This window comes from Sciurus vulgaris, assembly GCF_902686455.1.
Source record: "Sciurus vulgaris genome assembly, chromosome: 4".
In the NCBI taxonomy this organism is placed as follows: Eukaryota; Metazoa; Chordata; class Mammalia; order Rodentia; family Sciuridae; genus Sciurus; species Sciurus vulgaris.
The window spans coordinates 174,398,426-174,470,514 of NC_136464.1; the positions used below are offsets into that span (position 1 = coordinate 174,398,426).

At 38.9% G+C, this 72,089-nt stretch overlaps 1 protein-coding gene across 1 annotated transcript; it reads left to right on the top strand.

The window, feature by feature from the left end:
* Nucleotides 1-3,417: 3,417 nt before the first annotated feature.
* On the top strand, nt 3,418-44,439 carry IPO5 (importin 5). The gene is made up of 26 exons (XM_079136883.1): nt 3,418-3,629; nt 9,017-9,097; nt 11,789-11,981; nt 14,507-14,609; nt 15,698-15,794; nt 15,989-16,093; nt 18,515-18,637; nt 18,723-18,843; nt 22,145-22,232; nt 23,908-24,014; nt 27,996-28,120; nt 28,212-28,301; nt 28,392-28,565; nt 31,324-31,542; nt 32,821-32,904; nt 34,502-34,634; nt 34,724-34,845; nt 35,752-35,848; nt 36,982-37,154; nt 38,576-38,687; nt 38,771-38,826; nt 39,673-39,795; nt 41,251-41,470; nt 42,032-42,260; nt 43,538-43,679; nt 44,293-44,439. The coding sequence occupies exons 1-26, from the start codon at nt 3,540-3,542 to the stop codon at nt 44,377-44,379; spliced, it is 3,294 nt and encodes a 1,097-aa protein (XP_078993009.1). The 5' UTR covers nt 3,418-3,539; the 3' UTR covers nt 44,380-44,439.
* The last annotated feature ends 27,650 nt before the right edge of the window (nt 44,440-72,089 follow it).

Here is a 72,089-nt window from a genome sequence, read left to right on the forward strand (position 1 = left end):
TAGAAATAAACTGTGAGTCACAAATGCAAATCACATATGTAATTTTAAAAATTTAAAACTTCTAGTAGCTATATTTTAATAAGTAAAAAGAAACAAGTGAAAAATATCAAGATATTTAATAATAAGGTTTATGAATAAACATAACTAATTTATTTAATTCAAAGTATTATTTTTCCACAAGTAGCCAATATAAAGTTGCTAATTTCTTAAGTTTTTAGAATTTGGTACACATTTTACCATTTTACACTTAAAGCACATCTCACGGCCGTTAATTGTTGGTAGCTACCATACTGAACAGTACAGCTGTAGGATTTAAAGCTGGAAATGGACTTTACATGCTGTGCTGAACAAATCGAACTTTAAAATTCCTTTTTTTTTTTTTACCACAATTATCATCTATCCCTATAATATCATTGCTTATGTAATGTGAGTATAACTTTCCAGGCACATGCTTGTAATCCTAGCAACTTGGGAGGCTGAGAAAAGAGAATCCCAAGTTCAAAGCCAGGCTCAGGAACTTAGCAAGGCCCTAAACAACTTAGTGTGACCCCTCCCCCCCCCCCCCCAAAAAAAAGGGCTGGGGATGTGGCTCAGTGGTTACCAAAAAATAAAAAATAAAAAACTGATAATCAGGTAGATGTGTGATCAGAATTGTTTACATATTCTAGAGATTTCAATCTATATTAGTATTGACAGCTATCGTTTATTTAACATTTGCTCTGTGCCAGACACTTGCCACTTCTTTTCATGGAAGAAGAAATTGGGGCTGTGAAAGGTTAATTAACTTGGGTAAGATCACACAGCAGATACATTGTTTCAATTATATCTTAATGTTAGAACTTTTGTGTTAGATCATAGTGCTTATTCCCATTTTATAGACTAGAAATTGAGGCAAGGTCACACAACTAGTAACAGACTGAAGATCCAAACCCACTAGACTCAAGTTCAAGCCTCTTGACCTTCTACCATCTGATCTCCTTGGGAAATAAATTAACCTATATTCCTGTGGGATGCCTTTATACAATATCTGAGAGATTTTCTTATAAGAAACTAATCCTCTTGTAGAACAAACAGGACTCCTGCTGTGAGAAATAGGCTTGTTAAGTGCAATAAATTGCCCAAAGTCTCAGCATTACAAAATTTTCCAAAATGGCAATCCTGGTGCTCAAAATAGAGTACTCACTTAGTAAGTTTTCTGGATACCAGAACTACTCTCCATTGCCACCACCCCTGTCCTTTTTTTTTGTTGTTGTTGTTGTTCTGGGGACTGAACCCAGGGCCTTATAAGTAACAAGGCAAGTACTCTACCAACTGAGCTATATCCCCAGTCCACCTTCCCTTTTGATTGAAAATTTACAATGTGAAAGTAGGACTGGATTATGATTCCACATCCTAGCAGTTAATGTAATTACTAATACAAATTGTTTTGTTTCTAGCCTAAAATAATTCCAAGTTTGTTCTGCCTCATAAAAAAAAAAAAAAAAAAAAAAAAAAATCCCAACACCAGGTGACACGTGACACACACCTGTAATCCCAGTGGCTGGGAAGGGAGAGACAGGAGGACCAAAGTTCAAGACCAGCCTGGGTAACTTGGCAAGACACTGTCTCAAAGTAAAAAGTAAAATGGGCTAGGGATGTAGCTCAGTGGTAGAGTGCCCCTGGGCTCGAACCCCACTACAAAAAAACAGAAACAAAAAAAACAGAAACAAAAAAAGCACACCTATTTTGACAAATCTACAAACTTATGTTGGCATATCTATTATTTAGATTTGTTGGAATATTTGAGAATTTCAGTTTACCCTAGTTATTAAAAATGGTTTAGTATATAACTCCTGAAATTTTAAGACCCTTGGGTGAGGAAAAACCTCCTCCGAATCCTGACATACACATAATGATTTGATTTTGAATAAATAATGTGACCAATGAATGAAAAAGTGTCACATCTAAGAGACTTCAGTTCTGTAAAGACAGGTCCACAAAACTCCTGTAGGTAAGTTTTCTAGGCTAAAACACAGTTAAAGCTAAAACTTCCTGAGGGAATTCTAATCAATTTGATTCCTTCATAAAAATCTTGGCTGGCTATCACAACTCCATGTGGATCCCAGAGCCTCAGCCCAGATTCTGCACAAAGTGGCCAGCGATGACGTAAGGCCAAGGTTTAAAATTATCTAAGAGCAAATGTTTAAGAAGACTTTCAAAGAGCAGAAAGAGCCAACAGGAAATTAAATTCCCTAAATACTATGAGCTGCCGGAGGTGAGGAACTACTCTCCATCCCACCCGACCTGGCACCTCCTCACTAGGAATAGTGTCCTTTTGAGGCAAAAGTGCATTGTTTTCTTCCACTGACCCCTCCACCAACCAATAAACACCCTGGACACAGCAGGGTCTCCGCGGAAGGAAGGTGGTTTAACTCCCCTCTCGGGGCCTCTGGCAGGCCGGGCAGCGAGGGCAGACTGGCCTTGTATCACTTACGCACCAGAGAGCTGCAAGTCAGGTGTCTGGGCCCCTGGGCACTGGTGGACATCGCTAATAGACAGGTCAGCCCTACAAACCAGTGCCGCTTTGGGGAGGGCAGTGTCTTCTCAGGCATTGAAAGCACTGGACCCCAAGCTGGGGCGCAATCACGGCGCGCGGGGTGGGGGGGTGCGAGCTGCGTGGTCAGCCCCCCACGGCCGCGGGCGGGAGCCGGGCTGAGTAACCCCTCTTCCGGGCAAACCCAGGGCGTGAGTCACTGGCGAGCGCGCGGGAGGAAGGGGCGGCCTGAGTCATGGCCCCGGGGGAGGCCGGAGGGTCTGACAGAGGAGGGGTCCGAGGAGGGTGGCGGTGGAATTCAGAGGGAGTGATCTTCAAGGGGCTCCCTTCTCGAGGGGTCGGGGGTCGCGGCTGGACTCCTGGGGCCCAGGGACCCAGGGGGTTGGGCCCGCTCCTCGAGCCGCGGGGTGGGGCTGGGGACAGCCGGGGAGGGGGCCCGCCAGCCCGCGGCGCCGAAATCTCCCGCGCTCCGGAGCCCGCCCCTCCTCCACAGACAGGCCTCACGCCCCTCGCCGCGGCCGGGCTCGCCCGCCGGCTCCTCCCGCTCCCCACCCCCTCGACTCGACTCGGGTCGGAGCCCAGGACTCGGCCCCGGCCCCGGCTCCGACCCCGGCCCCGGCTCCAGCCGGGAGGCGAAGCCTTCGGCCACCCCCCCAACACACACACAGCACAGCCGGCGGCCCGCCGCGCGCGCGGCCAGTGACGGCACTGCAGGGAGCGTGGCCAATCGGCGCGGCCCCGGAGGAGGCGGGCTCGGCCCCGCCCCCGCCCCCCGGGCCAATGAGGGCCCGGCTCCGGCAGCCGCGGCCGGGTGAGAGGGCGCGAAGCCCCGCCCCGTCCTCCCCTTTCCCCTTTGCCCCGCCCTTTCCCGCCAGGCCCCCCAGCCCCGAGCCGCCTCTGGTGCCGGTCCCCGCGCTGGGCCCGCCCCCGCCCCTCCCGCCGGCCCGCCAGCGCGCCTCACGGCTCCTGTCTCCCCTCCCTCCTTCTCTCTCTCACGCCTAGCGCAATGGCGGCGGCCGCGGCGGAGCAGCAACAGTTCTACCTGCTCCTGGGAAACCTGCTCAGCCCCGACAATGTGGTCCGGAAACAGGCGGAGGTAAGCGAGCTCACCGCCCGGGTCCCCGCGCCCCGCCGGCGCGCCGCCCCTTCCCGGACGCCCGGCCTCGGCCACTCCGCGACGCCGCGCAGGCCGGGCCGGCGGGCGGGCGGCGGCCGCAGCCCACGTGTGAGGCGGCCCGTGGCTCCCGCCGCGCCCCGGGCCCTTCCGGCCCTTGCAGCCGCGGCGCCGGCGCCGGTTGCCTCCCGCCGCCCCGCGCACACGTGCGGCCGCGCCTGACACGCCGCCCCCGCCCGGCGTGGAGCGGCCGCGGGACGGGGTGGGCCGCCGGCGCGCCGGACCGGGCCGCAACTTGGCGGGCCCCCGCTCCCGGCCTCCGGCCCGCTGGGTGCCCAGCCCAGCCCGCGGGCCGCCCGGACCGCCCCGCGCCCCTCTGCGGCCCCGCTGCTCCTCCCTCGCAGCCCTGCCCCGCTGCCTGGCTTCTTCCCATTCAGCCCTGAGGTCCAGTTCACGTCGGAAGCCGGTGCCCCGAACGCGCAGCCCTTCCTGCGAAGTTGCCTTCGGGGCTGCTGCTGAGCCGCTGCCTGGCTCGCCGCCCCCCTCCGGACCGGCTTCCTTGATCTCTAGGGATTCGTGGTCTCGTAACCGGACGGATGGGACTTCCGTTGTCTCCCTGGCCAGCACCATATGTCGAAGTCCTCCTTGCGCTCGGTCTAACCCAATCTCTCCCCTCTCGGAGGTAGTTCAGGAGACATTCTTTGAGATACGTCTGCGGACCCGCAAGCAGTGAGACACTCGTTCCGTAGAGACGGAGTTACATTGTCAGTGTCGAGACCTGGGCTCGTGCGGTCTTTGAGGAAAGGGAGAAACTTTGCAGCGACCCTCACACTTGATTATTCGTGGAGTTCTTTGCAACCATGCGATTGAAGATTTTTATAAGATTCACGGAAGGATATTGAGATGCTTTTACAGAGCAAAACTTATTTTGCATATAGATAAGGAAATTGAGGGGCAGGTCTTTTTTTTTTTTTTTTTTTTTTTTTAACTGGCCCAAAGAGTTGAGAGTTGTCTTTTAAACCACGATGTTGCTAATATGTGTTTTGGATGGAGTAGGATTTGCCGCTCATGCTTAGTGGTTTAGTAATAAATGAAGTTAGATACTGGAAATGCACTTCTGTATGAAAAAAACACTTAAATTATTAACTGTGTCCTTATAACTTTTTGTTCATTATGCATGTAAGATATGTTCAGGATGAAACTACAGAGAGTTTTTTAACCCATTCTTCAGGTGTCTCCTGGATCTTCCTTGAAAATATGTGTTTACAAACATAACATGTTTACATTTTTTTCTAGAATGGGCTTGCAATGCACACATTATTTGGAAGCATGGATTTTCACCCACTGTATTTCACGTTACCACATAAGAGTTTTTTTTAAGCAGCTAGAAACCATTCATCATATAGACAAGATGTATTACTTATATAAACAGCCCCCTGTAAATGGATAATTGCAGTTTTTAGTGACCTCTTAAAAACAGTGGTGTATGTATGTTAACTGGTAAGCCTGTCTTTGTGTACTTTGGGTGGTGTTACTTTTAGAATACTTAAAAGTAGCATTTGTATTCAGAAGTAATGTGCGTATAATAGTTACATCAATTCTGCACTGAAGATATGATGGTGCTAAAAAGTATTGATGCCTTCTGCTAACTCCAGATATAATTTCAAACCAAAGTAAATTCTTAATCCCATACCATAATAGAAATTTCCATTTGTTACAAAGCAGAACAGCAGTGTAATTAGTAAGCTAGTTTAATTCTCCCTCTTCCCTCCACTTGCTTAAGTCTCTATTGTCAAGCCTAGTGGGGAATCTCTCTTCTATTGAACTAAATACCAGTGTCTGGTTCAGCTTGAATTCCAATTGGTGCCTGTTGTAAATCTTTTATCACTTACATCACTTTGGGGATAGTTAGCAGCATTCAGCACATTTTCTCATGAAGAACAATTGGAAATAAGTACTGTTATTCTCAGTCTCTTTATTCCTAGTAAAAACATTCAGATGCTATGTTTTTATTTTCTTTGTATATCCTGAGAATATATTTGTATGTAGAGTAAGAACTATGGTATAGAATTTTCTTAATTTGTCAAAAAAGTAAATGCTAGAAGCAAGTGCCTTAGTGTCATAATTTAGTACTAAGTTGGTCTGTGGATAGAGCTACTTAGGAAAGTATTTGACTGCATATAAAGATATCTCAATAATCCCCCTTTTTTGCCTTTCGAAATAAGCCTTTTGTGAGTAATCTAAATAAAATTCAGCTTTAAATCTGATAAAGCAAATATAGAAATATTATCCTTGAACTTAATTGACATGTGCTCAGTAAATATCTTTGTAATTTACTCAGTTAAAATAAAAATACTTAGTCGGCATATAAATACCAATTTGTTGACTAAGGTGATTTGTATTCAAATATAAAACCAAATACAATAAAATACTTTATTGTTGTATTTTGTTGAAATTGTTGAAGGGCTGCAAAACTTAGTTTTTAAAACTTTACCTATTGTATAAGCTATTTGATAGGCTTTGTATTTTATTTCTATCTTTGAAAATCTTCCAAGGAGCCAGGCACAGTGTTGTATACCTTTGAATTCCAGTGACTCAGGAAGCTGAGGCAGGAGGATCTCAATTAAAAGCCAGTGTCGGCAATTTAGTGAGACCCTAAAAGGCTGGGATGTGGCTCAGTAGTTAAACACCCCTGCGTTTAATCCCCAGTACCAAAATAAATAAATGAACCTGCAAGGGTTTATCTTTTCAGCTTTACAGAAAATGTTTCCCATATTTGAAGAAATTATTTGAATGCCTTTGAGTATCAAAATACGATAATTTGCATGAATATATAATTGACAAGTAGTTCCTAGTTGACTCCATGGTATTCATGACTGGACATTTTTATATATTAACCTAAGTATTTTATTAATCAGCTTGGATTTTGTATGGCTCCTCATTGATTCTGATACAGAAATAGTTTAAATTGAAGGAACATAATATTGAAAGATAGGCCTGATTGTTGAGGGACCAAGATGTTTTATGATGTAAAAGTAGTTTGTTCTTTCATTTTCTCATACAAGGTAGGCTCGTTATAAATATTTCCGGAGTGAGAAGAGTACTTACTAACGTTTCTCCTTTGCAAGGAGGAAAGTAGGGAGGCAAAATCTGGACTTTGTGTGAATGTATGTGGTAGAATCAAATGAAATTAAAATTTTTTATTTGTCACCACACTGGTAACATTTACTGAACCTATTTAGTGTTAGGAATAGTCTTAGAAATATTCTTTATAGCATTTGCTGTATTCTAATGTCCTTGAGTTGTGCCGTCTTTGCCCTTATAGAATTTGTCTATTTAGACTAAAACTTTAAGGCTCTTTGTTTTCTATCTATCGAGTATCCTTGGCCAGTCTTTTGGTATATATGTAATAATATTTTTGGATTACCACAACAGAACATATCAAATGGTGAGACCCTCAATTAGAGTCAGATGGCACTCATACGTGGTAAGCTCTCCCACCATAATCTAGTATGGAATTGTGTTGAATATTTGACATCATGCTTATAAGTCTTTACTGGAATTGGCATATTCACATCAATAATTCTACCAGAGCAAGGATAGAGATTCTGAAAATTCTTAGCAGGTTTTCTGAAAGTGATTGATAGCCTAGCAAAGAATTTTTTTTTTTTTTTCAAAACTATTTAGAAAAGAAAATTTAAGCATTAGCCATTTATTGTATCTACAGTGTATCTGAGGCTATGCCACAAGCAAGGAATTAAGAGATTTTTATTGTACTGTGAAAGTTTTTTGTGTGTGGTGCTAGGGAATGAACCCAAGGCCTCATGCATGCTAGATGAGAGCTCTACCACAGAGCCATATCCCCAGGCACCTGTGAGAGACTTTAAATTAAAAAGTTTTTGAGTTGCTTTGGAAAAATTAATTGAAATTTTTTGAGTTACATGTTCATTTTTGCAATCAACTTGTGAATATCTTTACATAAATTATCTCATTTTTGGATAAATAAATTCAGACCATCTCCTCAGCCATGAATACTTTTGGCACAGTTTTCAGTATTGTTTTTATCCTGTGTACTTCTAATTAGAGTAGGACTTGGGGTTATCAGAAGCTCTTTCTTAGACAGAGATATGTTTGGGAAGTTTAAAAACTGTAGCACTGCATAGAGCTTTGCTATTGAGAGGGTAAATCTCCAGGGATGAAACTCAGTGCCAGAGAGATTTAGAGTATAGTTAGTCTTAGAAGACCAGAGTTCTGTCATTTGTTATCTCTGATCTTGGCAAGTCATGTAAAGTGTAATAAGCCTTTATTTCCTTATTTCTCAATATCTCAGGAATGCCATCCAGCACTTAAAAGGATGAGGTAGATGTGGATTCTAAGTAGCCTTGTTCATTTCCTTGCTTTTGTCCAGAGAATCCAGGTGATTATAAAAGTGTGGTGTCAGAGAGCAGGCAAGATCTTAGAACTTGGACTGCTAAATTGTTAACTACATTAGACCCTTAATGGAGATAGATGAGGATGGATTATGTAATTATTTATTTACTGTGAAAATTTTAGGGGGAAAAATTCCAAATATCCTTCATTGATTTCTAAATTTTTGTACACACACGAGTCTGTATTCCCTTCAACTTACTTTATGATCAGCATATTATTGGGACTTGTTTTTTGATCTGTACTGACAATCTTTTGATATCAGCTTTTTATTGAGTTTCTTTTGATTTTACATTATTAATGAAGAAGGGGAAATTATTCTGAGCCACAAAACCTTTTGCTAATAGATTGAGAAATGTTATAAAAGTCTCTTGGCCAAATTTTTCTTGAACATAACCATTTATTTATGTATATGATATAGTTTTAATATAATCCTTGCTTGAAAGAAAACATAGCATAAAGAATTTGAATCCTTTCTTCGATTTGCTTAATCTGAGGTTTGCATCTGGTGCTGGTTAAGTTATAGTGATTTGAACTAATTCTGTATCATCTAGTCTTAGCAAATGTTAATAAGTCATTTCCCAGAATATAAGGTAACGATAAACGAGCGCTTATTTTTCAGCCGAATAGCTCATATCATTTTTTACAATATTTTGACTCTCTTAAGTATTAACCAGGGAGCCCAAGTTAAGAAAATATACAGACACCTTAGAAACATGTATATAAGAGAGCTAGGTAGAAAAGAGTAAGTAACCCCTTGGACATCCTCTTTCCTAACCTACCCAAAGTATATTTTCACATCACAATAGAAATTGTTGACCCTAGACCCAGATGGTTTCATGCATGGATGCTTCCTATTCCTCATTTCCTTTCTTTTAACTGATTTACTCATGAACTTTTCAAACTTTATGTCCTAACCTTTAATTTTCTTTTCCATGTAGGAAACCTATGAAAATATCCCAGGTCAGTCAAAGATCACATTCCTCTTACAAGCCATCAGAAATACAACAGCTGCTGAGGAGGTACTACCTTAATATTTGAGAATATTAAATTGTTAGTATACAAGTTGGGGTATTTATTGGGATGATGGTCAGGAGTGGATAATGAGGATTATTTACTATGTACTTTTTACTCAAACTTTGAACTTATTTACTAAGAGCTACCTAGGGATTATGATGTGAGTTTTTAAACTACTATGTAAAGTGTGAGCATTTTCTTTTTTCCAATATAAGATATGTCTACAGTAGGTAAAACTTAATGGCTTTATAAGTAATTATGTAAAAATTTTTATATTTAAATTTAAGTGATATCTGCATTTACAAAAATTATCTTTTATCAAAATGCTTCTTTTTAAAGGAGGATATTCAGTATTTTAATATTACAAATATTTTGAAAAAATATATTTTAGCCATAAAAATGTATGTTCATAACCATTAACCATCTCTGGATAAAGCATATCTTTAGCAAGATGGTTTGGAACAGAGACACTTACAGAATCTTCTTGAAATTATGGATTTTGTAGCAAATTACCTAGTATACTAAATTCATGTTTAAATTTTAAGTATCCTTTTTCCTTGTGATAAAACAGGGTTATCTAAATATTAGGGTTTTATAGGTTTCTTATTATTCTTCCTTTGCATTTAGTATAGTTGATTTTTCTTTCCTTACACAAAGTAATATCCCTATAAGTTTTGAATGTGAATATCACTTTACTTTGAAAAAAGGTGAAGTACTCAAGTCTAGCAAACTTGTCCTTCCTACAAAGCATTGCATAAAGAGTTCATAGAGTAAGACTTGCTAAAAGTCACACTATGTAGATGCTTTTAGTAATATTTGATGGAAATGAAGCTGTACGTAAACTTTTTATATTGTTTCACCTGATTTCTTCCAGTTAGGTCACACTGGCGATTTCATATTCTATTATAGCACTTAGAAAGCAGTATAACAATGCCCAAGTTTTTCTTTAAATAGATGACAAATGGTGCTTCTTTACCTCTGTAACATATTCCTTCTCTGTAACTCAAATGAATACCAAATATGAAAAAGAGGCATATATAAGGTAAACGTCTGTCTGTTAAAACTAATGGCTGTTTTGATGGTTGAGAGATTAATGCAAGTTAGACTACTAAACAAATTTTACAGCCAAGAATTGTATGAAAATTACCGCCTTTTTAAAAACTCATATTAAACTTTTCTTAACTCTTAATTTGATTTAGAACCAGTGATGGGTATTAATTAATGTCATTTGATGATGACTTCATAATTTTGGGGAGATGTGAAAATTGCTCACAATTTTTAACCCCATCTATGAGTATTTTAACTGCTTTGAATTTTTTTCTAGAGCATACATTAAGTTTTTTGTTTGCTACCTATCATGCAATAAAAAGATTTCTTAGTGAAAAGTAATAGAGAAAAAAAATGATAAATTTTATTTATAGTAGCTTACCTTTTTTTTGTTGATCACAGTCACAAAGTAAGAATAGTGATAATGAGCAGTAATGGTCTAAAAAAAATGAAAGCAGGAAAGATTAGGTTTTATATTCTTAATGTTTTATTGGTTTGATAGGATAATATTTATTTATTTAGGTCTCAGGGGTTGAATCCAGGGATACTTTACCACTGAGCCATATCCCCAGACTGGTTTTTAATTTTTATTTTGGGACAGGACCTTGCTGAGTTGCTGAGGCTGCCTTTGAACTTGAGGATCCTGCTGCCTCAGCCTCCCCAGGAGTGTCTTACCCTTTGAACTACATTCCTGCCTTTCTTTTTTGTTCTTGTTGAGACAAGTCCTTGCTAAATTGCCCAGACAGTTCTCAGATTTGCAGTCCTCCTTTTGATAATCTCAGGGAATATTGTACAGAAAACTCCAAACATAAATACATTCCATAGATTTAAAAATGGGAGCCAGGCACAGTGGTGCACATCTGTGATCCCAGTGGCTTGGGAAGCTGAGGCAGGAGGATCTCAAGTTCAAAGCCAGTGTCAGCAATATAATGAGGCCCTATGAAACTAGTGACAAACCCTATCTCTAAATAAAATTCAAAAAAGGGCTGGGTATGTGGCTCAGTGGTTGAGTGCTCCTGAGTTCAGTCCCCAGTACACCAAAAAGTAGGAGGAGGAGAAATCCAAAAATATGCACATTGGAATTGATTAGCATTTTTTATGTATTGGGAACTTCTAATATTTGCTTGAAAGAAGTATAAAAATAAATGGATTTCATAGACTTTTTCTAAAAGTCTAATGAAAAATAGTGGTTATATGACAAGATAGGCCAGTCTGAAAGCCTAAGGCTGGGTAGGAAAAGTACTAATGTTTTAGAATGAGAAACCAGATAGATAGGTAGCACTATATCGGGTTTATAGTTAAAGGTTTTTCCCTTAAAGCATGTATTAAAAACAGGAATTAAAAAGTTTATCATAGCAGAGGTGTTCCTATTGAATTCAAATGTGTTTAGGAGTTTCACTTGTAAGTAAAAATGTCTTATGGTATGGCACTTTTTATACATACCAATGTGATTTGAAAGAATTTTATTGTGTTTTACATTTAAAATTTATTTTTTATTTTTGGTACTTTTTTTTTAAAAAGTAAAGGTGCTTTGGAAATAAATTATAAAAATAGAACAGTGAAATATATCAATGGTAGAGTGAATCTATTTGTTGAAAATATTTTCTCTAGTAAGACATGAAGTTATTAACAGTGTTATCTATTTATAGGCTAGACAAATGGCTGCCGTTCTCCTAAGACGTCTTTTGTCCTCTGCATTTGATGAAGTCTATCCAACTCTTCCATCAGATGTTCAGACTGCTATCAAGAGTGAACTACTAATGATTATTCAGATGGAAACACAGTCTAGCATGAGGAAAAAAATTTGTGATATTGCTGCAGAATTGGCCAGGAATTTAATAGGTGTGTATGCAAGTGTATGGATTATTGTTATATTACAGAAAAAAAGGATATTCTCTTCCCCCCACCCACCAATGGAATCTTTGGGAAAAAGATTCTCAGTACAAGTATGGTTTATTCTGTTCAAAATGAATGTGATTATGGATTCTGCATTTAGAGCCAAAATTTTAAAAGTACTTATGAAATCTAGTCATAATACTTACTTGTTGGTATTTAAAACATTCATTTGGAAAAATAATTTTGTAATTTGCTTGAAAGTTGTCAGTTACATTTCCCTCTTTAATCTGTGAAGTTTTGGAAGCATAGGCTAACTACTGGTGGAACATACTTCATAATTTAAGATTGCCAATTAGCAAAAGTTTAAGGCCAGCCTGGGCAACTTAGTGAGGCCCTGTCTCAAGTTAAGAAATTTTCAAAAGGACCAATAAAATGAAAACAACAAAATAACATAAAGAAATTTTAAAAAGGGTTGGGGGTAGAGCTCAATGATAAAGTACTTTCCTAGCATATATAAAGCCCTGAGTTCAATCCCCAGAATCATGATAATAACAGTTAATTAATTAAAAATAAACTTGCCACTGAGCATGGTAATGCATGCCTATAATCCCAGCATCTCAGGAGGCTGAGGCAGGAGGATTGCAAGTTGAAAGCCAAGCCTCAGCACAAACAAGGCTCTAAACAACTCAGACACAAACATCTCAGTGAGATACAAAATCAAGCTGGGGATGCAGCTCAGTGGTTGAGTGACCCTGGGTTCATTTTCTAGTACCAAAAAAAAAAAAAAACTTGCCAATTGAAGTTGAAATCAGTGGACTCCAGGGGCTTTCGCACTTATATATGTATAGCGATAAGTCATATACATATGCTTTTGTACTACTGTATATTTTATGTGTGCTTTCTGAGTAGATGCTCTCCCACTGAACTAACACCCTCAACCCCTACATTATTTTTTTGTATAGGAATTCATAGTTGTTATAAGCAGAATTCATTTACATGGTAGTTTTGATAATCGAAAAGGGTTACCTCATGAAATAGTGGTTAAATAGAATATTGTTGATTGTGCTTAGTACATTATGACACTGATTTTTTAAATTTCATCAAACAACTAGATGATTGTCATTCTTTTTGATACCAACAACTTTTTAGAAACCAACCAGAAGTATGTCTTTTTTTTTTTTTTTTTTTTTTTTTTTTTAATACCAGGGATTGAACCCAGGCCTACTTTACCACCAAGCTACATCCCCAGTCTGTAGGGGATGTAGGATTTTCAAATAGGATTTCAGTTCTAAGTGAGTCTGGCCTCAAATTTGTGATACTCCTGCCTCAGCCTCCCAAATTGCTAGAATTATTGGCATGTGTCATTCAGCTGTCAACTCAGATTTTTATTTTTCAAATAAATAAGTTCAAAATCCACTGAAATCTTAATTTTGAATATTTTTAAATTAGAAAATTCATTTTTCAGGTTTTAAATGTACACTACAAAGGTTTGTAGGTGGAAACATTTTCAAATAATTCAAAATGCTGGATAGATTTTTTTCTTTTTTTTAAGCAACTATCTTAATCCCCCTTGAAGTATTATCTTTATGTTGAAGGGGCAATTTAAGGGTATTTTATTAAGGTTGGGGTTACAACTCAGTGGTAAAAGAAGGCTTGCCTAGCATGTAGAGGCCCTGGAAAGGGAGGGGTATTTTGTTTTAATGTCTGATTGAACACCACACTTGACAATCTGCTTTTTTGAGGAGGATGGTAAATATTGAGAATTAAACCCGGGGGCACTTTACCACTGAAACTACAGCCCATTTTATTTTTATTTAGAAATGGGGTCTCACTACTGGCTTCAAACTTGTGATCCTCTTGTCTCAACGTCCTGAGTCACTAGGATTACAGGTGTGCACCAAAGCTCCCCCACCTCTTTTTTTTTTTTTTTTTTTTTTTAATTATTATTTTAAGAAACGTCTTGCCATGTTGCCCAGGCTGACCTGGATCTCCTAGTAGACCCTTAAAGTTTTTGTGACAATATAACTAGTGAGTCTCTAAGTGTCACAATAGCTTTTGTGGTTTTTCTATTTTTATTACAAAGTATCATTTATAAAAATTTAATTTTTAAGTCTTGTTAAAAAGTAAACATTAGTAATATCCTGTAGCACTTAAAACTACAAAGTATGAACACCCTCTCTGAGTCCTGAGATTCTCAGTTTAGCACGGTCCTATCTCAAAATAAGTAAAAAGGAGCAAGGATATATAGCTCAGTGATGATAAAGTGCTGTTGGGTGCTCAATCCCTGGTACCAAAAATGAATGCATAAATATAGAATTCTACTCTGTGCTTATATAATACATATACAAAAGTTACCTTTATAATAGTAAATCTTTATCCATTGTGATGGTTAAAGAACTCAATTTTATTGGCAAGTTTAAAAAGACAGCAAGTGAAATACTACTACATATTTTGAATGAGGCTTATGAAATAAAGGGATTCTTCATTAGTATTTTGAAGTTTGACCTCAAAATGGATTTTTTTACTTTTAGATGAGGATGGCAACAACCAGTGGCCTGAAGGTTTGAAGTTCCTTTTCGATTCAGTGAGCTCTCAAAATATGGGACTGCGGGAAGCTGCCCTTCACATATTCTGGTATATCCATTGATCTGGTTTTATTTCTGTTGTTTTTAACTTAATGTCATGAATATCCAAAACACATTTTAGTTGATTATTTTAGCCTTATTTCACTTTGGGGACTTAGCGTGAATATTATGTTTTTATATAAGATTTGTGTTTGTATTAAAAGCAGAATAGGGCGGTGGGAATGAAGATTTTTCTTTCACTCTGAAATTTTCTTCCTAAAAGGAAGAAGGGTCTCAGGATACTAAAATTTTTGCTCAGATGACTTCTTTTGCTGTATTTGGTGGTTAACCCAGTACCAAATGTAGCTTTTGTAAAACCACATTAATAATGTTATCTTGTAAAAGAAAATGAGAGTGCTAGTGAATTCCCAGTGTATTTTCTGGGTCTTCTGTGAAGATTATGATATTTTAACAAATTTCCAAATGCATGCGAACATACGGTTTAAGTTTAGAATTGGGTGCTTTAGAAAAGTTTAATTTTAAGTTAAACTCAAAAAGTTTAGAATTTTTTGTTCTGTGCTCTCATAGTTTTCTGTTTAAAATATGATTGATATATGTTAGATTTGTAACTTTTGAAGTAAGATACTGTATGTATAGGTTTTTGTCATCATTTTCTACTTCAGATGTTAAATGTATATTATTGCTTATTTCAGTAATCTAGATTATGGAATGAACTAAAAGCATTCAGTTTCCTTGTTTACCACATTTAAAGTAAAGCAGATCTTGAATTCCCTGGGTTACTAAGATTAGGAGCCGATGGTCAGAAAGCATGGTTACTACAGTTACCATCTGAAACCTTTTGCTCTTGTCCCATCCTGTACTCCAGGTCAGTTTCCAGCTTCAACCCAGTGGTAAAGATAAAGCATGGGGCTGGAAATAGGCTACCGAGTAATCTGTATGCCCAGCCCAAGCTTTTGCTCTATGTTTGCTTCCATTCACCCAGCCCAGAAAGAGACTTCTTAGAGCACGTGTGTATGATATTTGGCCTAAACATTAATGCATGTTTTGAGTCAGGTAAACCATTCATTAGAGATTCTTGCTCACACTTTACAAGGATATAATGTAACTTTTAAAGAGTATTTTTGGATCATTTCTTAGGAACTTTCCTGGAATTTTTGGGAACCAGCAGCAGCACTATTTAGACGTCATCAAACGGATGTTAGTTCAGTGTATGCAAGATCAGGAACATCCATCGGTAAATGATTTCAGTTCCATTAATTAGCATCGAAATTAATTCACCTCATGAAATAAATTATATATTAGAAGATTGTTTTTACTTTTATAAATGCTAGTTTTACTGATAAAGAAAATTTCATCCTGAGTAAGAAAACCTGACCTTGAATCTATCAAGTTTCTCATGTTTGTCCTCTTTTACTCTCTTCATTTTAGATCAGGACATTATCTGCTAGAGCTACCGCTGCATTTATACTTGCAAATGAGCATAATGTTGCTCTGTTCAAACATTTTGCAGACTTGTTACCCGGTTTCCTACAGGTAAAAAACAAAAAACCAGTATAGAATAAATCATAATTATATTCTGTGGTGATATTCATTACTTCAAATTTTCATTGGGGATCTGAGGTATATTTGTTCATTTTTTAGTAAATATTCATTGCCTGTTATGTGCTCATTACTAGGGATACATCAGTGAACAAAGCCTATAAATCTGTCCTCATTGAGCTACACTTATTGCTTTTTTGAAAGACACTTAATCCTTAATATGAGAGCTAGAAAATTTTTCTGTAGTAAGCAATTATCTCCCTATTTTTATGTAATTACATAGGTTATTTCCATTAAATTAACCTATGAGATTTGATGCCCATTTTGAATAAGGAGAAACTAAGGAAAGATAAAACTTGCTCATTATTACAGTATAGGTAAGTGGTAGAATTGTAAGTCAAATTGCAGGGTCTTAACATTGGTTCCTGTAAGAGTTTGCATTGTAAATTAAATAGTTTGTGATTAAATATACATTATTAGTTCTTAAAGACAAGTTCATATTTTAAGGCTACCTTCCTGCCTGAGTCAGCAAAATAAGATTGAATAGGGTAGGCTAGTGATTCTTTTCAAACTCCACACTCCCTTGTTTTGACAGATTTTTGCAACTTCCCATATACTATCCTAAAATGAAATGCATAAGAAATAAAACTCGTGTATATTTTTAAATATCAATATATGACTATAATTAAATCAAAGAAGTAAAAAGTAATGTGTAATAAAATGGTGTACTTTTCCAGATATAAAATGCTGAAATGACTAAAATTCACAGTGGACTAGGTGATTTCTAAGTGATTTGCAGTAGCTAAAACAGGTCTGACATAGAGGTATCATTGGCAAGTCAAGTACTATGCAATATTACTCTTACTATTTTTTAATGTATATGTATTTTTTAGTTGTAGATGGACACAGTGTCTTTATTTAGTTATTTATTAATATGCTGATGATTGAACTCAGGATCAAAAACATGCTAGGCAAGTGCTCTACCACTGAGCTACAACCCCAGCCCCTGCACTTACTTTGATAAGATTTCCTGAAGTGGCAATGTTCTAGATTTCTCAAAGTATCCATTTTGGATTTATACAGTGGTTACATTGCGGGGGATCACTGCATAGTCATCCCTCTATATCAAATACTCTGGTTATTGGTTCCAGTTCTATGCTGATACCAAAATCTGTATGCCCAAGTCTGTTTAATGTAAAATCCTGTAGTATTTGCATATAGCCTTATATATGTCCTCTTGTAATACTTCAGATTCTCTCTGACTTACTTATAATACCTAATAAGGGATAAATTCTCACACATAGTTGTTATGCTCTATTGTTTAGGAAATAATAATAAGAAAAAAGTCTATACATGTTCAGTACAAATGCAAACTTTTCCATGTATGTTTGATCCTTGTTTGGTTCAGTCTACAGATAGAGTCAACTGTACATTAAAACTGGGCAAAAAATAATTCATGACTTAATTTCTAGGTTCAGATCATAGTTTTTCATTTTTATAAATATTTGGCATTTGTGATCATGTGAGATGCATGATGAAAAAGATTGTGTGAATCCCTCATAAGCTTTTGTGTCATAGGATATTGAGTATCCCTGACTTTTTCTCATCCTTAGTCATGTGACAACCAAGAAACAGTTCCTGGAAGAAATGGCATTCTGTTTAGAACCACTGAGTTAGGATTTAGGGGATCTGAAATTGAAGGTTTCTATGAGATTAAAAAGATACTAACAGGATTTATTGACTTTTCTTCCCAGATTGTCACACTGAAAAGATATTATAGGTCCATTATAAAACTTTAGTAATATGGTGTTGTTTGGTAGAGTCTTAACTGTTTTTATACCTAATTTCAGAGATTTTTTTATTCCTTTGGAATATTGGTAGATTTTTAAAAATGCATAAATACCACAGTGACCAAACTCGGCATGAGTGAAAAATAAAATGAGTAACGTTGAGCACTTTATATGTATCATAGGATATAGTATTTAACTGTATGTCGAAAAAGACTGGGATGTGAATATAGAAAAGATAGGAAAGGGTTGTTTGGTTATTAAAAAAAAAAATTCCCTGGAGGCCTTAAGTTTATGTTGTAGTTATTGTAGTTTTACTGGTTTTAATTTGACTTGGATTATTTTAATGTATTTTTATTTTTAGTTGACAAATAGTAATTATACATATTTATGGAGTACGGTGATATTTCAATATATGTATACAATATGTAATGTTCAAATTAGGATAATTGGCATATCTGTCACCTCAGATATTGATTTCTTGGCACTGGGAGCATTCAGAATATTCTCTACTAGCTCTTTTGAAATAATGTAAGTCACTGATTGTTATCAGTGAATTGTTATCAGGGAATTTTTTTTTTTTTTTTGAGTCTTGAACAGAGATTTCTTTCTGTTATATCTTTTCTAGGCTGTAAATGATTCGTGTTACCAGAATGATGATTCAGTCCTCAAGTCCCTTGTTGAGATTGCAGATACTGTTCCAAAGTATTTGCGTCCTCACTTGGAAGCAACTCTACAGCTAAGTCTAAAGGTAAACACTTCAGTACATGTTGTGCTTATTATTTTCAGGTAACAATATAAACTATTAAATATATACAAATACGTCTTCTTTGTAGTTGTGTGGAGACACCAGCCTCAATAACATGCAGCGCCAACTTGCCCTTGAAGTGATTGTGACCCTGTCGGAGACTGCAGCTGCTATGTTAAGAAAACACACTAACATTGTCGCACAGACTAGTAAGTCAGAGGTCTTCAAATAGTTTGTGTGTAATGTGGCAAAATAGTTGGATAAATGTACTAAGGATTATGATTTGTCAGATTTATTTGAGAATATAACGGATGTCCTTTGAAAGTCAGATGAATCTAGGGAAATATATCTTCATATGTGCATGCATGGACCCACTTTTGTAGCTCTGTATTTTAAGGCTGCATACCCTTGAAACCTAATAAGTAAAATTGCTCTAGTAAGCAGTGTGACAGACTTTCATTTATATGTTAAAATACTGAGCAGAGTCAATAGAATTAAAAGTAGTTCAAATGATATCGCTAATAAGTGGAGGATGACACATAATGGGGGGGAGGGAAGGGTTAGTGTTAGGGTTAGAGTTAGGGTTAGGGAGGGGGACAAGTATGGAGGAAGGAAGGACTGTATAGAGGGTAAAGAGGGATGGGAGGGGTGGGGGGAAGGGAAAAAATAACAGAATGAATCAAACAACATTACTCTATGTAAACGTATGATTACACAAATGGTATGCCTTTATGCCATGTACAAACAGAGAAACAACATGTATCCCATTTGTTTACAATAAAAAAAAAAAAAAGTAGTTCAGAGGGACCAACTTTCTAGACATCTGGTAGCAAACTGAAAATCAAGATAACTAAATTGTGGTACTTAAAGTGAAGATAGGATCAGAACACATATCTTACACACTAATCAGGGCTCTCTTACTATATTATGTTGCTTTGTTTTATATTTTTGGGGGGAGAAATTTACATGACTGTTGTGCTGTGGAAATACTACTTTCCTTGTGCTGGGATAAGCATTTAGGAACTACACTGATGGTTTCCTGACCTAACTATGTGCTAATTAGTATTTGAACACTTGCTTTAGAAAATAAATACATCACCAAGTTATTTTGCAGTGATACCTGCCTTTTTATTTTACAAAGAAGTAGTGGTTAGAATTTTAGAAGCTTTCCCATTAAAGATAGGAATTAGAAAAGTATACCCACTGTCACTGTTTCTTTTGTACTGACAGTTGCAGACATTGTATCAAGATGTGTTAGCAAAAAAAGATAAACATTGCTTATTTGTAGACAGTGTAATTGTCTAAAAAATTAAAAAGAAACAGGTAAAATTGTTAGAACTGATTGTTTAACAATTGAGCTGTGTCAGTGGTTAGAGTGCTTAAATCCAGTATCATTTTAGTCAAAATCCTAATAAAGTTGATCATAATAGAATTTATCATAAAATTCTTATGAAAGAACATAGCTCTCAGAGCAGCAAAACTGATTTTGATGACCATATTAAAGCTCTTACCCTGTCAGCTCTTAAGAATTTAGAATTCATTGATAGTGCTAGTATAGACAGTAGAATAGACAGAGTAGGGAAGAGTAGGAGCAGATCACTTACTTGGAAACAAAGTTGACTTAAAAGGTAATTCAACAAATATGGTTGGGCTAGCTAGTTATTTTTACTGGAAAAAAAAATGTATCCCAATTCCAGATAACTTAATAATAATTTGGGGTGGATGAAAGGTCTAAATATTACTAGTACATTTTATAAGTAAAATTTAATAATGGAGAAGAATTTTTTAAGACTGATTCACAAACCATAGATAGAAAAATTGATGTATTTGTACAAATTCTAAATTTTTTTTTTTAATTAGGCTAATGCTTGGTACATAAAAATAATAGACCACAACTGGGAAAAAATAATTAGTGTGCACAGTCAACATAGTTTGGGTATATTGAAAATAGACAAAGGCTAAGAACAGGAATTTCACAAAAGATAACGCTGACATAGTTAATGAGCACTGTTGAGCCCCAATATAAACAAGTGTAGTTGTGGAACACAACTTGTCAGAGAGTTTGACCAGTATCAAGTGTTGACAGAGATGGAGACAAGAGGGCTCTTACCCTAGCTCCAGGACACTTCACACATTTTTGTGAAATAAGACAGGTCTCCTCTTCAACTAACATAGCAATGGAAGTTTATGCAACCACTGTGAAAGGCAGTTTGGTGATTTTTAGTAATATTGAAGATATTTGTAACAGTTTCATATTTAGACTCATAACTTGTCAAGGAGATATATGTAATAATCTCATCAAATTAAATTTTCCAAGTGGGGGAAAATTGTAAATAATGAAAATGTTCAGCAGAACAATAGGCAATTTGTTTATATAATGGAATCCTATGAAAATAATTAATGAAATCCCTGTTTGTTGAAAAACAAATGGCCAAAAGTGTAAACATGATACCAGTTATCATATTTTTAAAAATTTCAGCATAGTAATGTAATTTTATATGTAAAGTATAAAAATGGGAATGAAGCATTCATTTTGTGGTGGTACATGCCTCTGATGAGTCAGGGATGTAAGGAGAGAATCCATAGGAAGTTCAGAGAAAATCTGACTTTTGCTTAATACATTAGGTCTCATCCAATATTAGGATACGTATAAAAACAAATTGAGCAATTTGAAAGGTTTCTTATAAATTTTCATAGACTTCTATTAAGTATTCTTTATATAGGATGATGGGACATAATGGGTTAATGTTACTTTTTTAAAATGTTATTTTTGCTACTTTAAAGAAAAAAAAATAAGATCCAAAGCAGTTATTACAAAAAGCTAACTTTTGGAGGAACAGACAAATACAGTTGTCTCAGTATCTGGGGACAATTAATGCTAGGACCTCTTGTAGATAATGAATTTCACAGATGGTGAAATAAAATGGTGTAGATAACTACATATAACCTCACATCCTCTCACTTTTGGCCCTGTTTAGATCTGATACCTCGTACAATGAAAATGCTATGTAAATAATTGTTAAAATGTATTGTTCAGGGAGTAATGACAAACATGGTACAAATTTCAGTACAAATAGCCCCCCCACTCACAGTCCCGAATATTGTTTTGTTGTTTTTGTTTTTGGTTCTTTTAGTACCATTGATTGAACACAGGGGTGTGTAACCAACTGAGCTGCATCCTCAGCCCTTCTTTGTACTGTATTTAGAGAAAGGGTCTCATTGAGTTGCTTAGCGCTGAGGCTCTCTTGAACTCTCCATCCTCCTGCCTGAGCCTCCCCAGTCACTGGGATTACAGGTGTGTGCCACTGCACCAGCCCATTCCTAATATTTTTGATCTTGGGTTGGTTAAATCTAAAGGAGGAGGAAGCTGTGGATACAGAGGACCTACTATAATTGTTTTGTCTTACTCTCTTAGAGGCAAAGTAAAACGTACTCGAAATTCTTATTTATAAATGGTGATCAAAATAATAAAGCCACAGTCTTTAGGAGTGAAATAATTTTTCACTTTAGTTCCTCAGATGTTAGCAATGATGGTTGATCTGGAAGAAGATGAGGATTGGGCAAATGCTGATGAACTAGAAGATGATGATTTTGATAGGTAATCACTGCAGTTACTGGGTGGAGGTGGGCCCAGGGTGGCAGTGAGAGCTTTGGGGCTAGCACTGGATACTGTATGTAACCTGAAGTTTTAAGTTTGGAATGTGGGACACTTTGCCTTTCTGTTGTATGCATTTCTCTTTATATTTTCCAAGTTGTATTTATTTTTCTTATGTAATTTGTATTAATGAAATTTTTTAATGCAAGTTCTTAAAACATGATTTATTTTCATTATAAATAGTGTATAAAAACTATTCTATTATTCTATAATCAGGAAAGCTACCTACAACAACAAAAAATAAAGTTATCTTTTTTGAAAAAAGTGGAAAAGGCAAAATGCAGCAAATATACACCTAAGGACAGTAACACTGGCATTACTGTGGTACTGACATATTTTAGCTTAGTAGGTCCCATGAATCCAAATTCCTATGGAAAAGTGAACCAGAATCTGTATTTGCTGTGTATTAGTGATGATGACCCTGACACATAGATGAAACAGCACTTCAGAGTTCTGTTGCTTTAATTTCTTCATACATACACACAATATAGCAGTATGTATGTTGCATTTTTTGAGGTTTAATCCCATTGTTAAACAAGACTAATTTCTGACTTTGGTACTGTTTTGAAGTATATGAAAGTAAACCTTCACCAGGCTGAAGAGAAGACAAGTTAAATATTTTCCTTTTCTGGTTCAATTACCATACATGCTGCTACCTGTCCTCTAATTTGCCCTGTAAACAATACTTAAATTTATATTAGGTTTACAAAATGATTTTTTCTGGACTTGATGAATAAGATTTTCTTAGCTGTGAATAAGCAGGTCATTAATATATTTTCAAAATCAAAATATTTAGGTATAAAATCCTATTGTAAAGATTATTTTATAGCTTTATACTTGTAGTTTTATCAACAGTTAAAGATTATGCATATGACAAAATACTATTAGTCTTGGCAGGTCTGAGCAGAATAAATGTACAGATGCTTCTATGCTATAATCATTTTAGTGAAAACAGTTTCACCTGTGCATAGGACAGTGCACTTTGTATACCTTTAAAGATGAGTAATAAGTTCAGCCTGGGAAGTGGACATCCTATATGTTCTGAGTACCACTTGCCTACGTTTTGTTCCCTGATGAATTTGAAGGTTTTTTCTCTAGGAAGAGAGATACACAAAGCTCATTAGATATCTCCCACTTTAATCTCTGAAATGTGAAAAATTAAGATCTAGACAGAGGATTTTTGTTTGTTTTTGTACTAGGGATTGAATCCAAGGTCACTTAACCACTGAGCCACATCCCCAGCCCTTTTTCTTTATTATTTTTTTTTGAGATACAGTCTATGTTGCTTAGAGTCTCACTAAATTGTTGAGGCTGGCTTTGAACTTGAACTCCTCTTGCCTCTGCCTGCGAAGCCACGTGTGCTACTGTACCCAGCAAGACAAAAGATATTTAAAAAATATCTTGGTAGAGCATGATCAAAGTTTTTATTTTATCCTTACTCCCCCCCCCCCCCCCACTTTTTTCAAACTGTAGGGTTTTTCTAACCCTCAACTTCAATATCACATGCAAATGACTGCTTGAATTCTTTCCTGGTCCCAGTTTAAAAACACATTTAGTAATATGTACAGTGCACCATTTTTTGTGTGTATTGATTACATTATTTTGATTGTGTGTTTAGCAATGCAGTTGCTGGTGAGAGTGCTTTAGACCGGATGGCTTGTGGACTTGGTGGAAAGCTTGTTCTGCCAATGATCAAGGAACACATTATGCAAATGCTTCAAAACCGTAAGCTCTCTACTTCAAATGCTACCATAGTAGAATGTTTCTTTCTAAATGTTAAACTCTTTAACAAATGGCATTTGTGGGATATTTAACCTACTACTTATATTCTACTGATGAAATTTTATTTAGTCATTTTTATCATATCACCATGTAACAGTCTGTCACATTTTTCAAAAACATTGTCATATGCTAAAGAATGTTTTTCTCAGTATTGAGAATACTCAGTTTTCATAGAATTGGCATCAAGTGTTTAGAAAAAAATATATTAATTCTAAAAGAATTTACTGTTAACCAGAAATCAAATTTACGGTAGCCAGAAATATTTGCATTATTTGAGTGTTTATGAAATATTAAATGTTTGATTTATATAATCTTCCTTCATCCAGTATCATTTTCTTTTTGGGAGTGGGTTGGCTACTGGGGATTGAACTCATGGGCACTACTCAGGCACTGAGCCACATCCCCAGCCCTTTTTTCTATTTTATATAGAGATAGGGTCTCACCAAGTTGCTTAGTGCTGCATTAAATTGCTGAGGCTGGCTTTGAACTTGTGTTCCTTCTGTCTCAGCCTCCCAAGCCACTGGGATTACAGGCGTGTGCCACCATGCCCTGCTTCGGTATCATTTTCTAATTATCTAGTATAAGCAGAAGAGAAGCCATTTTTGTAGTCCTGCTGATGTTTCCCTGACAACTATTTTGTTATCAGCCCTTGTCTCTGTAGTTTTTATCAATACCAAAGATAAGTATATGTTTTGTTTTAATTCATGGGGTTTTTTTTAATTGCAAAGTTAATGTACATGCTAGTTTTGGTGAAAGATGAAAATACAAAAGATAAATTTCAATTCCTTTACTTCATATTCAGTAGTAACCATTGTTACCAGTTCTCTGAGGCTTCTGATCTCATTTATGCATGTGTGCAATTTTTTTAATGTGAATATATAATATGGACACAGAGTACTTAATAAGCTTTTGCTCAACATTTTATCATACCACCATGTAATAGTCTGCCTCTTTTTTTTTTAACAGCTACATAGCATTTGACAATTCCTTTTAAACATTGTTTTATTGATTATAAATAATGCTAATGCCAACATTTTTCTACAGAAATTCTGGTTTATCCTTCATGAGTATTTGTTTTGTTTTTATGATCCTACAGGTTGTGCCTTGCAAGCTACATTTCTAGGCCCCCTGTATGAGTATTTTTATCTACATGGAGTAGATTGCAAGAGCCAGACATGAGAGTTAAACCATTGCTAAAGGATCTTTTTTGTTGTTATTGATATTAAGAATTGAATTCAGGATCTCCCATATGCTAAGCATGTTCTCTACCTCTGAGCTACACCCTCAGCAGTATGAAATCCTAAATTAGTAAGATGGAGTAACAGTAGCAGCTTCAAATGAAACTGAATCATTGAGTGCTCCAGCCCTTATGCTTGTCACCTAGTTTCTTGAGATTCTTTCTTAATCTAAAAAGTTGTGGTCAAAAACCATTGCCTCTTTTTAAAGATGTGATTCTGTGTCTGGGTCTTGAAAGTAGTGTCTACACCGGTCCCATCTTATAAAATTTTTCCGAAGGAATGGGGCGGGGGGAAACACACATTGATTGACCTATAGGAGCTGCTAGAAAGAATAAGTCTAGTCTTTTCATTTTTAAGATGAAGAAAATGAATCCCAGAGACAGTGAAAAATCGGAGAAGGTCAACCACTTTCTATTTCTCCACTGATTGACACAGTTCTTCAAGTGGATTTGTTGTGAATGTGGTTGTGATTTGTAGTTAAAGAATTTGACTATTACAGCTCAGTAGCTAATTTTTTTCATATGTGGTAATGAACTCTTTTGGATACTGGAGGTTGAACCCAGGGTGCTCTACCACTGAGCCACATCCCCATCCATTTTTATTTTGCATTTTGAGAGAGGGTCTCACTAAGTTGCCTAGTAAGTTGCCCAGGCTGGCCTTGAACTTGGGATCCTCCTGCCCAGGCTTCTGAGTTGCTGAGATTATGGCTGTGCACCATCACACCGGCAGTGAACTCTTAATAAAAGTTTGTTAGTTGCTAAATGTATGGGTTTTAACAAGTCTTATGTATCTCAGTTTTCTGAATAAAATAGGAAAAGAATACTTGCCCTACACCCAGAGGGGAGATTGGGATTTATTGAATATATGTGAAAAATGCTTTAACAGTGGTAAAATTATACATATTTTCTAATTTGGAAATAACAGGGGGTTGGGGTTGTAATTCAGTGGTAGAGCACTTGCCTCGCACTTGTGAGGCACTTGGTTCAATCCTCAGCACCACATAAAAATAAGTGAATAAAGATATTGTATAGAAAAAGAAAATAACATAGTAATTAATGCTGTGGAAGAATCATTTGCATAACCTTTTTTTCCGTACAACTTTTTCTTTTTTCTTTTTGGTACCAGGGATTGAACCCATGGGTGCTTAACCACTGAGCCACATCCCCAGCCTTTTTTTATATCTTATTTAGTGGCAGGGTCTCACTGAGTTGCTTAGGGCCTCACTAAGTTGCAAAGGCTGGCTTTGAACTCCTGCCTCAGCCTCTTGAGTTGCTGGGATTATAGTTGAGCACCACCATGCCCAGCCACAACATTCTGTACCCCCCCAAATATATATTTTTTTAACTCCAATAAACTTACCATACGCTCCTACTTTGTTTCAAAAAGTATTTGTGTTGTTTTTGCTTTAAATAATAAACAGTAAAGTTTTATAAATCTCTAAACTCAAAGGTTAACTATTTCCAAATCCTCTTATCATTACCATAACATTCTGCTAAACATACTTCCAGGAGCTCTGGACACTGGAAGTATATGAAGTGTGTTTCTTTCTCTGGACCAAATATGGATATCTTTCTAGATCATTAAGTGTATGTTGACCTTCTTTAATGTATAGTATATAAAGATTAGTATCAGATGTTCCCATATATTCTCTTCCCAAGATGATTATTCTTGGGAATAATATTGAGATGTTTTCACTTAATAGTATATAGACTAATTGAAGCCATTTGAAAACACATACTATGTTACTATAGTGTGAATATTCATTTAAAAAATTCATCACAGAAATATTAACAGATATAACATTATTATGAAGAATGACTATCCCCTCTGCCCCTCAAAAAAAAAAAAATCAGTGCAAAAGACTTAAAAGTATTTTTAAACAGCTTAGCTAAATTTTTGTCTGCTTCTGCATATTTACTGAAGATGTGAAGTCCTGGGATTTCACATGTTGTAGTCTGCAGAATACTATACTCCCTTATATCTTCAAAATGAAAATGAAAAAATAAATATTATAAGGATAGTTGGACCTAGTAAACCCCTAACTCCAGTCCCAGAAAGACCTTAGAGGAATTCTAGGAGTTTTGGGTCCCTCTTTGAAAACCATTGTTACCTTCCCTGTACTGAGACCATAACCTATGTATTTGTTTATCCTGCTTTGTTACACAAAGAATTTGAAGAAGCATAACTTGTTAGAACTTTTATAGTAAATGGAAAGAAATAAGAAATTATACTAAAATAGGATATAGAGTCCAGTAAAATAAACATTTAGTTAAAATTCTATTAACCTAAAAGCAAATAGCCATTATTATTATACAAAAAAGTTTCAATAAGAAGTCTTTAAAAGGAGCATCTTTTTTTCTCCTTGACTTTTTTTTTTTAAAGAATTGCAATCATAGGAATCAAGAAATCTGTTATTTAATAAATAACAATGTATGACAGAATCCAAGTATTTATTGCTTATGTAAATTTATGAGAAAGTTTTTATAACCTTTGGAATAAAATGCTGTTCTATAACTACTCTTAAAAATGAAATAGTCCAGTCTGGCACTTTTTCTGCCCCATTTTTCTAATGTGTAAAAGGTTTTGTTATTTTTCAAATAAGAATGTTATTTGCATGCTTCCAACTACCAGAATGATGTTTGTAGTATCTTATTAATATTCATTTGGATGTAATTCTTTCTGGTAGCTGACTGGAAATACCGGCATGCAGGATTGATGGCCTTATCTGCAATTGGCGAAGGGTGCCACCAGCAAATGGAAGGAATTCTAAACGAGATAGTAAATTTTGTTTTGCTTTTCCTTCAAGATCCTGTAAGTACCAGTAAATATTTGATTTGTAATCATAGCTGTAGTTTCACATGGAACCCTATTGCCCTTACTAATACAAGGGAACATATTCCAGCATCCAAGAGTAAGATACGCTGCCTGCAATGCTGTGGGACAGATGGCTACAGATTTTGCACCTGGTTTCCAAAAGAAATTTCATGAAAAGGTAAGTAACAAGTCCTGAAATACTCCATCCAAACTTTAAGAAGAGGAATTGACATATTAAATTGTATGCCTACTTGGTTTCATTTCTCAGGTAATTGCAGCTTTGCTCCAGACCATGGAAGACCAAGGCAATCAACGGGTGCAGGCTCATGCAGCTGCTGCTCTCATAAACTTTACTGAAGACTGTCCCAAGTCTCTACTTATTCCATATTTAGATAATTTGGTGAAACATCTACATTCTATTATGGTACTTAAACTTCAAGAGGTGAGTTTTAAGATTATTGGGTGGGGAGCAGGGGATACCAGGGATTGAACCCAGGAGCATTTAACCACTGAGCTGCTTCCCCTGCTCTTGTATTTTTTATTTTGAGACAGCGTCTTGCTAAGTTGCTGAGGCTGGCTTTGAATTTGTGATTCTTCTGCCTCAGCTTCCAGAGCTGCTGGGATTACAGGTGTGTGCCACTGCACCCAGCAAATTTTAAGATCTTTAAGCCATCTACTTATAGATTAATGTAGATTGGTTTAATGGTAAGACCTGGAAAAAGAGGGATTTCAGTAAGACTATCAGCATAGAAAGTTAGAGCCAGAAGGAGGATATTCCAGACCATTCCCAGTGGAGTAATTCAGGCTCAGTCAGAGAACAGGCCAGTATTGAAACTGTGAAGCACACAGTATGAAGGTTAGGCAAAATTGGTGTGTGAGTTGCCTTTAAAACAAAAGACAAATTTCTTAACTTGTTCTATGTAAATTTGGGAGAACCATTTTTTATTTTGTGCTCAACAAATGGTAACATGATTGTAGGTAATGAGTGTGGTGACATTGGGAGGCATATCCAGGGAGCATGAATGATAATGGTGGAAAATAGTGGGAAGAGATGATTTTCAGACATTTCATAGGAAACATTAACAGTTTTTCTTTTGCCAGTATTAATTTAAAAAGAAGTGTTAGCTTTTTGTCATTGTGACAAAACATCTGAGAAGATCAACTTAAAGAGAGATCTGTTTTGTCTTACAGTTTCATAGGTTTCAGTCTGGTCAGCTGGCTCCATTGCTGTGGGTCTGTGATGAGACCATGTGATGATCATGGTAGAAAGGCACAGTGGAGCAGAACTGCTTACCTCTTGGTGACTGGAAAGCAGAGAGGGAAATGAAGGAAGGGACCAGGGACATGACATACTCTTTAAGGATTACTCCCAGTGACATGCTTCATCCAAGTAGGCCCTCTACATCAACTCCCAATAATGCCATCAACTTATATATATCCATCAATGGATTAATCCACCGATGTCAGAGCTTTCATGATTCACTTTCCAAAAGCTCCACCTCTGAACATTGCTGCATTAGAGACACATGAGCCTTTGGGGGAGATCCCAAATATAGACTATAACAATAAGCAAGTAAAAAAGTTTTAAGTGTTCTACAGAGTGACAAATTGAGACTCTGTAGAAAATAACGTCCTTTTTTCTGTAATTTGAAATTTTAAAATAAAGCCAACTAGATGGTTCATAATTACAGCTTAATTATAGGAGGCACCCTAAAATAGTTGAGTGCTTTTAGTATAGCAGTATGCCAGGAGTATATTGTCAGATGGAAGAGAAAACACAGATAAGTAAAACAAGGATCAAGGACCAGTTTGTTGTCAAATAGAATGAAAGTGGATTGCTGCTATAAAAAAGAATAAAAGACTGCTTTGTACTATAGGATTTAATATATGTGAACTTACATTACATTCTCATAAAAGTTTCTGATACCCTCAATTCCTATTCTTAGTATCTACCAGTAACAAACAGGTCAAACTATAGTTTGCATAATACTGTCAATAAAGAGGAAAACAAGAAATGAATATTTTAATCCAAAGAAAGGAGAGTTTCAAACAGACCTGAACTTTCACAATAGACTAAGAATATGCTCATAGAAATATCTAAGTATATGAAGACAGACAGAGGTGGACCCACATTGAAGGCAGGTACTTTGGTTGGTAAAACCAGGAATGCTTGGATTCAATGTAGCTAAACAAGTGGTTTGGGTAGAGGGGGCTACAGCGCGAAGAGAGTCTCTGTGTCCCTGTCATTCCCCAAGAGGACCAGTGTGCAGGATTTTTAAAGACTGAAGAATGGAGTTTGCTGAGATGAGCTAGAAGAGGATAATGTTCGAACTTGTTTGAACAGAGGGTAGTCTAGTAGAAAAGGAGGGAGCAGCAGGGCCTAAGACAATTAAATGCAGCAAATGCTGAAATGCAGAAGAAAGGGAGTGAGGTAATCTCAGGGCTTGGTACCCTTTGTATTTAAAAGGGAAATGCTCTGCTGGGAGTGTAGTTGTCATTGATTAGGGAAAGGAAGGACATTTTGAAATTGTTGTTAGATCTCAGGTATTTATAATCAGTGAGGAATTATTGGGAACCTTGGAAGGTGACAGCATGGGCTCTGCTGCAGCTGCCCAGAAAGCATGGTTGCTACCCTAGTAGACTAGAGCACACTGTAAGTCTTTGGCATAGGGAACAGTGTCATTTCATTTTCTTCAGCCTGAAGGAGAAATGGATGCCAGAGGGTACCAGAGTTCTTTGGTGGGATCCTCCAGGAAATGTGGGATTAGAAAATAAAGGAATTCCCCTAAAGGTAATTTTCTCCACAACATAGTAGGACAGGACAAAATATAACAGTAAGTAGTGGAAATCAGTGAAGAAAAGATGAGTTAGAACAATAAGGCATTATAGGGGTACTAAAAATTGAAGTGGAGTCAAGGTTAGGACTCTAGAACCAGCTATTTTTTGAGAAAAAGCAAAACCAAGTAGTGTCTTTTGTTAACAAAAGAGAAAAGCCACATAAATAGTTCAACATAAATAATTTTATAGAAATTTCTTCCAATATCTGTATTTCCTTCTGGCTTTTTGGAGAGGTGATCCCAGCTTGCTATTTCAGAGAAGCCTTCAAGAACTGGAAGGAAGTAGCAAATTTAAATAGTTCTGGTTTTTGTTTTTGTTTTGTTTTGTTGTTTTAAGTCATTTATGTTGTGTTTTTCTTCTAGTTGATTCAGAAAGGAACCAAGTTAGTTTTGGAACAAGTTGTGACATCCATTGCATCAGTTGCAGATACTGCAGAAGAAAAATTTGTCCCCTACTATGATTTATTTATGCCATCACTGAAGCACATTGTTGAGAATGCAGTTCAAAAGGAACTCAGACTTTTGAGAGGAAAAACTATTGAATGCATCAGTCTCATTGGTCTGGCTGTTGGGAAAGAAAAAGTAAGTGATTTGTATTATGTTAAATTTACTGTATACAATCTGGCAAGCAGGGGGTCACTGAGAATACTGGAGTTTTTTCCATCTGATAAATGGTTTTCTGGGTTTTTTCCTTCATCTTTTTTTTTAACTCCAATTTTCTATAGGAATAAATTGTTGCCTACATTTTTATTTTTTTTTTTTTTACTTGCAAATAGAAAGGATTCTTCTTAACTCAGTTACACTGCTATGTCCCCCTTCTCTACAACCATACATTCTGTCTCACAGGAGGCCTCTGTGGTTCAATATCCTCATGTTTAGTTCCACTTAAAAATGTGCCATTTGCTTTCTTGGTGATCCTGGTGATCACAAAGCATCCAGTGTCTATATGTGCATATAACTCTTCAGAAAATAACTAGCAAGGATCATTGGGCCAGTGTGTTTATTCTGAGCCAACATCTCAGTTGTCCAAACTGATCCAGAAGTTCTTCTGTCATGGACCTTTTGCATTTTGATCCTCAGAACTTAGCACAAATCTTGCCTCTCCAAATCCAGCATTATTATTAACTTTTATCCTTTTTGTGTGGTATGGTATGGGGAATTGATTCCAGGAATGCTTTACCACTGAACTATCCCAATTCCTTTTTTATTTTTGAGACACGGTCTCACTAAGTTGCCCAGGCTGCCATCAAACTCAACCTCCCAAGTAGCTGGTATTACATACATGTTCTGCTATTGGTATTACATACATGTTCTGCTATGCCTGGCTTTATTTTTCTTTTAAATTGTTTTCTGTAGGACCATTCAAACCAGTCAAACATTCATGTTTTAGACTATGTCTAGCTTTGAAACACCATTGCCTGGTCATACAGTGGGAATTGCCAGAACTGCACAATTATGTGAGATCATTTACAAAATAAATTTTTTATGCAGTGAATTCTATAGAGGCATCCAAAATTTTCCTTTTGAATTTGAATTAAATTTTACTGTTTGAAATACATAAGCAGTAGACCAAACCTTGATGCCATTAGAAGTATCTTTTTATACTGCAGTTTACTTTGTCCTTGAGGGGAGAGTATGTTTTCCTAGAAAGAGCATTCAGTCTACTAATGTAAACGAATATTTTCAGTTTATCACTTTTATCTGTGGGGTTATGTTTATAACCCATGTAGAAAATAGTGGGTTGTTTTTTTTTTTTTAACTTTTGTTATTACATAAAAAACAAAATTAGATAGCAACAGTGGTGCTCTGGTCTGTTAAATACCTGTTATGTTGGTGTTGCTTTCCCCATATTTTCCTTAGTTCATGCAGGATGCCTCAGATGTGATGCAGCTATTGTTGAAGACTCAGACAGATTTCAATGATATGGAAGATGACGATCCTCAGGTAAACAGTATTACCGTCCTTGCCTTGATCCATTTATGAGTTGTGTACAACATAGGATTAAATGTACTTAAAAACAAAAAAAGAATGATAGCTTTCTTGAGTTAACATTTTCAGAGATTCTTTTTACTGGTTTCTGTTCTACTTCTGCAGTCATGTGTTTTCTTTCTGTCTTGTGACTTGTTTCTACTTCCTTTGACTCCTTCAGGTTTTGTTGTTCTTGAGGGCTGTACGTGAGACACTTAACTTTTCAGTTTCCTGGAAGCAGAGTCATGGCTGCAGGTTTCCTCTGTGACTTGCAGATCAAGGTTCACTTGTCAACCACTTAATAAATATCTTCATTTGAGTGTCTCATAGCCCTTTGAATGCCAGGTGACTTGTCTCCCCTGTCAGAGAGAAACAGAAATGTAACCATCTCAGAACCTGCAGTCTCCTCTCTGCACAGGAGCAGACACATATTTCATTAATTTAGATGGAACTCCTGCCCCCACAAACACAAATATGCCTGGCCAACTCCTCATCATATTTTTCCTCCTCTATGAGACTGGCCCATTTGTTCATTCTCAGTGGCAGACACTTATGACACTTGTAGCAACAGCATAGATGTCTGACATAATCTTAAAAGTATTCATAGTGCCTAAATATGTAACAAAGCACTCATTAATTATTGGATTAAATTTTTTTAACTTTACACAACCACAATGTAATTGTTTCCTATAGCTTAAAGAAGAAAATACCATTTTATAACAAAGCTTGTTCTGTTTTGTTGTTTTTACTTTCTTTACAAAGTAGTGTATAAGTACACTTTTATTTGTGTGTGTGCAGAGGTAAAAGGCTAGAACGATAGTTTGCAAACTGCTAACAGTAGGAATATTGGTGGGGCTGTCAGCTGCAAGGAGGGTAGTGACTCTTCATGTTTGAATCAGCAGATCATAGAACACCTCATGTGGAAAAGAGCCAGTATGTGTTTGTGGAATGAGTGGACTTTATTTTTACAATTGAAAAAAAAATTTTTTAGTAAGAAGTGGAAAGTGTGTCTGTGCACATGCATTAAATAGGCAGAGAAATAGACAAATCACTTTCTGGGTTATAGGGATAATGAATTAGAACCATATCCCATGGGTGACAGGTAAGTACATTTAAACACAGTGGTAGCACAGAAGAGGTGTCTTAATTACACCCAGCTACTTACAGAATAAGGACAGGATATTTTGGTTCTTGGGTTTTAATAATGTCTAATGAATGAGGAGCCAGGTAGTAAAGGTAGAAAGTCGTATCAGATTGTTTCTGCCTCAAAAGAATTTTGTGCCTAGGAGTTGACCTATTTGGTTTTATTCAGATGATGTAGATACTGAGAAAACTAATTATAATTGCCTCTTGAGGAAAAAAAATAAGCCTTGCCTGCTGTTACCCGTATCCTGGGGTTGAAAGTTCAGAGGATTTCATTAAGAACATTTTTAATATATAACCTTAGAAATTGAATTTACTAAAGTGCCATGAACATATCAATAAAACATTCTCATTAAATAGACAATGACTTTATTATATTCTATTTACCCATTACTTTAAAATCTGTTTTAATTTTAAATTTTTTCCCCAGATCTCTTACATGATCTCAGCATGGGCCAGAATGTGCAAAATCCTTGGGAAAGAATTTCAGCAATATCTTCCGGTGGTTATGGGACCTTTAATGAAGACAGCTTCAATTAAGCCTGAAGTAGCCCTTTTAGATAGTACGTGTCTTCATGAGGACATATCAGTTGTAATATTTCTGCCTTTACTATTATTTTTCATAAGCTTGTGTTTCTTTCCCTGTTAATAGCCCAAGACATGGAGAATATGAGTGATGATGATGGTTGGGAATTTGTGAACCTTGGAGATCAGCAAAGTTTTGGTATTAAAACTGCAGGACTGGAAGAAAAATCAACTGCTTGCCAGATGTTGGTATGAGATTATCATTTTTACTCAACTGCATTTGTATCCTCTGCTAATACATTTATATACTTTTCATAGGAGTGCTTATAATAAATAACTGGTAAATAAATTATTCTGAAGATTCAGGAACATATTCCTTGAAAAAGAAAGGGTGGATACTTTTTGACTCAACATTTCTACTTCTGGATTTTTGTCTTAGCGAAATCATGTGGATTAAACTTTTTGTTCTTCGTGCTATTTCTAATAGTAGAAGAAGTCTGAATGAAGATTACTACTTTGCTGTGTCCTAGAGTATTATATAACTGATATAATGGGATTAGAAGTCTAATTCTATGTTCTGTATACAACTTTAAATGTAGTCCTAGTCAAGAAGCAACATCTTGGGTCCTTCTGGTTTTGCTGTGTTTTTTTTGTTTTTTTGGTTTTTTTTGTTTGTTTTTTAATATATCAGCACCTAAAAACTAACATGGTTGAGCACCTGCTTAGTGGGCACAGGGCCCTAGGTTGATCAGTAGCTCCACCAACAAACAACAGAATGAATCTACCTGGACTCTATGGTGCCTGTGATCCCCACAACTTGGGAGTCTGAGGCTGGTGGTATCACAAGTTCAAAATCAGTAGCAGCAACTTATCGAGATCTTGTCTCAAAATAGAAAAATAAAAAGAGCTAGGGATATGTCTCAGGAGTTAAGCACCTCTGAGTTCAGTCCCCAGTACCAAAAAAAAAAAACATGAGGACTGGGGCTGGGGCTCAGTGGCAGAGCGCTTGCCTGGCGTGTGTGAGGCATTGGGTTGGAGTCTTGGCACCACATAAAAATAAAAAATAAAAAACAAATAAAATAAAGGTATTCTATCCGTACACAACTACAAAAAAAAAAAACATGAATCTTGATGTCTTTAATATTTTTGTTTCAGGTTTGCTACGCCAAGGAATTAAAAGAAGGTTTTGTGGAGTACACCGAACAGGTTGTCAAACTGATGGTCCCTTTACTGAAATTTTATTTCCATGATGATATCCTACACAATAGTTGGATGTAAAACATATCTAGATTGAGTAAAACTATAGCTTCTTCAGGTATTAGATTTTTGTGATAACTGAGGTATAAATCACCGTTATTATTTGGATCCTAATCATAGTTTTAGTTTATAAGTTTGATTCTCTGCGTATACTTTTGTTCACCTTGTGACAAAATCGTGGAAGAGAAAATGTTAACTGTACTCAAGTTGTCAGTTTTCTGTGGTCTGCTTAAAGATTTTAAGGGTTATTTTATTAGCAAATATTTATAATTACATATAATTGCTGCTTTTCCCAGATATTTTTTGATAGTCTTAAGAGAATAAAACCCTTCTTAATAAGTTCAAGACCCATCAACCGTTAATTTTCTGTAATAGAATCCTACATTACTAATGTGAATAGCACCTCTGGGCATTATTGTTTTCATCCTTAATTTAACAATAGCCATAATGTATATAGGTACTAACACTTAATTCCATAGCTGGATAAAATTAGCATAGTCAAACAAAAGAGGGGTAGAAAGAACCCAGATCCAGACCCAGAGCTTTGGAGTCATTCCTCATACAAGCGTCCTTGTATGGAGATGGCTTTTGCCCAGCAGACTTCCAGTGATACCACGGTGAAGCAGAGTTGCTTTTAAGAAGGGGTTATCAAGAACCTTATTTTGTAAATGATATTAGGTAAGGAAAAGCAACTAAATCTCTATTGAAAACCAACAAAGCTAGCATAGCATAGAGATGCCTCAATGGTTTTCTCATAAAGACATTTATAGAAGAAACGTATTACCTGAAGTTTTGGGGTAGAGGTGTATGTTGAGAAACACCCTCACATTCTTAAGGTGTCAGATCCTTTCACAAGCCCTTGTTGTTTTTTGGGTTACATTTGAACGGTGAAAGGCCTATCTTGTCATTGAATTCATCCCTGCTATATTATAGGTAATAAGAAAGGAGGTGTGTCATGTGACCAGGGAGACTTCTATTTTTATCACTTTATATTTAACACAGGTTCTTGTCTTGGATAAACAGAAATTGCCTAGCACTCCTCTTAACACATGGTACCTAAGGCTTAAGTAAGTAGAATGATAGTCTTTTGAAGTTCCTTAGTGATCACAATTTCCTTAACAATAAAACGCGTTCGTGTGGCAGCAGCGGAATCCATGCCTCTTCTCCTGGAGTGTGCAAGGGTTCGGGGTCCTGAGTACCTCACCCAGATGTGGCATTTCATGTGTGATGCTTTAATCAAGGCCATTGGCACAGAACCAGATTCTGACGTCCTCTCAGAAATAATGCATTCTTTTGCAAAGGTGAATATTTTTCTCTTAAAGAATATTTGTAAGATTGTGTTTGTTTATTAATCTTGCTACATAAAATAAGAGGAAATTAGGGTGTTTTTTTTTTATATTCTAGGACATGCATTTTTAAATTGCTGAAAAAAATTTTAAATATTTTGTTGTTATTGTTTTTGTTTGCTTAGGAACAGGCACTGGAGAAATGGGATATGTGCCCTCGAGAAGGGCACTACAGGTGCAGGGAGTAGTCTGGGCAAAGGCATGGAAGCATGCATTCTTTGGAATCAGAAGAAATTCTGAATGCTCTTGTACCAGTCTTGATAAATTCCTGCCATCATGCACCTTATAGTCCAACTACAGAAGTTTAGGTATCATCTCCAGTTCATGTCTAACTCCTGTCCTAGGCATTCTTCTAGATTCCTGTCTCCCCTCCCCGCCAACACACACTCCCAATCGCCTCATCTCTTTCTTGTGCTATTGAGAATAGCCTCACTGGGTCTCCTCCAAAAGTCTCTGTTTCCCTCCAGTCCATTCTGCCTTGCCTTAACTTACTGTTTATTTAGTCCATTCCCTTCCCATACTCAGTGGTACCCCCACTGTGCACAGCTTTGTAGCTTGCTTCAAATTTTTTATTTAAAAGTCTTTACTTTGTCCTCATTTACATTCCTGAAATTCATAATTTCTTGTGTTTCCAAAGAATGCCCCTGTCATTCCCTACAGCTGTAATGCCCTTCCAAGGCACATTTACCCTTTTTTCAGTGCTCTCTTTACAGGTTGTTTATACAGGGACTGTGCTCCTTAGAAGCCAGTTTACTTCTTCTGTTCCATCTTTGAATCCTCAGTGCCTAGCATAATTAATGTTTGTCATACAAGATATGCCCAGTACGTGTTTAAAATAAAGGTATTGGGGCTGGAGTCATAGCTCAGTGGTAGACACCTTGCACATATGAGGCATTGTGTTTGATCCTCAGCATCACATAAAAATAAATAAAATAAAGGTATTGTGTCCACCTACAGCTAAAAAATATTTTTTTGAAAAGGTATTTCTGATTTCTCTTTTTTAACCCATTAAGTCCCAAGTGTTTCATTCTTCAAATTTTATAACAAAATTGACACAGGCTTATATAAAGTAGATTGCAAATCATTATCTGAAGTTTCTATATAGTATTATTAATATTATATTCTTGTTATATAAATATACTGCGTTTAAGGTTTTATAAAAGGAATTCTGTCTGCATCTGGTATAATGGAGCAATGAGTTAAGTTGCTATCATTGGAACAAATACAACAAGTATATGCACATTTAATCATTAATCTCCTTGGATCTTGAATTATGTTCGTTTTTCTTAGACATCTGTATGGTTTCTTAATTTGGAGTTGAATTTGTGACTCGTAAACCTTTAAATCTTATGGATTGCTTTCTTCAACTTCATTAGTGCATTGAAGTAATGGGAGATGGATGCCTAAATAATGAACACTTTGAAGAACTGGGAGGTATACTGAAAGCAAAACTTGAAGAACATTTTAAAAATCAGGAATTGCGGCAAGGTAAGTTTTCAGTGTTTTATTTCTGAAAGAAATTCTTGACCTTTTTGGTGCTAATTTAAAAATATTATTTGGGTGTGTTTTAGTTAAAAGACAAGATGAAGACTATGATGAACAGGTTGAAGAGTCACTACAAGATGAGGTAAATTCTTCCCTTCAGAACTTTATTTACATGATTCTTTGCTTCTGTAAGTTTTCAGTGCTTGAGTTTCTGATTCATCTTGTCATTCTGATGTGATTATCAGTAATCTTTGATATAAGAATCTGACACTCATTAATTTCTAGAATAAGTAATTTTAAATCGATTGATTTTTCGTTTTTGTGCTGTTGTGCATTTTGTTGTAACATACCTTGCATATCAAAATGCCTTAGAGTTTACCTGGTATTCTCTTTACATGTTGCTTACAACAATCACTTATATTTGATAGTGCTTTTGCATTTTAAAGGTGAATGTTCTCAAACTCCAGTGTTAAATGAGTGTCCAAGTTGATGAATGTGCAGTCTGGAACTTTCTATTTCTCAGTTCCTTCTTCATCCTACCACATTGTGCCATCAAACATCTTTCAACTATTGTAGGGTCAGCACCTGTGAAATGTGGCCCTATTCTCCCATGCCAGTAGGTCCAACTGTCTGTGAGACCCCTGTTTCCCCACCATCTCACTCTAAAATGAGGAACATTCTGCCAAAACCAAAAAAATAGTAATAGTACATTAGGGATCATTTTTCAACTATGTCCCAAAGAAAATTTTTACAATAAATGCGGTATTTGCCACACACCTTTCTTTTTCCATAGTTAAAAGAAGTGGCATTCAATAAGGTTATTTCATTTTTTTAGATTCTTGCTATGCCCTTAAAGACAGGAAAGGAACATTTCTTTTTGTATATCTTAGATATTTATAAATGTCATTATTGATGGTAGAATCCTTTTTAACCCATCTGAGTGTGTGGTTTTTGTTTTTTTTGTTTTTTTTTTTTTCTTTTTTTTTAGGATGATAACGATGTTTATATTCTGACCAAAGTGTCAGATATTTTACACTCAATATTCAGCAGCTACAAGGAAAAGGTGTTACCATGGTTTGAACAGTTCCTTCCATTAATTGTCAACCTAATTGTAAGTGTTACCTCTCTAACAGTTATTTTGGATAGTTGACTTGGAATTCTTCCACTGTAACATATAAAACCTTATTCTTCAGGTTAAAATGAGTCTGAGAAATATAGTTTCCACTGTATGTTTCTAATTATTGTAAAGTGTATTGTCCTCTATACTTTCTCAATCAATATTTTTTTTTAGATGTTGATAGACCTTTATTTTCTTCATTTATTTATATGTGGTCCTGAGAATTGAACCCAGTGCCTCACACATGCTAGGCAAGTGCTCTACCACTGAGCCACAACCCCAGCCTAATATGTATTCTTGAAGATTGCTAATTAGGTTTTCCAGAGGCCAATTAAAATGTCTTCTAAAGACATAAAAGTGATTTTTCATTATTTCAAATATCTATGTCCTGTTAATAAATGGAAACAATGGTTATGTTTTTTCAGTGAACTGTAGCAAATTTATTTATGATCCTCATTATGTACAGTGATGAATTATGGATAATGAACCTATATGCTTGATTTTTTAAAATGTTTTACAGACTTTATGTTTTAGAAAAGTTTTTAGGTTTATAATTGAGTGGAAAGTTCAGATTTCCCATATACTACTGCCCCCACATATACATAGCTCCTATTCATTCCCCACCAGAATAGTAAGTACATTTACTTCAATTGATAGAACTACATTGATACATCATTATATAATGGCCTTAGGTTTTCTTCAGTTTTTAAAAGTAACATAAATGAACAGCTATCTTCAGATGTTTGAAGCACATTTAAAAATATTTGGGCACAAATAACCTATTGAATCAGTGCTATGCACTTAAGATTGTCCCAACCATTGGGGAGGGGCATAAATGGGCATTGAACCCAGACTTAACCACTGAGCACATCCCGAGTCCTTTTTTATCTTTTATTTTGAGACAGGGTCTCACTAAGTTCTTTAGGGCCTCACTAAGTTGCTGAGGCTGACATTGAACTTGGGATCTTCCTGCCTCAGCCTTCTGAGTCCCTGGGATTACAGGCATGTGCCACCGTGCCTGGCTCAATTTTTTTTATTGTTATGTTTTGTTTTTGAGATGGGAGTCTCACTGTGTTGTCCATGCAGGCTTTGAACTCCTCGCCACAATCAGTTCTCTGTCTCAGTCTCCTCACTAGCTAGGACTATACGCACACAACAATGTGCCTTTGTCTTTTTTTACAGAATAAGTTTATATACACTGCTGCTACTGTCACTTGTTCCTGGTACATGATGGTATCAGATTGTGAAGTTCTGTCACAAGTCATATAAGTCTTTTAAATCTGAATTTCATCTGTGTCTTATCAGTTTAAGTATTATTAGTCATAAAAAGTGGTTGTTATAGGTTTGTTTGTTTATTGTATGTATCAGGTATATCCATGTAAGCACATATTTATTTCTTTGCATTCTTTATACCAGTATTTGAGGCTTAAAAAAGCATCTCTTTTGTAGTGTCCACATAGACCATGGCCAGACAGACAATGGGGATTGTGCATCTTTGACGATGTCATAGAACATTGTAGTCCAGCCTCATTTAAGTATGCAGAATATTTCTTAAGGCCAATGCTCCAATATGTATGTGACAATAGTCCGGAAGTCAGGCAAGCAGCAGCATATGGCCTGGGAGTCATGGCACAGTACGGTGGAGATAACTATCGCCCTTTTTGTACAGGTACTTTTGTTTATTCCACTGCATACGTTTCATTACAGACATCCTTTTTATTTCAGCCTCGTTCTCTTACCACACCCCTAAACATTATATGCCTATTTCTGCTTTATTCCCTTCTTCTTTTTCAAATACGTTATCGTAGCAGTTAGGAATTTATCATGTTTATTCTCATAGAAATTAAAAGGAATCTGAGTGAAGCCACACCCTCCCCTACCCTTACCTTCCAGGGTACATTTCTTTTGGAATTTGGACCATAGCTTTAGCATAGGACTTTTTTAAAACTTCCTGGGAAATATAGTCTTAAAACTTAAGTACCCTTGGGAGATGAATAGTGTGAATCTGGAGGCTTCTGTCTCTTTGTCTCTGAGTTGCCAGTGCCCCATACATGCTGAGGCAGTGCCCCCTTGTTACTGTTCTGTGATGGTGAAACCAAGAACACAAAGTCCTTACATTTTTTCCACCATTATCTTAACTGGAACAAATATAAAAATATTTATGTTCATTTGCATAAAAATGTAAGCCTTGATCAATCTTTTTTTTTTTTCTCCCAAATGCCTTTTTTAGAAGCACTGCCACTGCTTGTAAGAGTTATTCAGTCTGCAGACTCTAAGACCAAAGAAAATGTCAATGCTACTGAGAACTGCATCTCAGCCGTAGGGAAAATTATGAAGTTCAAGCCTGACTGTGTAAACGTTGAAGAAGTCCTTCCACACTGGTTGTCTTGGCTTCCACTACATGAAGATAAAGAAGAAGCTGTTCAAACTTTTAATTATCTCTGTGACCTGATCGAAAGGTAAGAAAGCACAGACACCTTATTTCATTTTCCTTTTTTTTTCCATCCCCTAAGGTCAGTCTTTTAAGTTTTAACCCCACAATATTTGTGCCCAACCATCAGTCATATAGGTTTTTAACAATACTAAGAAACCATTATCAGTTAAAATTTGCCTTTTATCTATAATGAGATAAAATTTTGAGTTCTTTATGGAATTAAATTTGGTAGGTAGGTACTTTAGACAATGCTTTAAGAAAGTCATCTAGTGTTCTGTTACCCAGTGCACTTGTTATAGATCAGGATTGAAATACATTGTTGGTAGCATTATTTGACCCTCTAGAATTCTTGTGTTTTTCTCTGAATTCAAGAATCAGTGGTTTAAGGGAAGTATTCCAGACAGGCCACCATGATCTATCCCTGGGCTATAGTGTTACCAGTGCTACTTTATGTCCCTGAGTATATCTAAGAGTTTCAATAACATGGACGCTGTAGAGATATTCAAATCAAAGCCATAATCCTTGGGATCTGTTTTTCTAAGCCCATGTTGCCTTCAGTATTAATTCAGTCCTGGCTCTGTCAGTGTTAATTCCTAATTTTAGTTCACGAGAAATTCCAAGGGTACACTGGAGTTTGTTCTAGTAAACCAACATATTCCTTCAAGCCTGTTTAAGTTCAAATTCACACAAGTACTGAGAGTATTCCCACTGAGAACCTCAATGAGAAATGTGGTAGCCACTCTATAGACTTCACCATCCACGCCAAGTCCTGCATCTGAAATGACTAGTTCTCCGTCAGGCTATTTGATCATCTCCTTGGATGTGACTACTCTGAAATTCTCTTAATAACAAAAACAAAAATTCTACTTAATTCACTATTATGTTTCTTTCCATTAAGCCTGCCTAGAGTTTATTTCCCCACTTACTCTCGAAATGTGCATATAATCCTTTTGAACTTAAGGTTTATTGTAGAAACCATTTAATTTGTATTAAGAAACCTATTGGTAATTTCTTGGTTTTTTTTTTTTTTTTTTAATGCATTGCAAATTATTTATAAGGTACATTCTATCTGGCCATTAAAACACTGCTGAGTGGTGAACCAGGTGATTTTCCTGGATTACATGGGAAGAAACTGAAGATCTAACATGAAATTATCTGGTTTTCTTCCTGCAGAATTTTAAAGAAAATTGATTTTAGTGAACATGTAATCTTTATGTAGGGAAGGATGTATAAAGAGTGAGAGCTTGAGTGATTTCTCCTTATAAGTTTCATTTATAAAGGCTTTTTTTTTTCTTTTGACAGTAATCACCCAATTGTTCTTGGCCCAAACAATACCAATCTGCCCAAAATATTCAGTATAATTGCAGAAGGAGAAATGCATGAGGCCATTAAACATGAAGATCCTTGTGCCAAACGTTTGGCTAATGTAGTTCGCCAAGTACAGGTAAGTGGATTTGGTTGGCTTGGGAACAAGGAAATAAAACTTCCTCTTTTTTTTTTTTTTTATTTTGTTGTTGTTGTTTTCATATTCTGTATTAGAAGAAAACAAGAAATTTAATGAGCTAAGGAAATTGCGGGTTTTTTTGTTTTCTCTGTCTCCAAGCCTTAAAAGGATTATACTTAATTATAATCTATCCATATATTTTGTTACTTATTACAACTAAAATCTTCATCTTAAACTTAGACACTTAAGCCTTCCAGTTGGTGCTTAGCATCTGTTCATTATATAATAGTTTTCCTGTATGTCTAGAAGCAAAATAGATGAGATTTAATAATAAGTTGTCAAACACCAAAAAAAAAACCTAAATGATTTTTGCTTCTTGGATTCTTATGGTGTATAGGTAACTTTATCAATGCAGAAATGAAAACTTGTCATAAATAAAATGAACTTTGAGGAAATGAATAGATTTCTTGCTTTTACAATAGTTTTCTTCAAACTAAGCTACTTGGAAGGTGTTTTGGCATTATTGCAGTATATATACAATGATTATTAAAATCCTTTCGATGATTGCCTCACCCTGTCTAAATCTGTGCTCATGTTTTTTTTTTTTCCCTAGACTTCTGGAGGATTGTGGACTGAATGCATAGCACAGCTCAGTCCCGAGCAGCAGGCAGCCATACAGGAGCTCCTGAATTCTGCTTGAAGGGCCTTAATATCACCCACCAGAAAACTAACTCCAAATAAACGTTTACCCTTTTGTTTAGGTTTCTTTGTTTTGTTTTTGAGCAAGAGAGAACGGTAGTGTTGTGTGTAGGCCATTCTTCTGGAGATCCACAGGCAGGAAGGGCAGCCCTGCGTGTGGCGTGGAGTGCAGTGGATTTCTTTCAGCCCACTGAAGGAGTTCCCCGTAAGCCCTACGATAGCACTGACGAGTATTTTTCTATTGGTGTATCCCACCCATGTGAAGGGGAAGGGAAATAAAATTAACTTTTCTCATTAGACATAAGGAAACTTAAGGAACAACAGCTTTAAGATCAGTTACTCAGCGTAGGTGTGTGTTAAAAAAAAAAATTGCTAGACATCTAGTGTTCATTCTATTAATCGGAGTGGAGTCTTTTTGTGGGGTAGAAGGAAGCCTTCACCCCAGCAAAGCATTAGATGCAAAAGCTGAAAAAGAAACTGATTACAACACGCATGAGGCTGTTGAATTTGATTGTCACTTTTGGTTCTTTTTCCCAAAAGGCTTATCCAGGGACTCAGTTGGGAGGCTTTCAGCTTCCAGCCCTTGAATGTGAAGTGTCGTTGGCATGTCTGGCAGTAGTTTCTCATTCACTCCTCAATAAACAACGTTGAAATACAAAAGAAGCTTGTGTAAAAATTCAGTACTGTCTGGCTTTGATTCATTTTAGTGTTTTTAATATAAGAATGATCTAATATTTTTTTAAAGTAATAGCTAAGGCTCTGTTTTTTTCCCCTGATATTTTCCCTTGTGCAATTCAACCTTAAAAGCATCTAGTTTATACTGTCTTCCACATTAATTTAAGCTAAGTTATGATACACCTGTTCCATTCACAGTTGGTATCCTTAAGAATGCAAATTTGAACCAATAGTTTTTTTTAAACTTGGATTGTTCTGGTTAGATCAGAGAGGTTCGGCTTATTGTTTTTATTACAAATTGTAATTGCTGTAGAGCCACACACAACTTTTGAACTTTTAATTTTGCAAATAAGTATTATGGCTAAAATTATTTACTGAAAATTTCAGTAAAATGTGTGAATGTTTTTTTCTTTATGTATTAACCTTATAGCAGTAAATGGCTTGCTGTTGTTTCTTTAAGTAATTTTTCTAAGGGATCTGAATAGATTTCTGTTGAAAACTTCAGTGTTAACATTTTTATAGTTTGTACTAAATTTAACCGTGATATGAAAATGAATTTTATGCATAGATCAGAATTTTAAATTAAAGTTTTTTTCTTTAAATGATTCGCATTACTTTATTAAAACTAAATCTGAAATGGAATAGAGAAGAGAATGGACTATATGTAGATGGTTCACTTGTTATTAAATCCCCTTCAAATATGCAGCACAGTGCTGTTTGTTAGTCGTAAGGCTTTGGTATTTGGCAGCACAACCAGCATATTGTGCAGTTCCGCCAGCATAGTCATTGCTTGAAGTGGGTGGTACCTTTGGGACTCTCTTAAGGTGTGTGGTGGTGTTTGGACCTCTCTTCACATCCTGTGTTCCTGTGGAAGAAAAAATGGGGATTGGAGTAAAAATGTGGAAAACACGGCATGCCTTCTGAGTGCAGGTGGCAGTACGGTCAGAAGGTGTGTGGTTTTGTGGAGAGCCTTGTGTGTGCAGAGCACTGTGCTCAGTAGTGTGGGAGCAAGGACCTACTTCCAGTGAAGCAGGTACAGGCTATTCAGAAGATACCCCTGTAGGAAGGATCTAAAATCCCTGGAAGAGCTCAGTTGGATGCATCTGCCAAGTGTAGACTACTATTTCCTTTTTGATAAAAGTAGAATAGCAAAGGAATGATTGGAATGGAATCAAAATCATAAGAACAGTTGGCATTAAGGACTGCTAATGCCATGTGGTCCTGAAATCCAGAGCTCAGACTAACTATAAGATGATATTCTGTGAATGACAATTCTTTAACATTAAACTGAGAAACCTTAATACCTCCTCATTCTGCCTATGCAAGATAAAAATTTGTGGGTTTTTTTTGGGGGGGACCACATTTAGTGGCCATGTATGTCAGCAAGTAATCCTGTATTGTTTATGAATCTGAATGATTTCTGAGGGGGGGAAATGTGTGTGGCTCTTAGATTTTTGGAAATTTTGTAACAAAGAAGTATTAGAAACGATTCAATTTGGAGTATTTTTTTCTTTTTATGCTGTAAATTTAAAGTAAAATTGTCTTTAAGGTAATCGGTCACTCCTGTAATAGAGGCACTTTTTTCATAACTCTGGAGTTGTGGTCTGAATTAACAGAATTATCAGTAAATCCATAAGTATAAATATTCTGGATGCACATGGTCTCAATAGAGGGTGTGAATGTTTATAGTATTATGATTTAATCATATTGAGTGATTGCCTGTTTGGAGTTAAGACTAGGTGATCTGAAAGGCTAAGGAACTAGCTAAATATTTTACTTAATTAGCCCTGCTTCTGCCTTAATAGTATTGTTGGTGTCCCTCTGTCTCTGGTCTTATGTCATAGAGGTCTCTTTATCACTCTTTGCCATAAAAAGGACTAATAGCTAAAATCTACCATGTTTCGTTTTCCTAAACAGATTCTCCTTGATCCTGAAAGTACAGGTAACACTATTTTAAAACAAAGTTAATTACCTGCAAGTACACACATCAAACTTGGAAGTAAGCTTGGTTTTTATTTCTAGCACTTGGAACTTCTGAAGGAAAGCACGTAGTTGGGACAGAGGCTAACTCTCAGTCTATGCTGAGTTAGACTCACCCCCTTTAATCACATGCAGCTGTAATCCTGATGGTGTATGCCACACGATATTTGGACTTAATCATGTTAATAGATAAGTACAAACATTTTGGAGGTGACTTACAGCTTAATTTTTCACTTCTAAATAATGAACCCAGTAGTGGTACAAAATGATTTTTGAACACCACAGAATTTGTTATTTCAAAGTATAAAATTGCACCAGGCACAGTGGACACTCCTATAATCCCAGTGGCTCAGGAGGCTGAGGCAGGAGGATTGAGAGTACAAAGCCAGCCTCACCAAAAGTGAGGCACTAAGCAACTCGGTGAGACCCTGTCTCTAAATAAAATACAGAATATGGCTGGGAATGTGGCTCAGTGGTCAAGTGCCCCTGAGTTCAATCCCCAGTAATCCCCCACCCCCACCCCCAAAAAAGTTTTAATTCCTTCATGAGTGTGGTCCTTCATAGCTGAGGGTCTTTTTTGCATTTCTTCTTGGTTGATCTGCATATTTCTGTCCTCTTGCCTATTCAGATTAGAAAGGAAACCAAGAGTGCCATTTGCCGTGGATCAGAACTTAGTTTCCCACAGTTCCCCATAGATGGGTAGGAAGCAAAGGTTTTGCTGATTTTTTTTCCTCATGCTTTCATGTTTATTGGTAACATAATAACATTTGAAAAGGTTTTCAGTTGCACTCTTAACAACTTGATCTTATGAGTTTAAAGTATACTTTAAAAGATCATAATATTGCATGGTTAAGACCACGGATTAGCCAATTCGTCCTGTGAAGACCAGATAAAACATTTTAGGATTTGCAGGCCACACAACCTGTTGCAACTACCCAACGTTGCCATTGTAGCACAAAAGTAGCCACCAGATATGATACGGAACAATTAGGTGAGGCTGTTGTCAGTGAAATTTTCATAAAAGCAGGATAAAAATGGTGGTTTGTGTACCCGCTTACTTGGACTTAATGGTTCCATTCACTGAACTCTGGGTCAGTAGGACTTTTGCCCCATACCAACATGAACTTGGCACTTGGGTGAGTTGAGGATACTATCAGGGTCATTATACCAGAAAGGAGAGTTGGCAAGCCTGGCCAGCTGTGCATGCTCCCCATCCCTGCTGCTTACCACCTCGGGACCCACTAAGATCTCATGTAAAGCAAAGGTAACCGCTGCCACCCAGGGCTGTTGTAAGGCTGTCATTCCATGTGAAGCATCTAGCAGTGTTGGAAGAGATGGAAGTAAATTGATATAACATCTGCCAGGTAAATGCACAGCACAGAAGATGGATGTATCTAGTAACCAGTAAATGACATTGACTAGACCTGTGTTTGATTTGCCCAGTGAAGTGCTGAGGGAGACACATGGTCTATGCTAATGAGAACACAGTTTCATAAACAAAGGAAAAGTAGAGGGTGCATCGAGTGTGTAGTACAAATATGGGAAGATTACACTTACCTGCTTAACACTGCCATTAAGATTTGCATCCAATGGCCTTAATTTAGAAATTACAGCAAACTGCACCAGAGACGACAAGCACTCCTCATCTTGGGGAAACCAACCTGGGCTGGGCATTCTCTCCAGCCTTGCCACCCACCACCGGGGTTACCAGAGGGCCTCAGATCTGGTGCACAGTCTGCACTGTCTTGGAGGATGAACTCCCCCAGACAGGCAGAAAGCCAGGACAGTCGTCTTCCAAATCGCGTCACTCACCTGTGGATCCTTTCAAGGGCGAGTATTGTTGCAAGTTAGTTCCCTTCCAATTATGATTGGGTTGACGTGAAGAAAGAACACACCAGGTTATGTGCAAACCATTTAGAAAGTTGGCCTCAGCCCCTGAATTTGTTACTGCATTCATCTATACCTAGAAATCTAATGGGGCAGGTGGTCTTTGGTGTGCCCAGCTGTGTGCTTCTGCTTAATTTCATGCTTCTGTATTTTCCCAAAATTTTGGTATCAACTAACACATGGCATTTTAAGAATTAAGTCCCCTTTGTCCAGGAAATGCTGAAAATGAAAATATTTAAGCAGTTAATGACCCTTAATGCAGTAAATTCTATAGTTTAAGAAAATTTTAGGGGAAAATTTTAAGACTTTAAAGAATTACAGCCTATTTTAAGAAAAATATGGCCTATCAAAATTTGTATTCTTGATTTTTTTATTTTTGCAGACTGCATTTTGATTCATTGTACACAAATGGGGTACAACTTTTCATTTCTCTGGTCGTACACGATGTAGAGTCACACCATTCGTATAATCATACCTGTACATGGGTAATGATGTCTGTCCATCTTTCCTTCTTAAATTGATAAGGGAAAAGGTCACCAAATATAAAAAGCAAATGCCACAAGGCTCAAACTCACATTGTGGCTATTGGAAAACAGTAAAAATAAGAAATAGCAATACAAGGACATAAAACTGGAGGCAAAGGGTACCGAGCTCAGTTCTTGAAAGAATAGTGACTGTTCTAAGCGAAGATTCGCATCCCAGGTCTGTGATGGAGGGTGCGCTTGAGGTGCTAAAGCTGCTTCTGTTTCACAAGGGTGTGTCACCCTTGCTGCCCCCCAGGAACACAAACCTCAAGAGACTTGGGAACTGGGCTTGGGACAGTGTCTTCAGGCACGTTCGATGTTCATTCACCCAAGGGTCACTCGCCCTGAGGACCCTGCCTTCCCCCCAGTGCAGTGGTGGGCTCCAAGAAGTCTTTTGGCAAAGGGGTTCAAGGATGGAGGGAGGCAGGAGGAGACCTAATCGCAATGCCTCCCATCCAGCTGCAGCTACTTAAAGCCCCTCCCTCCCACAGGTCCCCCTTGCTCCCTGCTGATGAAGGGGCCCACACCCGCAGGCTGTCTGCAGTTTCCAGAACTGCCTGGCAGCAGGTCAGGGCAGTTTTCTCTCTGTGGCACTGAGCACCTCTGCCTTCCTGCTCCTGTGCCCACTGCATGCGAGCTGTTCCGAAGGATTTCGTCACTTCTAAACAGTTCCTTGCAAACACGTCTAAGGGTCCCTCTGCTGCTTGTGTGATGAGAGCGCCAGTAGAAATTAAGCAGAAGGACGTGGCTCACGCCCAGTGCAGTGCCTGCTTGGGCAGTGGCAGCAGCTGTCTGTGTGATGTGACACCCAGTCATTCAGACATTCCAGAAACTCACCACGTCGGGACATCTGCGAAACCTTGACATACTTCCTCAAATCACGGGACAGGATAAATAGAAGTCAGGATCACCACCTTTCTTTAGTTTTCATACCTGACAAAGTATGCAGGTATTTTGAGATAAGAATCCTAGAGAGACTTTGTTACTTTGGCCTTTTTGTTCTACCTGGTTTTACATAATAAGCCACCTACACTCGGTTCGAGCTTAAAGAGTTATTTTAAAAAATAGTGAAGTCTCTTCCAACTCTTTGTTTCTCAGCCACTCCTTCTGAAAGACACACACACCTGATCCAGACAGAACCTTTTTGCTTGTGCTTCATAACCTCCTGGAGAGAAATTGGCATTTCTGATGAAAAGGATCTGTGTTTCTGAGGGCTGGGAGTCAAGTTGCTAGCTCTTCTGAGAAACTACCCACCCAGCCTTCCTGGGTGGTTGACAGACATTGTGGCTTATGAAATCAATGACTTTTTTTTTCTCCCTAAAATGTCTGTACCATTTAAAAAAAAAGTTTAAAATTGGCCTGTTTGAGGTGCCCTTGCAGTAAGTTTATGTAACACTCCATCGTAACTAAATTGTATAAACAGGATTTAAAAAAAAAAAAAAAAATCTTTCTAGAAGGAAAGATTTTCATGTCTCCTTCCAGGGAATTTTGTAGAATAAAAGTTACATCATTTTGACTAAGATTTAATTCTCGATACTCTACCTCCTTAACAGTAGAGGCTTAAAATGTTTTGCCTTTTTCAATAGATGGCAACCTATAAATTGTTACAATCAGTGTTATCAAAATGTTAAAAATAGCCTCATCGTGCTGATTTTGCCTCATTTTTTAAAACCAAGGTGTCGCTATGTTGCCCAGGCTGGTCTTGAACTCATGAACTCAAGTGATCCTCCTGCCTCAACCTCCTACCGTGGCCACCACACCCAGCTTCATTTCATCTTAAGTGGCACTGGCTACATGTTCTTTTAATACTAAATCAGCATGAAAAGTTCCATTCTCATTTTGGAGCATATCTTCAAGTACGCATTTTTATAAATTATCCTAACTCTTAAGAATTTAATAACATTCTGTAATATTTGTGCAACATTTCTAGTTATAATCAGTTTTTTATTCACAGTAATTAATATAAATTTTCTTTAAGACACTTTTCGAAGTCAGTGGAAGGAATTCCCACTCATCACTTCTATTTAGCAGTACTGGAAGTCCTGGCCCGAGGAGTTAGGCAAGAGGAAGAAAGAAGTCGTCCAGATTGAAGTGGAAGAAGTTGTCCCTGTTTGCTAACAACATGATCTTACACGTTAGGGAAAACAAGCAACAAAAAACAAAAGATGCCACCAAAATCCTGTTAGAATTAATGAATTCAGTAACGTTGAAGGATGCAAAATCAACGCACAACAGTCAGCATTTCTGTACACTACTGTAACTAGTTGAGATAGAAACCAAGACAACAATCCTGTTTACAGCAGTTACCAAAAAATAAATAAACGTAACCAAGAAGGTAAAAGATCTCTACAACTACAAAACAACGGTGGGCTGGGGGTGGTGACTCACGTCCCTTATCTCAGCGACTTGGCAGGAGGATTGCAAGTTGGAGACCAGCCTCTACAACTTTAGTGAACTTGTCTCAAAATAAAAAGGACTGGAAATGTAACTCGACAGTAAAACGCCCCTGGTTTCAATCCCCAGTACATGCCCCAACCCCCAAAAAAGCCCCCCAAAACCTGCAGAGCTGGAGTAACCAAAACAACATGGGAACGGCATAAAATCAGACACAGAAATGAAACAAATGCCCAGAAATAAATCCACACAGCCAACTGATTTTCAGTAGAGATGCCAAAAATACACATTCGAAAGAGTGGAAACCCATCTGCAGAGAAATTATTACACCCTTATCTTTGACCATATACAAAAATCAACTAAAAATGGATTAAAGGTTTAAATGTAAGATGAGAACTATGAAACTTCTAGAAGAAAACAGGTCAATTTGTGTTGGGGGGTTGATTTCTGTGGGACTGAGGATAGAATCCAGGGACCTTAACCACTGAGTTAGTTATACCCCAACCCGTTTTATTTTATTTTGAGACAGAGTCTCACTAAGTTGTCTGGCTTGTCTTGAACTTGCGGTCCTCCCACCTCAGTCTCCCAAGTCACTGGGATTTCAGGCATGTACCACCACGCCCAGCTAAGATTTCTTTTTTAAATAAGACCACAAAGTCAAAAATAAATATGGCTCTGTTGAGCTCAAAGCTTCTGCTTGGCAAAGTAAACAGAGAAGACAACCTGAAGACTACACATCGGATAAGGGATTGACATCTAAAATACCTAAGAAACAAAAAAACCTTAAACTTAATTTTTAAATGAGGCAAAGACCTGGATACTTCCAAAAGAAAACAATAGCAAAGAAGTATAAGAAAAAATGCCCAGCATAAGTAGTCATTGGAACTGCAAATCAAACCCAGGAGATACCATCTCGCCTCAGAATGACTATTATCGCAAAAACTAAAAAATTGGTGAGAATGTGGAGCAAACTGTTGGTGGGACTGTAGATTGGAACAGCCATTATGGAAAAGAATATAGAGGTTCCTTAACATTTTTTATATAGGCTGGGCCTGGTGGCAAATTCCAGAGACTCAGAAGGCTGAAGCAGGAGGATCCCAAGTTCAAGGTCAGCCTCAGCAATTTAGCAAGGCCCTAAGCAACTTAGTGAGACACTGTCTCAAAAATAAAAAATTTTAAAAAGGGATGGGGATGTGGCTCAGTGGTTAAATGCCCCTAGGTTTAATCCCCATTACCAATAAAATAAAAAATTTTAGATAGACTGTCATATGATCCAGCAATCCCAAAGGAAATGCAATCAGGTACATCAAGGAGACACCTGCATTCCCATGTTCATTGTGGTACTTCTCACAAGTCGAGAGATGAAATCAACCTAAGAGTCCATCAGTGCAATGGATAAAGATAACATGTAAGTACATATGGTATATATACTTACATGCATTTGCAAGCATGCACACAATGGAGTACTATGAAGCCATAAAAAGGATGAAATCCTGTCAATTGTAGCATTACAAACCTTTGAGGACATAAGTGAAGTAAGGCAGGTGTAGAAAGAAAAATACCAGTTGGTCTCTCTCATATGTAGGATCTAAAAAAAGTTGATCCGTGGAAGTGGAGAGTGGAATAGTGGTTACCAGAGGACAGGAAGGGCACAGCAGGGAGGAGTTGGTCAATGGGTACGGGGTTAAAGTGAGACAGATGTTCTGGAGTTCTCTTGCACCATAGGGTGGCTAGTTGACAATAATGTGTATTTCAAGATAGCCAGACGAGAAGATTTTGAATGTACTCACCACAAAGAAATAATAAATGATGTTTAAGGTGATGGAAGTGCTAGTTACCCTAATTTGATCAGGACATCACGTTGCACCCGTAAACATATACAATTGTGCCTGCTGCAAAAAAATTCTCACGAACACCAGCAAGTTGACTTTTTTATTATAATGTAAACCGAGGTTTAGTTTTTCTGAGAGTGTGGCCAAAACCCTGCAGATGGACAGAGAGCCAGCTCCGCCATGCGCCTGCTTCTTCCTGGCTGGCTGCTTCCTGCCTCACTGAAATCTCACAGCCTCCTGCAGAGTAGGCCTCCTGCCTTTCCCAGTGAGGAGAAGGTAGAAGAGTTGGTGTGACACTTCCCAAATGCACGTCTCACCCCCTGCAGACAGTCACCTGCAGGGAGCACATGGGCCTTTCCCCACTTACCCACATTATTTAAAAATATCTATACAACAAGAATGGTGTGAATCTACATGGTGCACAACCATAGAAACGAAACGAGGTACCCCATTCATGTGCAACGAATCAAAATGTAGTCTGTAAGATAAAAAATAAATAATTAAAATATATATATAAGTTTTACAGTATCTGCAAGTGGACATTTTATATTGTCTAATGAATTCTTCTATCTTAGAACAGAAATTTAGTAGCTAGGATGGTGGATGTAATAAAATGACAAACAAGATCGGATTTATAACATTATCTTAAAATCTAATAACATATGAAAAAAATTCGCTCTTTTACCTTGAAATGTATGCAAAAGGATGATTTTAGTTACACCTTTTAAGGATTCATCATCCCTGAATGGCACTATTGGGAAGTGAGAATCCAACCCACACAAATAAGCAAGTGGAAAAGAATATTACTGCTTTTTCCTAATACAGACCATCAGTAGTTTGCACTGTTAGCAGCTTATGCATGGTTTTTAAATTATATTTGGATGGTATTTCGGGTTATTTAAAAATGTGTCTCTGGAGAAAAATGTGGACCTTGAGAGGGCAGTAGAGGAGCATGGCTGCTTTAAAAACTTAGGGGACGGTGACTTCAAATTATTGAGGGTACGAGAAGGAGCAGTAGCCGCCATGGAGCTGCTTATGAAGCGCACCAGTAATATCAGGGGTGTCTCGGGCTGGGGCATGCTCAGTGGTAGAACCCGTGCTTACCCTTTGTTCCATCTCCAGCATTTACACGCACACACTCACACACACACACACACAACCCCCTTGAAAGCTATGGCCTCATCAGCTTCTGGTAAGTTCTAATGTGTCCGCCATTTTCCACTGGTGGTAAGATTGTACCTTTGGGCTTCCCTGCAACTTCCAGAAAACAAAGAGGCAAGGAATGCAGGTTATCATGAATAATTAGAACATTCAGGCAAAAGAGAGAGCAGGTAATTCTCAGATGGCAGCCTCTGGGTTAATTAGCTGTATGTTTGCATTTTCTCTTTGGGTCCTCCGATTCTTTCAAGCTGGAGGATTTTTTAAACATCCTCTCCATTCAGTGTCTAATAAATGTTAGACAATTATTTGACCTTCATTAGTACCTGGGAAAGAATTAATTGCTGTTAACTTATAAATCATTATTTTTTTTCTTATGCACCTCTCAGTTCATTCAAAGTGATTTGAATCGGTTTAAGAAACTTCAAACTATGCTGACTCAGAATAGCATATAAAAGAACTATCACCATAATTCAACACGGTAGGTAGCTCCTCATCGCCATATAGCATTATTTTTAAGGAAGACAATGTTTAGATCCCAAGTGTATGCATTCCCATCAGAATTAAGACCTCCAACAATGTGGTGAAGCAAAGAAGTTTGAAGAATTTGGAGACACCATAAGAGTTTTAAACCAAAATAGTAACTAGTAAATTTAAGGAAATCATCAGTGATAAATATTAGAAAATTTGGGAAATAACATGTTACCCTAAAATCCAAGTTGGACTTAACACATTTCTGAAAAGCAATATGTGTATTGTAAATTTGGAATATGCCTATGAAGAAAATCATAGCCTTTTATATATGATAAAAGCACACGATTTTGATATAACTGGATTTGCTGAATTACATCTTTTGTCATAAGTGTCCAGTTTGAATGCATTTGAACACTCCATTCACTGCTTTCTGGATACAGTCATGTTCTAAGGCTTATGGTGGTTTTCTTTGCAGCCTAAAAGACAATCTCATGACCCCCGAGGGAGCATGGAAATTTCCCTTAAATGGATCAACATTTTCATTTCCATTATTCTGGATTAGGAGTGTGGACCAGAGAGGCTTTGAATGGAAGTTTGGGAACTTGGCGTTTTGGCCTTTCCCCCAGTGAGAGGTCAACTAGCCTTGCTCCAGGGAGCAGTCCCCGTGACCAGGAAGGCATCTTATCCAGGATCCCCAGAAGTGGGCTCTGCTCACAGTTCCTGGAAGACCGGTAGAGGTGAGCCCCGAGATGGCCTTCCCCTTCCTCGCTTCCAAACTGTGGGGTCGCTTCCAAAGCTGCCGTCTAGTCTGCTCCGCCACTTCCAGACTCCCACAGAACAACCCCAGTGACCTCTGCCATCTAGAAAGAGGAAGGAAGGAAACCGCAGCCCTCTGGACTCAGAGGACAGCCCTCTGAGTACCGGGCAGCAGGGAGCCCCAGCCCAGCGACTCTCCAGGCGCCGTTCAGCCGTCCCTGCCCCGCGGCCTGGCGCCACGGTCTCTGCACTCAGTCCAGGCGAATGTGCCGGCATCGCAGGGATGGACGCCAGTCCCAGCGGGACCCCACTGCAAGACAGTCTGGGGAGTACGGTTCACACCCTTCCAGGCTTCGCAGTGCCTGAAGGCAAGCGAGAAAGAGCAGGAGGGTAGGGAAAGCCTCTGAGCCCAGGCTGGAGGCGGGGAAGCTTGCCCCAGTGCTGAGCCTCGGCCTGCAGGGGAATCGCCCCAGGCCTTGTGCAAAGGCGGCCATAATTCACTGGGTCCACCAGGGCTCCGAGTGTGTGCATTTCTAACAAACCCTCAGGTGCTGCTGAGCCTCCTGATCCAACTGTCGGGACTGACACAGTCAACCCCTGGAAAAGCTGGAGTTTAACCCGCAGGGATGAGCAACAAAACCCACTCTCATCGGGTGGAATCTGCTGTGCCGCCACCCTACAGGGGGGTGTGAGGACAGAATGGATGAACAACTGTCCCTGCAGCATTCAGAAGCGTGCGAGCACAGCGCGGGCTCCGGGGAGATGAGTCGGGTCAGTAGTGGTGGCACTAGCAGGTGTGCAGGCAGGAGCTGTGGCCCTACCCCAAGAACTGCAGTCCTCTAGGAAGGGACGGAAGCTGAGATCCGCAGATCAAGAAAAGTTCCAGGTGGGAATGTCAAATGGTGCAGCTGCTGTGGAACTCGGCGTGGTGGCCCCTGAAAAATTTCACCTGGCCGGGCGGGCGCAGGGGTGCACCCCTGCTGCCCCCGCTGCTCTGGAGGCTGAGGCAGGAGGACCGAAGTTCCAGGCCGGCCTCCGCAACTTCCTGAGTTCCTGTCTCAACATAAAAATTTTCATAAAGGGCTGGGAATGTCTAGCTCAGAGGCAGAATGCTCCTGAGTTCAACCCCCAGGACTCCCCTCCCCAAAAGCAAACACTGCAGAATCGGACAGTCCCCCTCCTGGGTACGTATCCAAAAGAATGGAAAGCAGAGGTTTGCGGAGGTCTTTGTGCGCCCGTGCCCAGGCGGCAGGGTTCACGACAGCTGAAAGGGAAAATCAGCCCCGGGTCCACTGTGTCCGCCACGCAGTGGAAAAGCACTCGGCCTTCAAAAGGAAGCGTTCTGACCCAGGCCACACCTCGGCGGCCCTGGTGGCCCTCACGCTGGTGAGCCGGGGCATCGGGGTGTCCGTGGCCCTGAAACCAGGGTGAGGCTGGAGAGTTCATTCAGCGACGGCAGCTGTCACGGGTGTTTGCAGGGGTCCGGCGTGAGTTCCAGGGATCACGAAGGCGGGGGGCAGTGAAGAAGGACAGGAGGCGGCGGACGGGAAGTGACGACAGCTGGACGGGCCGTTGGACCCGGCCGCGGCCGGCAGGTCCAGTCTGCATGTGCCCAAGGCGCGCCAGGCCCTGCGGGGGCTGGAGGGGTGCCCGGCGAGCGCATGCGCGCCGCACGTCCGCCACCTGCACGCAGTGGGCGCGCAGCTCCTACCTGCAGGTCCGCTCGGCTGGTGGCCGGCTCTCCCGAGGAGCCGAGCGCCTCCCACGGCGCTCAGCCACGTCTTTTAAGGCGCGTGCTTTCCTCTTGTCACAAAAACAGCGGTGACTGCATAACACAGGGGGATGACCGCCTTCCGCCAAGGTCTTCTGGGGCTAAGTGAGGTGTGGAAGCCGACCTCACAGCAGCCGGCCACGGTGTGGCCCAACACGCCCCTGTACGGAGGAGGGACACGCAATGCGTCTTTGTGGAACAGCGGCTGAGTCGGTAGCTAGGTGTCAGCCAAGTGCTGGGTGAGGCCAGCGGGGAAAGACCCCAGCGACTGTCCCCAGACACGTGGGAATCGCGCTGCACGGCTCGGTGCTGCCGAGGGCCATGAGGGGACGCTACACGGTCCCGCATCGAGACCGGGGTGGTGAACGAGTTCCACACATTCACACTGAAACCCCAGCTCTCATGCGCTGGTATCAGGTCCTCTGGGGGATGATTAGGTCCCAAGGGCACAGCCCCCATTCATGGCATCGGTGCTCTTGTGAACAGACCCAGAGAAATCTCTCCTCTGCCGCGTGAGGGTGCAGCCAAAAAACTCACCCAGGAATCAGAAGTAGACCCTCACCACACGCCGAAGCTGGTGGGGGCGCGTGCGGACTCCCCAGCCTCCAGAACCGTGAGGAATGGATTGGTGGTGTTGATGAGCAGGCTGAACAGACCAGAGCACAGGCAGGGTGCCGGCCTAGAAACCTCTGCGCAGGGCCGCCTGGCAGCAGGGCCTTTCAGAGCTGAGGCTGGAACACGGCGGGACGAACTGGCTTCCCGCTCACCTCTCCCAGGTGGGTGGCCAGAGAAGTCATGGGCAAGGAGATCTGAAAGACACAGTGGCCTCTCTCCTTCTTGTGATTAATTGGAGAGATTCAATAACTGAGTTCGAGCTGTAACCAGCTGGCATTTTAATGCTTGCACGTGTGAGTGAAAAATGACCCCATTCAGAGGGGAAGCCCAGGAGTTCAGAGATGGATGGCTCCTCTCTGCCTTCAAACAATCAAGCCCCTTGGAAGGTCTTAAGTGAAGGTGATGCTCTAAAGCCGGGCTGTCTGACCTGCAGCCACCAGCACATGTGGCATGGAGGTTGGGACATGGCTGAGGAGTCTCCATGTGCTATAAGCATAAAACATGCACCTGCCTTCAGAAGACTTTGTATGAAAAAAAGAATCTCTTTAGTAATATTAATAATAAGATCCCACGTTGAAATGATACTATTTTGGACATATGGGTTTCAATAAAAACATTATTAAAATTAATTTCATCTTACTTTTTAAAGGGTAGCTTACTAAGACATTTAAAATTGCATATGTGCTTGCTTTATATTTCTATAGAAGTGTCGTTTTACAGTAAGCTTATCCTACCTAAACAAAATGCAAAGGAATTTGCTTAACAAACAGAGCCTCATAGAATTATTTTTCTTCTTAAATCTCAGGTCTGCTGGAACTCCCCAGCTCTCTCTTGAATCTATATTTCTATAGTCTAAATCATTCTCCCAACAGGTTTATCTTTGAAAGTACTACCTTTGAAGTTATGCATTTAAGCTCTTGGTGATAAGGAGTATAATTTTTAAACATTTTTTGGGTCCTAGCCGGGCACAGTGGTGCACATCTGTAATCCCAGTGGCATGGGAAGTCGAGGCAGAAGGATCTCAAGTTCAAAGCTGGCTTCAGCGACTTAGTGAGGCCCTAAGCAACTTAGCGAGACCCTGAGACATAAGGACACATTTTTATTTTTTATTTTTTTTGTGGCACTGGGGATTGAACCATCTCTAGGGGCGGCTCCCCGTCTTCAAGTTCCAACCCGCTGGCCACACCCAGTAGAGTTCTCACTGTCTTGTCTAGTGTCGCCGCAGATGGGAAGTTTTCCAAAGGAGACACCCTTCACCAGCTGCTCCCAGTGGTGACACCTTATCTCCTTGCTATAGAACAATGTGGAATTCTAAAAATTGACGTGTGGACAGTACTATTAACTAGCCCTTATTTAATTACATAAGGAATTCATTTGTGTGTGTGTGTGTATGTGTGTGTGTGTGTGTGTGTGTGTGTGTGTGTTCCGAGCAATTCTGTCACCTGTCGAGGTTGCAGGGTAACTACTACCCCAGAACTGTGACATCAGCACATAGGAGCGCCCTGTGCGGCTCTGTGTCAACACCCTCTCCCCTCGGCTCCCCTTCTTCCTGACAATCAGTGTTCTGAATTCCATCTCTGCAATAGCTCTCCGTTGTCATTCAAGAATGTGGTATAAATGAACTCACACTCTAAGGTAAACTTGTGAGGTTGACTTTTTTTTTTTCATCAAAGATACTGTCCTTGAAGTCCACCTGGGTGGTTGCGTGTTCATTTCTTTTTGTGTTCAGTGTTACATACTTCAGTGTGGACACAAGACGGTTCGTTCAACCATTCATCCACTGAAGGACATTTGGATTTTTTCCAATTGGTTATAGTCAGAAAGGAGGCTCTGAGCATCCATTCACAGGATTTTGTGGAAACAAATCTTTATTTTTCTGGGGCGGAAGAAGTCTAGGCATAGCTGGACTGAAGGAGAAGTGTGTGTTCAGCTTCGTTAGAACGATCAAGCTGTCTCCCAGAGCAACCGAGCCATTTTACATTCCCACCAGCCAAGTGTGAAAGATGGGGTCTCTCGGCATCCTCCTCAGCCTTTGGGGTGGTCACTGTTTGTTATTTCAGGTATTCTAATGAGTGCATATAATAGCTCACTGCAGTTTCCGTTTGCACTTTCCCACTAGCTAGTGAGGTTGAACATCTTTTCACGTGCACGCTGGCTGCCCGCATCTCCCGTTGGTGAGATATCTGTATCTTTTGCTGTATTTGGGCTAAGGAGACAGCCAGGGGCTGAAAATAACTCTGCAGACAGATTCCCTTTCCCCACGAGGCCTTCAGAACCAAGATAATCTTTCAAAGCAAATAAAACAAACTCAGATTCTTTTTCTTCATTGGAATGGAATCATTTTCCCTCAGCTTTCTGCAATATAAGACTTAAAAATGAGAGTCGCTGGTTTCACAGGTTAGTAACACAGGCAGCAAGGAAAGAGAAGCAGCGACCCTGATTTTGTTTGCTCAACTTGCCGATGGCTTCCTGTGTCAGCAGGAACAGGTTCTCCTTGAGAACAGGGCTCGGAGCGAAGGGTGAAAGCAAGAACAACCCAGATGATGTCTCTAGAAGGGAAGAGGGACCATGGGAAGGGTGGATCCATGGAGGAATGGGCCCGTTGTGCAGACTGAGATTTCATCACCGTGAATGATCAGCCTGAGACTGGTGAAGCCATATTATGGAAAGGAGTTCTCGTTCCTTCCCAAAGTTACGTTGGCCATTCACATTTTAAAGCTGTTGGTTCTGAAGAGTACAATTCTGCCAGGTGCCTGCCTGTGATCCCAGCAACTTGGGAGGCCGAGGCAGGAGGATCACAAGTTTGAGGTCAGCTTCATCCAATTAGTGAGGTCCTAAGCAACATAGTGAGACTCTGTCTCAAAATAAAAAATAAAAAGGGGTCTGGGGTTGTGGCTTAGTGGTACAGTACTTGCCTAGCATGCGTGAGGCACTGGGTTCGATTCTTAGCACCACATAAAAGTAAATAAAGAAAATAAAGGTCCATTGACAACTAAAAAATATATTTAAAAAAATAAAAATAAAAAGGGCTGGGGGTGTGGCTCAGTGGTTAAGCACCCCTGGGTTTAATCCCCAGTACCCGGCCCTGCCCCCCAAAAAGTACAATTCTATAAGCTAAGGGGAGGGGACAGAAGAATCTATAGTCCACACACTGTATTCTTTACTCTGTAATATGTTTTGGCTAATGACTGTTACATGACCTATATGTTCTTACTAATGCAAAGATCAATTTTACTTTGGTTCTAGGAAAGAGCTCCATTTAGTGAAGTGTGGAAAATAATAAACATTTAAATTTGTGAACACAGGAAGGCGCTGAAAGGAACTCTCCACTTAAGTGCATTCTGTTTTTAGTCCTACCCCTACTTAGGAGAAAATGTTGCAGATAAGCAAAAATAAATGAAAAAATCAGGCAAGAGAGTCAGCTGACCCAGATACTTAAAAACTTGGTTTATTGTTTAGTCTTGTATGTGCTTATGGCTTGGAACTTCTCTAAGCATGACAGGTGATTCTTTTTTGTTTTTATTGTTTAACTGCATTTTTGTATTCAAAAGTTCAAAGATTCCCCCAAGTAGGGAGAAGAGTCTAATGACGCCCCATCCAACAGCCTCTTATAGGCAACGTTCTATATCACGCCTTCTTGCTTTTTTTTACCTGCCCACTCATTTTGCTTGAGTATTCAAAGGCAAATCCCAAACATGGAACATTTCACTTGTGATTCTTCAGCACATCGCAGCGTTAAAGAGTGGTCGAGAGGTGCTTTTTTTAAAAGGATAAATATTTACCAATAAGTAGCAAAAAGTTAGTGGACAAAAAGAAAGGGAAAAAAAAAGGTGTGCAGACTGAAGTTTTGCCACAGGCATGGATGGAGTCTGCGGGCCTGTGGTTCCCCCAGCTGCACTTGTGTCTGTGCAATCACGGAATACCTTCCTCAGTAACCAGCGCGGCCCAGCAGCGTCCCAAGTCCTGGAGACACAAGCGGGCAAGTAGAGTGGAGCTCGCAGAAGGCTTGGGTGGACGGGGACAGCTGAAGGCCGAGCAGCTGCTGTGTGGCAAATAGAATAAACACAGTGGACAGAAAAATATTCTAAGGTCACACAGCTGGCCCCTAGCAGGGGCAAGCTGGGGAGAAAGACACCATCCCAGACCCTGCCACCAGTCCTGTGCCTAGACATCCATCAAAGGGAGTGGCGGCTGAGGACAGAGGTGTATGTATGATGTGTCCAAAACCACTGGGGATTCAAGAGCGCTTCCGCACAAATACAGATGGAGAGGACAGGGCGTGGACTTCTTGTCAGCACACACAAAGCAGCAACACAGGCCACACCAGGAGGTGACCCTGCTCACAGGCTCGTTGGTAATAGGACATGTCTGATGTGTAAACACAGTGACTTCCTTACCACGTGTGTATCAGTCTCTCTCCGTGCTCCAGCTAGCACTCTGCTTCCTCCTCCTGGCTTCTCAGTCAAGACGCCAAGTTTGAATCTGGGCTTGATATTTAAGTCTATGACCCATTTTCACCTTTTAAAAAAAATTTTTTTTTTTTTTTTTTTTTTTTTTTTTGTACAAGGTATGAGGTTTAAGTTGAGATTCATTTTCTAAGTTAATTTCTCCTGGCTCTTCTTGCCTGCTTGCTTCCCACAGGAACTCTAGAATCACATGGCTTAACTCTAAAACACGTCTCGTTGGTATTCTTGTGGGGTGGGATTTCACCAAGTTGGTCATTAAATGAGAGAGAAATGACAACTTCAAGCTGTGGAGTCACCGTGTCCAAGTAGGGAGGATGGCTTTCCTCTCATTCAAGTCGACACTCTGGTCTCGGGAGAGTATCTGAGGTGCTGGTCTGTAAGCTCTGCGCCCCTCTGCTCCCCTCTGCTCCCCTCCTACCCCTGGCTGGCGAGGCAGCGCCCCCGCCCTAGGTGGCATCTGAGAGCTGGACACACCAGGCACCGGGTGCAAGCCCTGGCTGGCAGTTCATTAGTCACCTACACTTCCATCCCGGGGGAGGAAGACGCCAGACCCCCTGCAGACCCCACGGGGTTGCACGCGGAAGCAGAGCAGACCACAGGGGCTCAGGAGGGGGCCATGTGGTCACAAGAGGGGAGGTGCCCTGGGCCCCGTGGGAGGTGTGGTTGGCTTGCCGACTGAATGAAGCTGAGGCTTTCCCACGGGGTGCAGGGGTCGGGAGTGTCGGCAGCTACAGGGGACTGGACCCCGGGGGTCCCCTGGGGCTCTGGCTCTCAAGGCAGCCTATGGAATTCCAGTCCTTACCGGCAACATCTGGTTACATTTGTTCCTAAGTAGGTGTTCTTATTTGTTGCGACTGTAAATGGATTGTCTCTGCCACTATGTTGTGTAACTAAACAATCTTTTTTTTTTTTTTTTTTTTTTTTAAGGTTAATGCAGGCAGCAGAATAAAGTAGCTACCATTAGGAGATGTGAAGACAAAGAGTCTCAATTTACAATTAAAAAAAAAAAAATCAGGGAAGATATTCGCAGAGCAATTTAAGACCAAGCTTCCCGGGTCAGCCAGCCTGTCAAGCTGCTCTGCTTTGAAAGCAGAAGAGCAACATTTTCAAGTCCTCAAGAGCAGAAAGGGCTACCATGGAAAATCATTCATTTCAGGGATCATTAAAAATGGACAATTTAATTTGCATTTCAAACAGACTCAAAGGAAAGATAAATTTGTCAAGATGACTAATGGGGAAAGTTTGATGGCACAAATTATTATCTTTTGTCTTAATGGAAAATATGATGTGTAAAAAGTACAGAAAAGGAAGCAAAAGGAGTTGAAAGCAATCATATTAATGACTTAATAAAGATAAGAGAGAAGACAATGAAATCAACTGTCCCTCAGAAGAAACTGCAGGCCATTTTTAAAAATCCACAAATGGCAAGATTCGTATCTCATTCTTTCATTTTTCTCCACAACCATTTACGAGTGCCGCTCTGAGCCACAGTCCATTCAGTGAGTTTCCAGCCTTAGCTTGCTCACAAGCTGACGGGTACGACGGACACGCCATGGGGCTACATCAGGTGCCACCAGGCTCCACGCGTGAGACCAGGTGAGGAAGGAGTAACGAAGAGCAGACTTCTGGAGGGGAAGTGTCTGGAACGAAGGTCAAGGCAGAGAGGGGTCGTCCAGGCAAAGAGAGGGGAAGGGAGTCCAGGCAGAGGGAAGAGGTCAGCATTTGGGGACAGCAGCGCACGGGTAGGTGGGCCGGTTCTGGTGAGAAGGAGCCTGTGTTCCATGAAGAGTCTGGATCTGATCCTGGGGCGGGGGGGGCGGTTCTGAGTAAAGAGAGGTCGGTAGATTGGCAGTTGGGGAAGACTCCTCCTGCTTTGGGCCTCAGGGAGGCGGGCAGGCTGTGTCAGGACAGCTGAGCAGGACCACGTGGTCGCTGTCCATAGGAAGAGGCCCAGGGACTGGGGCGGTGGGACTGGAACTGCGTATGTCAAGAATAGTCAACGGACCATGGGCACAGGGGGGACATGAGGGGCAACGGCTGGGCCTGGAGGCAGGGCTGTTGGAAGGACTTTGACTTGGAAAACAAGGGTTTTGTTTTGTTTTTTAATTTATTTATTCATTTTTTTTACAGACTGCATTTTGATTCATTGTATACAAATGGGGTACAACTTTTCATTTCTGTGGTTGTGCACAATGTAGCCTCACACCATTCACGTGGTCATACAGGTACATGGGGCATTACTGTCTGTCTCACTCCACTATCTTTCCATCCCCCACCCCCTGCCATCCCATTTTCCTCTACACCACCCAAAGTTCCTCCATTCTTCTCTTGCTCCTCCACTCCCCTCCTCATTATGTATCAGCATCCACTTAATCAGAGAAAACATTCGGCCTTTAGTTTTTTGGGCTTGGCTTATTTCACTGAGCATGATATTCTCTAACTCCATCTATTTACCAGCAAACGCCATAATTTTATTCTTCTTTATGGCTGAATAATATTCCATTGTGTATATATACCACAGTTCATCAATTGAAGGGCATCTAGGTTGGTTCCACAACCCAGCTCTTGTGAATTGAGCAGCTTTGAACATTGATGTGGCTGTGTCACTGTAGTATGTTGATTTTAAGTCCTTTGGGTATAAACCAAGGAGTGGGGTAGCTGGGTCAAATGGTGGGTTCATTCCAAGTGTTCTGAGGAATCTCCATACTGCTTTCCAGAGTGGCTAAACCAATTGGCAACTCTACCAGAAATGTGTAAGTGTGCCTTTTTCCCCACATCTGTGCCAACACTTATTATTGCTTGAGTTCTTGATAGTAGCCATTCTAATTAGAGTTAGATGAAATCTTAGGGTGGTTTTAATTTGCATGTCTCTACTAGGGATGATGAGCACTTTTTCATATATTGGTTGATCACCTGTATATCAATAAACGTAATCCATCATGTCAATAGACTTAAGGATAAGAATCATATGGTTATTTCAATTGATGCAGGAAAAGCATTCAACAAAATACAACACCCCTTCATGCTCAGAACACTAGAAAAAATAGGGATAGTAGGAAAATACCTGAACATTGTGAAGGCTATTTATGCTAAGCCCATGGCCAACATCATTCTTAATGGAGAAAAACTGAAACCATTCCCTTTAAAAACGGGAATAAGACAGGGATGTCCTCTTTCACCACTTCTATTCAACATTGTCCTCGAAACTCTAGCCAGAGCAATTAGGCAGACTAAAGAAATTAAAGGGATACGAATAGGAAAAGAGGAACTTAAGCTGTCACTATTTGCGGATGACATGATTCTATATTTAGAGGATCCAAAAACTCCTCCAGAAAACTGCTAGACCTCATCAATGAATTCACCAAAATAGCAGGCTATAAAATCAACATGCATAAATCTAAAGCATTTTTATATGCAAGCAACGAAACAGCTGAAAGGGAAATGAGGAAAACAGCTCCATTTGCAATAGCCTCAAAAAAAAATAAAATACTTGGGAATCAATCTAACCAAAGAGGTAAAAGATCTCTACAATGAAAACTACAAAACATTGAAGAAACAAATTAAGGAAGGCCTTAGAAGATGGAAAGATCTCCCATGTTCTTGGATAGGCAGAATTAATATTGTCAAAATGGCCATACTACCAAAACTGCTATACAGATTCAATGCAATTCCAATTAAAATCCCAATGATGTACCTTACAGAAATAGAGCAAGCAATCATGAAATTCATCTGGAAGAATAAGAAACCCAGAATAGCTAAAGCAATCCTTAGTAGGAAGAATGAAACAGGGGTATCGCAATACCAGAACTTCAACTATACTACAAAGCAATAACAGCATGGCAAAAACATAACAAAAACAGCATGGCATTGGCACCAAAATAGACAGGTAGATCAATGGTACAGAATAGAGGACACGGACACAAACCCAAATAAATTCAATTTTCTAATACTAGACAAAGGTGCTATAAATATGCAATGGAGAAAAGATAGCCTCTTCAACAAATGGTGCTGGGAAAACTGGAAATCCATATGCAACAGAATAAAACTAAACCCCTATCTCTCACCCTGCACAAAGCTCAACTCACAATGGATCAAGGACCTTGAAATCAGACCAGAGACCCTGCATCTTATAGAAGAAAAAGTCGGTCCAAATCTTCAACTTGTTGGCTTAGGATCAGACTTCCTTAACAGGACTCCCATAGCACAAGAAATAAAAGCAAGAATCAACAACTGGGATAGATTCAAACTAAAAAGCTTTCTCTCAGCAAAGGAAACTATCAGCAATGTGAAGAGAGAGCCTAGAGAGTGGGAGAATATCTTTGCCTCTTATACTTCAGATAGAGCACTAATTTCCAGAATATATAAAGAACTCAAAACACTCTACACGAAGACTACAAATAACCCAATCAACAAATGGGCTAAGGAAATGAACAGACACTTCACAGAAGAAGATCTACAAGCAATCAACAAACATATGAAAAAATGTTCACCATTTTTAGTAATAAGAGAAATGCAAATGAAAACTACACTAAGATTCCATCTCACCCCAATTAGAATGGCGATTATCAAGAATATAAGCAACAACAGGTGTTGGTGAGGATGTGGGGAAAAAGGTACACTCATACATTGCTGGTGGGGTTGCAAATTAGTGCAGCCACTCTGGAAAGCAGTATGGAGATTCCTTAGAAAACTTGGAATGGACCTACCATTTGACCCAGCTATCCCACTCCTTGGCCTATACCCAAAGGACTTAAAATCAGCATACTACAGAGATACAGCCACATCAGTGTTCACAGCTGCTCAATTCACCATAGCCAGATTGTGGAACCATCCTAGATGCCCTTCAGTTGATGAATGGATAAAGAAACTGTGGCATATATATACAATGGAATATTACTCTGCCATGAAGAATGATAAAATTATGGCATTTGCAGGCAAATGGATGAAATTGGAGAATATCATGTTAAGTGAGATAAGCTGATCTCAAAAATCCAAAAGACAAATGATCTCACTGATAAGCGGATAATGACATGTAATGGGGGGTGGGAGGGGGGCAAGAATGGAGGAAGGAGGGACTGTATAGAGGGAAAAGAGAGGTGGGAGGGGTGGGGGGAAGGAAAAAAATAACAGAATGAATCAAACATCATTAAGTAAATGTATGAATATGCAAATGATATGCTGTTACTCCATGTACAAACAGAAACAACATGTATCCCATTTTTTTACAATAAAAATAAATTAAAAAAAAAAAAAAAAAGAATGATGTTGGGCTGGGGAAATAGCTCAGTCGGTAGAGTGCCTGCCTTGGAAGCTCAAGGCCCTGGGTTCAATCCTCAGCACCGCAGGAAAAAAAAAAAAAAAGAATGACATAGATAGCCTTTACCATGTTGAGGTATGTTCCTACTATTCCTATTTTTTTGTAGTGTTTTGAGCATGAAGGGGTGTTGTATTTATTTTATCAAATGCTTTTTTTTGCATCTATTGAAATAATCATATCATTCTCAACCTTACGTCCCTTGATGTGATGAATTACATTTATCGATTTCTGGATTTTTATTTTATTTTATTTTTTTTTTAATTTCTGGATGTTGAACCAAACCTGCATTCCAGGAATGAACCCCACTTGATCGTGGTACACTATCTTCTTACTATGTTTTTGTGTGCAATTTGCCAGAATTTTGTTAAGGATTTTTGTGTCTATGTTCATCAGAGATATTGATCTAAAGTATTCTTTCCTTGATGTGTCTTTGTCTGTTTTGGGTATCAGAGTGATACTAGCTTCATAGAATGCATTTTGAAGGGTTATCTCCTATTCTATTTCATGGAATACTTTGAGGAGTATTGGTATAAGTTCTTCTTTCAAAGTCTTGTAGAACTCAGCTGAGAATCTGTCTGATCCTGGGCTTTTCTAGATTGGTAGGCTTTTGATAGCTTCTATTTCATTGCTTGAAATTGATCTGGTTAAATTTTGTTATGTCCTCCTGGTTTAGTTTGGGAGGATAATATGTCTCTATAAATTTGCCAATGTCTTCAAGATTTTCTATTTTGTTCGAGTACAGATTTTCAAGTAGCTCCTAATTATGTTATATATTTCAATGGTGTCTGTCATGATATTTCCTTTTTCATCATGAATTTTAGTAATTTGAGTCTTCTCTCTCCTTCTCTTTGTTAGTGTGTCTAAGAGTTTATCCATTCTGTTTATTTTTTCAAAGAACCAACTTTTGTCAATTTTTTGAATTATTTCTTTTGTTTCAATTTCGTTGATTTCAGGTCTGATTTTAATTATTTCCTGCCTTCTACTACTTTTGGTATTGTTCTGTTTTTCTTTTTCTAGGACTTTGAGCTGTAATGTTAGGTCATTTAGTTGTTAACTTTTTATTCTTTTCTTGAATGCGCTCCATGCAATGACTTTTCCTCTTAGTACTGCTTTCATAGTGTCCCAGATTTTGATATGTTGTATCATTGTTCTCATTGACCTCTAAGAATTTTTTTTATCTCCTCCCTAATGACTTCTGTCATCCATGCTTCATTCAATAGCACATTATTTAGTCTCCAGGTGTTGGGGCAGTTTCTGCTTATTTTATCATTGATTTCTAATTTCATTCCATTATGATCTGAGAGAATACAAGGTAGTATCTTTATTTCTTTGTATTTACCAAGGGCTGTTTTGTAGCATAACATATGGTCTATTTTAGAGAAGGATCCATGTGCTGCTGAGAAGAAAGTATATTCACTCAATGGATGTAATATTCTATATATGTCTGTTAAGTCTAGGTTATTGATTGTGTTATTCAGTTCTATGGTTTCTTTGTTTAGTTTTTGTTTGGAAGATCTATCCAGTGGTAACAGCAGTGTGTTAAAGTCACCAAGAATTATTGTGTTGTGTTGTGGTCTATTTGATTCCTGGAATTGAGAAGGATTTGTTTGATGTACATGGATGCACTGTTGTTTGGGGCATAAATATTTATGATCATTATGTCTTCCTGATTTATGGTTCCCATAAGCAGTATGAAATGTCCCTTATCCCTTCTAACTTTGGGCTTGAACTCCACTTTATCTGATATAAGGATGGAAACCCCCACTTTTTTACTGAGTCCACGTGCATGGTATGTTTCTTCACATCCTTTCACCTTTAGTCTGTAGATGTCTTTTTCTCTGAGATGAGTCTCTTGAAGGCAGCATATTGTTAGGTCTTGCTTTTTAATCCAATCTGCCAGTCTATGTCTTTGATTGATGAGTTTAGGCCATTAACATTCAGGGTTATTATTGAGATATGATTTGTATTTCCAGTCATTTTGCCTTACTTTTGGTTTTTAATTTGACTTGGTTACTCTGTTGATTGGTTTTTCCTTTAGAGTAGTTCCTTCCTTTGCTGACCTCCATTGTTGTTTTTCATTTCCTCCTCATGGAATATTTTGTTGAGAATATTCTGTAGCACAGGCTTTCTATTTGTAAATTCTTTTAACTTTTGTTTATCATGGAAGGATTTTATTTCATCTTCAAATCTGAAGGTTAGTTTTGCTGGGTATAGGATTCTTGGTTGGCAACCATGTTCTTTCAGAGCTTGAAATATGTTGCTCCAGGCACTTCTAGCTTTTAGAGTCTGGGTTGACGGCTGCTATCCGTATTGGTCTCCCCCTATATGTAATCTGATGCTTTTCTCTCGCGGCCTTCAAAATCCTATCTTTATTTTGAATGTTAGGCATTTTCATTATAATCTGCCTTGGTGTGGATCTGTTGTGATTTTGTACATTTGGTGTTCTGTAAACCTCTTGTAGTTGATTTTCCATTTCATTCTTCAGGTTTGGGAAATTTTCTGATATTATTTCACTGAATAGGTTGTTCATTCCTTTAGTGTGTATCTCTGTGCCTTCCTCAATCCCAATAATTCTTAAATTTGGTCTTTTCATGATGTCCCATAGTTCTTGGAGGTTTTGCTCCTGGTTTCGTACCATCTTCTCTGGTCAATTTTATTTTCAAGATTAAATATTTTGTCTTCATTGTCTGAAGTTCTGCTTTGCAAGTGATGTAGTTTGTTGGTGATGCTTCCCATTGAGTGTTTTATTTGGTTTATTGTTTCCTTCATTTCAAGGATTTGTGCTTGGCTTTTTCTCAGAATCTCTATCTCTTTGTTGAAATGATATTTTGCTTCCTGCAGTTGCTCTTTCAACTGTTTATTGGAGTGATAGGTCATTGCCTGCATTTGCTCTCTTATCTCATCCTTTTCTTTTTGAATCGTTTTCATTATGTATATTCTGACTCCTTTTCTGACATTTCTTCTACCGTGCTGTCACTGGATTCTATTAATATAGTTGGTTTGTTTGGAACACTTTCTTCCCTTGTTTTTTCATGTTGTACCATATCTTCCCCTCTAGCAGTGCAGATCTGGGGTATTGCAGTTTTCCCCCTATATAAGCTGCTTATAGTGACCCTGCACATTTCCAAAACCTCTTCTTTAAGGGGGAGATCAATATTAGCAGCACCAAGTGCAGACAATATGCAGTCCTAAACCAAATAGCCCCTAAGAAGATGTTAACAATATTGTCATAATAAACAGAGAGGATGAGCTCAATTATTATCTTCAGTATAACCAATAGATTTGCAAAGAGGTCTGCAGTTTCTAATGGAGGACAAAGGGGATGGGGAGGGGTGTAGGGTGTAGTTGTTAATGGGATAAGAAAAGAGTATATAGAAGTTCTAGATCATAGAAAGAGTGAAAGCAAAATCAAAAGAAGTTGGTTGTTAGCATGAGAAAAGGGAGAAAGAGACTCTGAGGAAACAGGTAAACAAAAGGAAAATAAAGCAAGAAAAGTAAAGAAATAAAAACTTAAAATTTTTCAAAAAGAAAAAGAAAAAAATTCTACACTATAACAGTCATATAGGATTCAAACCTCCCAGCCTTCAGTAGCCTGATGCATGAGAGGTACCTGACAATGAGCTTCCAGGCTCCAGCTGGCACCTCAGGATGGGATTGGCCCCATCTAAAGATGGCAGCTTCCCCTTCCAGGATTATCCAAGATGGCTGCACTGGCTTCCAAATGTGTTGGCAAATAAGGAACTGCAGCTTGGGGTGTGGGTTCCGAGTCCATGTGGGGTGCGGTTAGTCAGGCCTGGGGTCCTGAAGGCAGGGCATGGTTGGTTGGGCTGAGGGGTCCTGGAGGTAGGGTCAGTTGAGCCAG

What these genes read in the sequence shown, in the direction of transcription:
- IPO5 (XM_079136883.1), top strand. Translation starts at nt 3,540, where the DNA reads ATGGCGGCGGCCGCGGCGGAGCAGCAACAGTTCTACCTGCTCCTGGGA. An exon ending in GCTGCCCTTCACATATTCTG is followed by an intron (nt 14,610 to 15,697) that starts GTATATCCATTG and finishes ATCATTTCTTAG; the next exon opens with GAACTTTCCTGGAATTTTTG. An exon ending in TATGCAAATGCTTCAAAACC is followed by an intron (nt 24,015 to 27,995) that starts GTAAGCTCTCTA and finishes TCTTTCTGGTAG; the next exon opens with CTGACTGGAAATACCGGCAT.